This window comes from Tachypleus tridentatus, chromosome 12, assembly GCF_004210375.1.
Source record: "Tachypleus tridentatus isolate NWPU-2018 chromosome 12, ASM421037v1, whole genome shotgun sequence".
In the NCBI taxonomy this organism is placed as follows: Eukaryota; Metazoa; Arthropoda; class Merostomata; order Xiphosura; family Limulidae; genus Tachypleus; species Tachypleus tridentatus.
Window position 1 is genome coordinate 68,505,001 of NC_134836.1, and position 66,952 is coordinate 68,571,952.

The 66,952-nt window shown below is 32.6% G+C and overlaps 2 protein-coding genes and 1 pseudogene across 5 annotated transcripts in view; 1 reads left to right on the plus strand and 2 right to left on the minus strand.

Annotated features, from left to right (window-relative positions):
• LOC143233493 (cholinesterase-like) overlaps positions 1-2,237 on the minus strand; it is a 22,969-nt pseudogene extending 20,732 nt beyond the window's left edge. The window contains exon 1 of the transcript XR_013018188.1: positions 1,614-2,237. The product of XR_013018188.1 is annotated as a cholinesterase-like (transcript). The remainder of the gene's footprint in view (positions 1-1,613) is intronic.
• Positions 2,238-6,655: 4,418 nt separating this feature from the next.
• LOC143233495 (chitinase domain-containing protein 1) lies at positions 6,656-21,682 on the plus strand. 3 transcript variants are annotated; one of them, XM_076469777.1, is made up of 11 exons: positions 6,656-6,793; positions 8,409-8,527; positions 9,303-9,461; positions 9,769-9,946; positions 11,419-11,525; positions 11,686-11,747; positions 13,015-13,107; positions 17,396-17,494; positions 18,252-18,407; positions 20,264-20,341; positions 20,912-21,682. In XM_076469777.1, the coding sequence occupies exons 2-11, from the start codon at positions 8,426-8,428 to the stop codon at positions 21,054-21,056; spliced, it is 1,179 nt and encodes a 392-aa protein (XP_076325892.1). In that variant the 5' UTR covers positions 6,656-6,793; positions 8,409-8,425; the 3' UTR covers positions 21,057-21,682. The 3 variants fall into 3 exon arrangements, with proteins under 3 accessions (XP_076325892.1, XP_076325893.1, XP_076325894.1); XM_076469778.1 differs by having other exon boundaries at positions 6,753-6,854; XM_076469779.1 differs by having other exon boundaries at positions 6,788-6,806.
• A 3,337-nt stretch (positions 21,683-25,019) lies between these two features.
• On the minus strand, positions 25,020-59,965 carry LOC143233496 (uncharacterized). The gene is made up of 6 exons (XM_076469780.1): positions 59,936-59,965; positions 32,873-32,977; positions 31,209-31,320; positions 29,313-29,418; positions 28,831-29,011; positions 25,020-25,723 (listed from the first exon to the last, which is right to left on the minus strand). Exons 3-6 carry the CDS (start codon positions 31,248-31,250, stop codon positions 25,513-25,515), a joined length of 540 nt encoding a protein of 179 aa, XP_076325895.1. The 5' UTR covers positions 31,251-31,320; positions 32,873-32,977; positions 59,936-59,965; the 3' UTR covers positions 25,020-25,512.
• Between the last annotated feature and the right edge of the window lie 6,987 nt (positions 59,966-66,952).

A 66,952-nucleotide genomic window follows, 5' to 3' on the forward strand; every position in this document is an offset into this window, starting at 1 on the left:
CATCTTGAAATGCAGATTAAAGAATATAATAAACAAGGTATTTCAAATAAGTATATAAACTCATACCTTGTGCAGTAAATTAGTGATAATTATGTAAATAATTTGCAAACATTAATTAAATTTGACATAAAAACCCATGACATCTCAAACAGACATACAATGTATATCTTTCTCACACCAAGAAAATACTTATTCAGTATTTACTATTAGAAAATAAATACAAATAGTACACACATTTAAACAATAAGTTGAAATGAAAACAGTTTTCAGATCCACTGAAGAATGAATGACAACACTTTGTTTTACCTGTGTTCAGGTTTATCAATGGTGAAATACATTCTATCTAAAATTAAATAATTTAATTAACTACGCTAATTGCCAGATTGATTTCTAACTTCACTCTAAATTTGTTTTTGTTTGTTTTTTGAATTTTGTGCAAAGATACACGAGGGCTACCCATGCTAGCCGTTCCTAATTTAGCAGTGTAAGATTAGAGGGAAGGCAGCTAGCTAGTCATCACTACCCACTGCCAACTCTTGGATTACACATTTACCAATGAATAGTGAGATTTACCATCACAATATAGTGCCAAGATGACTGAAAGGGCAAGGATGTTTGGTGCGAGGGGGATTTGAACCCACAGTCCTCAGATTAAGAGTCGAACGCCTTAACCCATCTGGCCATGCTGGGCCTTCACTCTAAGTACAGTACTTTCTGTAACCAAAATTAACATTAAATACAATATGTTTTTATGTATTTGTTTTCTGACATAAGTATCTCTCTATCACTAGGTTTTTCCACAGAAAAGGAGAAGCAGAAACTAATTGTGAAATAATATTTCACACTTGATGTAAAAATAAACAAATGGGTAAAACATTAATTACATTAATCCATATTTCATAAAATGTCTACAATCATAATATTTTCTTGAAAGTTTTTTAAATTACATGCAGTTTGTTTTTTTGGTCACTGTGATTGATGAAACATTGATCCCAAATAAGTCCCACATATACCATAGTTTCAAAAACTTTGTATAGGTAAATATTTTCACCAACAGAAGTTCCATCACACAAAGGCTGTAATAAGATGTATAATTATGTGCATAATAATACAGTAAAGCTTCATAATAATGAAAGACTTCGTGTATTACAAACAATATATTATTAAATATCAGTGTAGCTTCTAAGGTAGTGTATTGACAATCTATCATACGCTATTTATTTGTTTTTGCCTTTTGGGCGGATAAGAAAGCAGATAAAAAGTAACAGCCGTTTCGCAACGACACAAGTACTCCAAAATCTCCATATACGGATGATAAGGACTAAAGGAGTCTGTATGTGGGATTTGATCAGAGACGGAGCAATTGAATAATATTTATATAGATCCACACGCTGAACACTCATACGAATTATAATTACCAAAACTTAGCTTCTTTTATATCATATAAAAGAAGCACATTACTTTCGAATGTTTAAACACTTACTGTATTTATCGTTCTGGTAATTTTCAACACAAACAATAAAGTAACCTTAATTTGTTTGACTTTAACATTGTCGAAATAACGTATACTCGTATTTAAGTTTTAAATCTATATAGTATAATATTACAGATACCTTGAAACGTAGTCCCCTCTCTTTAATTGGAGGTTCTGCATATGGTATTCCCAAAAAAACTGTTATATTTTTATAAAACTTGGTAATTGGTCTAAAATTGCCATTTTGTGGCCTATCTCTTTCCGATACGCCAGGACCGTCACACAAATAAACATAATGCCCTTCTATGACAATTTCTGTCGTTAAGTCCACTGTTACTTTAACTGGTAATTCATCAGAATATGCTTCTGGGCATCGCTGGTCCCCATAATCGAAAATATCTGATTTCCTGGCAGCAGAAACTTGGCGGTTGTTACGTGGACTTTGATTAACATTTCTAAAATTGTTAAGTACGTTACGACTTGGAGTTCTAGAGCTGTAAGTAAAACGCTGACTGACTGTAGCATGTAATAATATTAGCAATATTAACACACAACGGACGCAAATTCTTAAAATACTTTTACAACCTACACGCATTTCTTGTCTCTAAGGGGATTAAATCATTACAAAATAAGAAATAACTCCCGATTTACGAGTCAAAGAATACAGATATGTTATCACTTTCACCATTAAAAACGTCACCTGAACTTCACCTGTTTGAAATATTCAGTTTGTCACCTGCCCACAAGATGGCATCTGTGAAAATAAGTAAGATATTGTCCTACCTGTACTGGACCACAAAGAAACAGGAAACATCTCAACAATAAAAATTATATATAACTATTCACTTATATACGTATTTAAAAGAAGTAATACTTTCTCACTGCTTCCAACGGCCAAAGCAAAATCTATACGATTGAGCCATATGTTTTTTTCTCTAATAGCGATTCTTCAATTTAAAAGTTAAATTAGAAAATGCAATTTAAAGAAGTAATAGTCTTAATATTTATAACAACCTCTTTAAACAAATATATTAAATTTTCAAAATCAATTCCAAGTTTGCTTTGAAAAAAGTGGTCTTGAAAGAACGTGTCTATTAAGTTTCATATTAAAAAAAGCTTTTAGATTTGAAGAGTAAGGAGTGAATGTTTAAACTGTTTTTTTTTTAACATAAATGATATTGTTTGAATATTTGGTTCTTCAATGGCCTTACAACACTAAAACAAGGAGTTCCATTCGCCGTTATAAACAGAACACAAATAGTCCATTGTGTCGCTTTGCGCTAAACCGCAGTAACATTATATGAGACTGTGTACCATTCTATATATCTGTTCAAAAAAGGAGTTTGTGCAACCAAGGATACAGAAAAGGTTAGATGGTATATTTGAGTAAATTGGGCCTTCCTGATCACTGTAAAACTTTCAGTGGAGTCAAACTGTGGTGCCAGTTTTTATGGAGGCCATTTTCCAATATGGGCGCCATCGAAATCATGTTTTCATGTATTTGACCATAACTTCTGTAGTAGATGAAAATTTCAGATTATATTCAATTGTATTTGACTTCAAAGTACATGAGGATGCAGGTGGTAGTTTAAAAAAATGTACTAAAAGTATTCTATTAGGAAAGTTGGAAAAACTGGTTAATACTCGCATTATATTTCCGCAACTTCAGCTAGACATGAAGACAGTCCATATGTTTAATGGAATGGTATAGATTCAGATGACTGGGGGATGCAGAAGCACTTACTTTTGACGAATTGGCACATAAGTACTTTAACATGCTCACAATATTTTAAAAGGAACGTGTGCAACTGAAAAGATATTGTGTTTGACCATTATCCGCATGCAAACATCAATAATGGTAAAAAACTTAGAAGAGGGACTCACTCAGCAATGAAAATCGTCGTTACAGGCACAAATACATCATTTCAAAAACAGTGAGCAAAATATCTTGGGAACTATAGAAATAAGAATAAGTTATGAACTTTTTTCTGTGAGAAGCGCTGTTCATTAGGAAAGAATGTATTGGAAAATGAACAGAAGACGATGATAGCTTGTGACTGATGTGGTGGGAATGAGACTGTTTGTGTCACCAGTAACAATCAGGCTGTCATTAATCCCTTGAAGTCAGATCATGAAGATGCTAACAAGAGAATGCTGTTACATGCAGAGGATATGTCTCTAAACCACGATAGTAAAGTTGCTTATTCCTTGGATACGTATGTGTGTGTGTGTCTCTCTCTCTCTTCAAGACTTGAGATGCATAGAGTTGCGGATTCACACAAAATACAACGACAGGATTTGATACAGATTCAATGAGAAGAGATATTTGATGTTTTATCCAGTTGTCATGCCCTTAATGGTTGTGATTTTACAATGCACTACGCGGTATTGAGAAAAAGAAGACTTTCAGGTTACTCTGTCTTAACAATGATGCCAAAATGACCATGAACCAAGTAGGAGTATAAGTTGAAATATCGGCGGATCTAATGACAAAATATGATTTCTTCAAGTGCTGATTGTATGGAAATACCAACATTTCAGGTGATATAGTAAATGAAAGACGGTATTGGCTCTTCTGTCAAATGGTCAGAGAAATGAATACTTGCCACCAACTACAGACAGTTTACGTTTGCACATTAAATGGATAAATTATCGGGTTTATATATGGCAAGAATCACTAACAGCAGTGATCAATCTACCTGACCCTTTTTTGCATGGCTGGAAATTGGTGGATACTAGTTTTAGGTTAATATTCATGACTCAACCAGCTGCTCTAGCTTTTCTTTTGTAACAAGTAATGTATTCGTGCAAAACGTTCCTTATCCAAAGTTAACAAATGCTCTTATAAAATTACAACTTGAATACAGAAGGTTGTGTCTTCATGGATAGCGAACAATGTCAAAATCGTGCCAGACGAGTGGAAGATATTTCTGATGAGGAGGACTGAGAAACTGTAATATATGTTTATGTAATTTTGATGTATTTTTCATACTGATAACATGAGAATTCTGAAAGTACAACATTCAACAAGTAGTAATCATGTTCTCTCAAGCTTTTTAAAATATGTATATTCAGTCTTCCATCGTTACATGGATACGAACACAATGCAAGTATTCAAGTGTGCTAAATTTATATTTAGGTTTATCCACTAGTATAACTATGAGATTAAAGGGAAAGATACTCCAACCTGCTAATAGAAAAGTATTTTCAAAGATGTTTACAAAATCTATTAGGAAAAATAAAATGGTATACATTATATTATATAAATTAATATTTAGAGTGGCTTTACGTTTTCTCTAGTTTTTGTTCTCATGTATACTATATACCTAAAACAAGTTTTTATTATGATGTTGATGAAATGATCAACACTTCTTTCTAATTCTACAACCTCTCAATGAAGCGTCTTGACCACATTGCATAAAATAAAATATTTAAACAGGTGTTTGAAGCCCCCTAATAATAAGAACCATTTGCCTCTCCTGACTCCCAAATCATGATAATACACTGGATGTGTTCTGCTGTGAAATATTAGAAAATTGATGTCACAATAAATAAAACTGTTAAAAATAAATTGTTATTTATCCATGTTTTAACACCATAAACATTAACTGGATAAGGCCCGACTCGTTATCTCAGGGTCGTGGGTTCGAATCCCCGTCACACCAAACATGCTCTCCCTTTCAGCCGTGGGGGCGGTCAATCCCAAAATTCGTTGAAAAAAGTGTAGTCCAAGAGTTGGCAGTGAATGGTGATGATTAGCCTTTCCTCCGGCGTTACACTGCTAAATTAGGACGGCTAGCGCAAATAGCTCTCGTGTACTTTTGCGCGAAGTTAAAAAACATACAAACACACACACACAATTATTAGATAAGCACTCTAATAAATGGTTTTAATTTATGCACACGCTTGTGGCGCATTATTCAACACTACTTGCAACCTGTAAAACGTTTGTGGTTGTTTAATGCCTTTTGCTTGAATTTGCCTTAATTTATCATTTTCACACACGAAATTTAAACCATTCGTTTTAGCAGGCATTATGTGTTAGGTCAATAAATCCTAGTCTATTTAAAACCATTTTAGACAGTCAGACAACTAAACTCACATAAACGTGACTTTACTCAATGAAAAAGCGCTTACGAAACTTTATTAAATGACATTACACGTAAAGTAAACAATATAGTATTGTAGTGGTACTTATAAAAGTGTACAGGGCATGAAAAAGTTATGAGTGTCCAGTATATGATATGGTTTTATGAGTTAAAACAAACCCAGAGAAACAAAGAATAGAACCTGTACTAAAGAAAAAAAGTTGTTTATAGCTGAATATGAAACGAGCCGAAGTTAAGTTATTTCAAAGTAAAGTAAGTGTAAAGTTCTACTAAAGGTATGAGTTTTGCGCAAAGCTACACGAGGGCTATCTGCGCTAGCCGACCATAATTTAGCAATGTAAGACTAGAAAGAAGGTAGCTAATCATCGCTACACTTGGGCTACTCTTTTGCCAACAAATAGTGAGATTGACTGTCACATTATAACGCTCCCACGGCTGAAAGGACGAGTATTTTGGTGTGATGGGGAATCGAGCCCGCGATCCTCGAATTACAAGTCGAGTACCTTAACCACCTGGCCATGCCTGGTTCTACTGAAGACAACGATAGCTCGCTGATCATGCAGAAAAGCCTGAATGTATGTTTACAAAGGGATAAAGGCATTCTAACGATACGAAATTTGTAGTGTTTTTTGAGAAACTTACAAGAAAAGTTCTGGACCTACAAATAGAAAACCACAAGTGTATTTATTATTCGTGAAGGCTGATGTGTCGGAACAAAACATTTGTGGGTTTTTTTTGAAACTTTTAGCTTATACAGTACCATAAATAAGTTTAAGTGTTTGACAATATTACGGTTTTGCGTTTAATTTATTTCCTTGTAATATATACATGACCAACTGTTTAATGAATATATTACGTTTTCTTTTCTTTTCACCTCAAAGGTTACATTTTAAATTTTGCCTTCGGTGAAAAGAAATCTGCAATATAATCCATTGAAAATAGTTGTGACTACTAGTCTGTGATGTCGAGAAACCCACTTGTTGAGAAATTTATATGCAAAAACGGCTCGTTTGGGTTGAGAAAATATTTTACATTGAAGAGCGAACTACGTCAGGTTGAACCTGACGATGACCGAAAAAGGTCGAAACGTTGTTCGCTCTTCTATGTAAAATATTTTCTCAACCCAAACGAGCCGTTTTTGCATATACATGACTACTAGTCTGTTGGTGGCGCTCGGGAATGTTTTAGTTTACGTGTATGGCAGTGTAAAGTTAGTAACGTTGGTAATTTGTGAAACTATGTGTAAAATTTAATTTTAATAATACACAAAGGTTATTTTATTGTTATTCAAATGTTTCCAAAGTTAAGAATATAAGCCTATTACCAAAAATGTGCTTATAATTTAAATTGAATGGGTCTATTTTAATGTGCATTATTTACTAATTATTTTTATAATTATGCTATTTAGTTTAAATTTTAAAATACACCAAGTGTAACTTGTATTTTATAAGTAATAAAAGCTTGTAAAGTTAAAACTTATTTTTAAAAGAAGTAAAAGACACATTCAGCCTTTTACAATATATAACTTTTAAAGTTAGAGATGTTAACACTGACTGTATGAACTTATAATTAATATTGATAAAAAATGAAGATATGAGTTAAACCGATCGTAAAAACATGATGCAATGAAATATTTATAAACCTTTCAGTTTACATACTTCTTGCAATACCGGTTTTTAAATGAGATATAAGAATAATTTAAACTTGAAGTGTGATAAAATGCGTGTAAGGAGTTTCTTTGTGGTGAATTAGGGAAGTTAGTACAGTTGAGATGGTCCAACGACTAGCAGTAACTTGAGCAATGCATGGTGTTTTAATGCACAGTCGTAGAAGAAAACTGTATAAAAATACTAACATATTTGTTTATAAGATAAAGTATGTATTAAAAAGGTAAATTTTGTGTCATGTTCGTGAATTTTCATTCAGTCTGAAGACAGGTGTGGAATATTAATATAAATTTCTTTTTCACCCATTGGGTTTTATGCCTTGTGTTATTCATGAAGAATTGTGTTATTAATAAGGGGAAGTTGACTTAGTGTTTTAGTTTCTTTCTCAGTATCAGGTACTTCAAGTTTCATCATCTGTTTTGTTATGGATATGGTTTTGCTATGGGAGAGTCTTGCCTTATTAATCCTGTGTGGTGAGGGTAAAGTGTGGATTTGAAATATCAGGATTCTCGGAAAGCAGTTCATAAGGTTGTACATAAATAACTTTTTAAAAAATGAGTTTAATTTAAACCACACCGTCTAGAATGAGTTGTGGAGAAATGCAAGAAAAGCTCATTGTGTTTGTCATTGTTTAGTGATGTGATCAGAATGTTTTTGTAACTCATTTAGTGAATATTTACTAATGATTACAAAATATATTCTACTACAAAGTACAACTGTAGAGAAGTCAGTATTGTTTATAAATGTTATGTACTTAACCTTGTACAAAGTTTATACTGTAACTTAGTTTAAAAACTGTTTTTTTTTTTTATTGGTAAAGCTATTCAGACACATTGACAGTATGAATCTGTATATTTTTCTTGCACAGGTAAATCACACTGCTGCTGTATTGTGATCCTTAAGCAATTTGCAGTAGGTGCTACTCTTTTGTTTCTGGTAGGCACATAGTTACACAATGGGCTATCTGTGTTGTGCCTGCCACAGGTATCAACCTCTCATTTTTAACATTAACCTTCAAACTCATTACTGTGTCACTGGGAGGCAAACTGTTATTTAATGAATTTCTTGTACTTAGTATATTTATCTCTACAGCATAACATAATGAAAGTTTGAAAGAAGTGTCTATTGTTTTCTTATGATGTTCTTCATTCTTCACAGAGTGTGTCTGATGAACAATGCAGCTAACCATTTTTGCTGCTGTTTTAATATCTAGCTTTTTGTACTTGAATGCTACACTTTCAAAATCAAGCCGTGGAGAAAAGAAAACCAAAGTAAAGGCAAGAAATATTTTTAAGTCTTAACTTAAATTTCAGGTAAAATAAGCCAACAAAACTGTATAACACTAGTAAAACATCTTGTAATGAAGTTTGAAATTTCCAGTATTTTAGTTTTAGGAGAAATTATTTGACAGGTTGAATCTAGATAGGAATGTCTTCTTTATGGTGCAAGAGAAATGTTATTTTGATTTCACATTTTATGTGTGTTTAATGCTTATTGTCAAAGTAAATCTTTCATCAGTTTCATATAGGCTAATCTAACTTGTCATAAGTCAGTTGGCTCATAACTTCACAGTGTGAGATTAAGAAAAAAATTGAAAAGTTTATAGAATAATAAGACTTGTGTGAAGGAACCATAAAAACTCATGCCAAATGGCTTGCAGTGTTTTAAAGTACTGGTTCATGTGTTCCTACATAACTTATAAACATGTATGACATGTTTTTGGACTTTTCATGATGATGAGAAACCCACTTAAAGTAAAAATGTATTCTCAAGATTGCTGGTATGGGTATTAAAACTTTAATAAAAATAAAGTACACAACAATGTTTGACCTTCTTAGGTCATCTTCAAGTCGAAACATTATTCAGTACTTTATTTTAATTAAAGTGCTAATACCCATACCAGCCATTTTGAGAATACATTTCTGGACTTTTCTTCATACATAACCTAGCTATACATATGACATTCCTGGACCTTTCTTTCTACACAACCTAGCTAAACATATGACATGCACTTGGACTTGCTAATAATTAAATTATTTCATCCTTTGACAGGTAGAAGAAGCTTTACCATCTGAAAAGACTGTTGTAGAAAGAAATTTGGTGACTCAAAGTGTTAAAAGTAAAGACATCTTAAAGGAACACAAAGCCTTCTCTCTACCCAAAGCTACAGAAAGTCAGTTCAGTGGAGCTGTGATAGCATATGTCACACCAGTGAGTAGTTTTTATATGGAAATGTTTCTTTGTAATATGTGAGTTGTAAGTTAACAAGACATGCAGGACAAAACAGTTTGATTTGTAAAAGAAGTTGTAATAGTTTTATTATGTAATATGTTGTTACTTTAAGTATATTTGTGTTGGGTTTTAATAACACTGAACAAGTATTATTACAGTATGTAAATTACAATAAACAAGTATTATTACAGCAATTGATTAATCAATTTACATTAAGTAATTTTATTAGAATAGTTGATCTAAAAGTAGTACATTTATTACAGTAGTTGTTTTATTTCTCTATTAGTGGAACAGTCATGGTTATGACATAGCTAAGTTATTTGGAGCCAAGTTTACTTACGTGTCACCCGTCTGGTTACAACTGAAACCAAAACCTGAAGGAGGTTATCAAATTGAAGGCCAACATGATATTAACAAAGGTTGGATGTCAAAAGTCAGAAAAACAAACAAGAAGGTAAAAATAGGTAATGAAGATTGTTTACTGGAGTTAGATGTTAACTGAAAGGTGTGATGTTTCAATTCTTAGTCACACTTAATAACTCAGTACGTAAGAAGTGAAACGTCAGTTTGTCTTCTAAAGGAGATAAACGGTATTATTTGTTTTGTATTATGAAAACATCACATGAAAATAGTTTTGTTTATACTATTACGTTTTCTGTAAAAGAAGATAAATATTTTTAACTTTTCAATTCATGAAAAAAATTTGAATAATTACTTTACTTTAATAGTATATAGAAACTTCCATTTTGTTTGACCCACTATGAAGACCTTAATACTACTATATCAAGAAGTATGCCATTTGTTCCTAAGTGAGTCAATGGACTTTCACTGTAAGCATCTGGGGTTTGTTTTACCTGGATGGAAGAAGTGCATGTAGCTTTGTACTAAGAAAACAACAACAGTGGTGCTGTCTTGTGTTAATAGTATTAAATGTGCAAACACTAGCTTTAATAGTGCAACATCTGATGTTTGCTTTTAACACACAATTTTGTGTTGTCATGGCTTCTATATGATTATCTGGACCCCTAACCATAACAAAAGATTGATATATGATCATACCAGATTTACTGTAACTACATAATTGTGTGTGTTGTTATGGTTACTGGCTTCTATATGATTATCTGGACTACTAACCACAACAAAATTGATATCTGATCATACCAGATTTACTATAACTACATAATATTTGTGTTGTCATGGTTTATGTATATAATCACTGACTTGTTTGGAGTTCAGTATGATGTTGGACAAATTTTGGTCCATTTGTAAGGATTATGTAAAAAAAAACAGACATTGGAAACAGAAAAAGGAACATATTTTTTGTCACCCTTACATTTTGTCACACAGTTATAGGATTAAAAAAAATAATTCTTCCAAAATTACTTATCTTTATGTAACATCAATGTACAATGTTGGCAGCTGGTAGTGACATCTGTACCATGATGGTATACAAAATGAGTGTACGTGGCTTGCTACTTTGTGCTATTATCAAGATTTATCAGATTCTCACATAATCTATCCCTGGTTAAAGTAAAATAATGTTTGATAGTAGAAAAGCCAAACATGCCACATTTTACTTCAGTCATTGGATAAAACCAGATGTATTTTTGTTGCAGTAACAGAAAGTGTATTTTCTTTCTATTTGGCAGTAACTTTTGGATATTACACCAGTCCTACCTACTTGATAGTAGCTCCTTTCTCTGTATATTGCATCATACATTGGATTATATTCGAATAATCTGATTGTTATCTGTACTTAGACTAAGCTGTATATAATTTGTGAATAATTATTTTTTACTTTGGTACTATGATCCAAAGTTCACCATGTAATAACTTTTACTTCATCTGTTATGTACAGTAATTATTATAATTTGTTTAAGGTGGTTTTTCTAATACCTACATATTATTAGTAATCTTATATCTTTGGTTTTGATAGTTCCAAGGATCATATTTGAATCCTGGACATACGCTTCTTTGTCAAAGCTGTTTACCTCTGTAAATGATCAGCTCGAGGTATCTCAGTTGCTGGTGGATTTTGGGAAGGTATGTAAGAATGAATAAATAGCTGAAGGAGGCATAATTCACTTCTTATCTTGTTTTCATATGTTATCTGTACTGTATGTGTACAAGTATAGTTTGTTATGTTAGCTGTACTATTTATATGTACAAGTATAGTTTTGTATGGTAACTTTATTGTTTGCAGGTCAGTGATTTTGACGGATATGTAGTTGAACTATGGAGCATGTTAGGGGGACAGATGAAAGAGTGAGTAAACTGTTTTACCATAGTTTTGAAGTGATTTGTGTTTACATCCAAAGTTTTTAAGGTTTTTTTTTATGCACTTCTACTTAGTGGCTGAAAGAGTAGTAGTTCCTCTGCTTTATGAAACCATCTTGTGTGCTTGCTTAAAGTACTTAAGTTTCTAAGTGGATGACAGATTATATAAATGAACTTGTACGTTCCTTGATGCATGTATTCAGTGATCTATATGTGGACAAAGTTACTCCAGTAACACCGAAAACGTTAATGTCGATAGACAACGATGGAGCTCTACCTCTGTAAGATTCTGTCTTTGTATCTAAAAATTGATTGAGATAAAGTTGGGAGGATGTATGTATTCACGAGATTCATAAACTTTGTAAATAAGAAAATATTAATATATACATTCAGTAAAGACCCCAAAAAATTAGGCTTAACTGTTATTCCAACTTTATATACATGTGAAAGTAATAAATATTTATCCATATTTTTATTTATTGTTATAAAAGTAATTGGAATGTAAAAGTAAAACTTATCAAGATTTGATAATAATATGTAAATAGAAAAAAATGAAACATTTTTTTAACAGTGTGTGTGTGCCTCGATGATCATGCATGCTGAAGTTCAATACTCAATTTACCATAACTTGTGTTTTTGTTTGGTGATTTATTGGTTTGTTCAAAAAGTGTAACAATCTGTTACAATATGAATTTGCACTAGAAAAAGAAAGGTAATATTTGAGATTGGCATTTGTAACGTTCATCAGATATATTGAACCCATATATAGTGATAGAGAAAGTAACAGATAAAAGTACAAAGTCTTATTGAAAAACTCCATCTTTATTTAGGAGATTTGTGAGGTTATTTAAATTAAATCTGAAACCTGCAAGATCAAAAAAAGGTTATAATTCTCAACATAAAAATCACCTTGCACATGGACTGACTCAACAAAGGCTTAGTAAATTGTGAGTTAAATGTTCATTAAAAATATGTAACTGAAATATTCCATTTCTTCTGTATAGAAGGCTTGATAGGTTTCGTACATATATAAGTACTACATTAAACCCTAAAGTACTTTCATAGTAACATGGTTGTGATAGTGACTTGTACAGAGAATTGATGTTGCTGTTAAATCTACATGTTCATACTAATGCACATGTTAATATCAATTTCACATGTTGATGGGATTGTTAACAGTAATTTCACTTTTAATGATCATAGAAAAGTTGTTGGTTATATAAAGGTAAAACCTTAATGATTTGATTCTACATAGAGAGCTGTCAAATTTCTTGGAATTATTTGGAACCACATTGAGAAATAACTTCATGGACCTTGTACTTGTCATTCCTCCACCACTATATCACAGGTAAGGTTATGGAAAATGTTCTTAAATAACCCTTTTTATACAGCTGTATCAATCTCTAATAACAGTAGACTGAATCACTAATAAAACAAAATTCTGCATCTGTATCATTCTGTTACAACAGAAGACTGAATCACTAATAAAACAAAATTCTGCATCTGTATCATTCTGTTACAACAGAAGACTGAATCACTAATAAAACAAAATTCTGCATCTGTATCATTCTGTTACAACAGAAGACTGAATCACTAATAAAACAAAATTCTGCATCTGTATCATTCTGTTACAACAGAAGACTGAATCACTAATAAAACAAAAACCAACTTCAGGTGACTGACGGTGGTTCTTGTACTTACCTGTTAGTCTTCCTGGCTGGTTGTGATCATTACCATTCTGCTACAGAAAGTCCTTTACAACTTTGTAGACTGGATGTCAACATTGGTTTTATGCCATTTTCTGTTTTTAATTGCTGTTTTGTTTTTACCTTCGTTTCCTTTTATGAATTTTACTACATTTAATTTATTTCTACCTTTTTACTGGACGTTTGGCACAGATAGCCTAGCTGCTTTGTGCCATAAAACACTAAATTAATCAATCAATAAAACAAAATTCTACATCTGTATCATTCTGTTACAACAGTACACAATCTCTGTAATAAAACCAAATTCTACATATGTATCATTCTGTAATAAGAGTAGACTGAATCAAAATTCTCCATTTGTTACATTATTTAATATCAGTATACTGAATCACTAATTAAAAAAAAATAAAAAAATCTACATTTGTATCATTCTATAAGAACAGTAGACAGAATCACAAATAAAACAAAATTCTACATGTGCATCATTCTGTAATAACAGTGGACTGAATCATTGTGATAAAACAAAATTCTACATCTGTATCATTCTGCAATAACAGTGGACTGAATCATTGTGATAAAACAAAATTCTACATCTGTATCATTCTGCAATAACAGTGGACTGAATCATTGTGATAAAACAAAATTCTACATCTGTATCGTTCTGCAATAACAGTGGACTGAATCATTGTGATAAAACAAAATTCTACATCTGTATCGTTCTGCAATAACAGTGGACTGAATCATTGTGATAAAACAAAATTCTACATCTGTATCGTTCTGCAATAACAGTGGACTGAATCATTGTGATGAATTTTAAAACAAAATTCTACATCTGTATCGTTCTGCAATAACAGTGGACTGAATCATTGTGATAAAACAAAATTCTACATCTGTATCGCTTCTGCAATAACAGTGGACTGAATCATTGTGATAAAACAAAATTCTACATCTGTATCATTCTGCAATAACAGTAGACTGAATCATTGTGATAAAACAAAATTCTACATCTGTATCGTTCTGCAATAACAGTAGACTGAATCATTGTGATAAAACAAAATTCTACATCTGTATCATTCTGCAATAACAGTAGACTGAATCATTGTAATAAAACAAAATTCTACATCTGTATCATTCTGCAATAACAGTAGACTGAATCATTGTAATAAAACAAAATTCTGCAATCTGTATCATTCTGTAATAATAGTGGACTGAATCATTGTGATAAAACAAAATTCTACATCTGTATCATTCTGCAATAACAGTGGACTGAATCATTGTGATAAAACAAAATTCTACATCTGTATCGTTCTGCAATAACAGTGGACTGAATCATTGTGATAAAACAAAATTCTACATCTGTATCGTTCTGCAATAACAGTGGACTGAATCATTGTGATAAAACAAAATTCTACATCTGTATCATTCTGCAATAACAGTGGACTGAATCATTGTGATAAAACAAAATTCTACATCTGTATCGTTCTGCAATAACAGTAGACTGAATCATTGTGATAAAACAAAATTCTACATCTGTATCGTTCTGCAATAACAGTAGACTGAATCATTGTGATAAAACAAAATTCTACATCTGTATCGTTCTGCAATAACAGTAGACTGAATCATTGTGATAAAACAAAATTCTACATCTGTATCGTTCTGCAATAACAGTAGACTGAATCATTGTGATAAAACAAAATTCTACATCTGTATCGTTCTGCAATAACAGTAGACTGAATCATTGTGATAAAACAAAATTCTACATCTGTATCGTTCTGCAATAACAGTAGACTGAATCATTGTGATAAAACAAAATTCTACATCTGTATCGTTCTGCAATAACAGTGGACTGAATCATTGTGATAAAACAAAATTCTACATCTGTATCGTTCTGCAATAACAGTGGACTGAATCATTGTGATAAAACAAAATTCTACATCTGTATCGTTCTGCAATAACAGTAGACTGAATCATTGTGATAAAACAAAATTCTACATCTGTATCGTTCTGCAATAACAGTAGACTGAATCATTGTGATAAAACAAAATTCTACATCTGTATCGTTCTGCAATAACAGTAGACTGAATCATTGTGATAAAACAAAATTCTACATCTGTATCGTTCTGCAATAACAGTAGACTGAATCATTGTGATAAAACAAAATTCTACATCTGTATCGTTCTGCAATAACAGTAGACTGAATCATTGTGATAAAACAAAATTCTACATCTGTATCGTTCTGCAATAACAGTGGACTGAATCATTGTGATAAAACAAAATTCTACATCTGTATCGTTCTGCAATAACAGTGGACTGAATCATTGTGATAAAACAAAATTCTACATCTGTATCGTTCTGCAATAACAGTGGACTGAATCATTGTGATAAAACAAAATTCTACATCTGTATCGTTCTGCAATAACAGTGGACTGAATCATTGTGATAAAACAAAATTCTACATCTGTATCGTTCTGCAATAACAGTAGACTGAATCATTGTGATAAAACAAAATTCTACATCTGTATCGTTCTGCAATAACAGTAGACTGAATCATTGTGATAAAACAAAATTCTACATCTGTATCATTCTGCAGTAACAGTAGACTGAATCATTGTAATAAAACAAAATTCTGCAATCTGTATCATTCTGTAATAATAGTGGACTGAATCATTGTGATAAAACAAAATTCTACATCTGTATCATTCTGCAATAACAGTGGACTGAATCATTGTGATAAAACAAAATTCTACATCTGTATCGTTCTGCAATAACAGTGGACTGAATCATTGTGATAAAACAAAATTCTACATCTGTATCATTCTGCAATAACAGTGGACTGAATCATTGTGATAAAACAAAATTCTACATCTGTATCATTCTGCAATAACAGTGGACTGAATCATTGTGATAAAACAAAATTCTACATCTGTATCGTTCTGCAATAACAGTGGACTGAATCATTGTGATAAAACAAAATTCTACATCTGTATCGTTCTGCAATAACAGTGGACTGAATCATTGTGATAAAACAAAATTCTACATGTGTATCATTCTGTAAGAACAGTAGACTGAATCATTGTGATAAAACAAAATTCTACATCTGTATCGTTCTGCAATAACAGTAGACTGAATCATTGTGATAAAACAAAATTCTACATCTGTATCGTTCTGCAATAACAGTAGACTGAATCATTGTAATAAAACAAAATTCTACATCTGTATCATTCTGCAATAACAGTAGACTGAATCATTGTAATAAAACAAAATTCTACATCTGTATCATTCTGCAATAACAGTAGACTGAATCATTGTAATAAAACAAAATTCTACATCTGTATCATTCTGCAATAACAGTAGACTGAATCATTGTAATAAAACAAAATTCTTCAATCTGTATCATTCTGCAATAACAGTAGACTGAATCATTGTAATAAAACAAAATTCTACATCTGTATCGTTCTGCAATAACAGTAGACTGAATCATTGTGATAAAACAAAATTCTACATCTGTATCGTTCTGCAATAACAGTAGACTGAATCATTGTGATAAAACAAAATTCTACATCTGTATCGTTCTGTAAGAACAGTAGACTGAATCATTGTGATAAAACAAAATTCTACATCTGTATCGTTCTGCAATAACAGTAGACTGAATCATTGTGATAAAACAAAATTTTACATCTGTATCATTCTGTAAAAACAGTAGAGTGACAAAACATAAACACTTTATCTCTTAGTTGAACAGTTGGTGATAAAATATAAACTGTTTATATTTACATTGAACAGTTGGTGATAAAATATAAACTGTTTATATTTACATTGAACAGTTGGTGATAAAACATAAACACAGTTTATATTTAAGTTGAACAGTTGGTAAGCCCAGGTGAAAGAGATTTTACAAGCTTTATCTCTTTTTGTTTGTTTATATCTCAGAAATAAACCTGGCATGTTTACTCACGAAGATTTTGTTCGAGTAGCCCCATTTGTGACAGCATTCAGCCTAATGACTTATGATTATTCTAATCCTGAGAGGTAAGAAGTGGTATCGGTTATTAAGCCAGAAATAAACAAACAGTTTGTTGAAGTTTTTCATGTTTTTTTTTGCTCAACAAGTTACATTGTTATGATAAGTTTCTTTTGTCACTCATGAAACATTTGAATGAATTTCAAGTGTAGCTGTCGAGATGATTTAAGGTATTTGATTGCATACTTTCCAGATGATTTAGTGAATTTGATTTACTATCCTCCATACAGTGGTGTAACTAAAGTAGATACCCTCATGCATAAATAGTTAATTGATTCCCCTTCATTTTTTTCCATGTAGCTGTAGTTAAAAGTGACTGATCACATAATTTATGTAATATAATAGTGCAACTGGCTTAACAGAATGCTACAACTGACTTTTAGTTTCAACCAGTTAAATTGTATGTTTGTTGGCAGTTCTTAAGTACCACTAGATGATTTAATGAATTTGGTTTCCTACTGTCCAGGTGACTTTATGAATTTAACTTGGTACTGACCAGGTGACTTATTGAAACTAGTTTGCTACTGACCAGATCATTTAATGAATTTGTCTTGATACTGACTATATGATTAAGTGAAACAGATTTGTTACTGACCAGATAATTTTCTTCCTCTCAGGTGAATTACCAATTAAATGAGAAGTGTTTCATGATCTTAACAAAGTTTAATTATATTAGGTTAACATGTATTAAGACAAAATCTTCACGTAGCAGTGTATGAACAGTTTTCTGGATTGTGATTAAATTTCTTACAATGAACATTTTAGACCAGGGCCCAACAGCCCTGTTTCATGGATGAAGAATTGTGTGGAGCATTTAGTTCCCGATAAAAATAGTGCAGACCGTAAGAAGATATTACTTGGTCTAAATTTTTATGGATATCACTATACTAGTGTTGGAGGAGGACCTATTGTAGGAAGTCAGTAAGTCTTGAAATACCTTAGTTTTGTTGCTTGTTCTTTCACTAAAGTTGTAACTATTATTTTTTTGTCCTTAACTTAAACTCTGGTAAAAGGTTTATATTTTTAGTATATAAATTAAATGTTGTGAGTTTCTTTACCCAACAGCAATAGTTCAGTTGATTCTTCATTAAACTAAAAATGTTCTTCTGAAATCAGTTATTGTTTTTTATTCAGTTGAAACACTCGTTCTTCTGTTTACGTTTTAATATCAGATCATCAGTATTTATTTTAACCATTTCTTCAAGGTACTTAGTAATGTTTGTCATTTTACCAATTTACTAGGGAATGTAATATTGTCTGTAGCTTTTCTTATTTTACTACATTTATTGGGGACGTAAGAACTAGTTCTTTTGTTATTTTACTACATTTATTGGGGACGTAAGAACTAGTTCTTTTGTTATTTTACTACATTTATTGGGGACGTAAGAACTAGTTCTTTTGTTATTTTACTACATTTATTGGGGATGTAAGAACTAGTTCTTTTGTTATTTTACTACATTAAAGGGGACTTAAGAACTCTCTAGTTCATTTGTTATTTTACTATATTTACTGGGGACATAATTCTGTAGTTTATTTTACTACATTTAGTGGGGACATAGGAACTCTAGTTCTTGTTATTTTACTACATTTATTGGGGACTTAAGAACTCTCATTATTTTACAACATTTATTGGGGACATAAGAACTTTCTAGTTCTTGTTATTTTACAACATTTATTGGGGACGAAAGAACTCTCTAGTTCATTTGTTTTTTTACTACATTTACTGGGGACATAAGAACTCTAGTTCTTTGTTATCTTACTACATTTACTGGGGACATAAGAACTCTAGTTCTTTGTTATCTTACTACATTTATTGGGGACGTAAGAACTCTAGTTCTTTGTTATCTTACTACATTTATTGGGGACGTAAGAACTCTAGTTCTTTGTTATCTTACTACATTTATTGGGGACGTAAGAACTCTAGTTCTTTGTTATCTTACTACATTTATTGGGGACATAAGAACTCTCTAGTTCTTTTGTTATTTTACTACATTTACTGGGATATAAGAACTCCCTAGTTCTTTGTTATCTTTACTACATTTACTGGGGACATAATTCTGTTCCTCAGAAGTAAAGTATAATTTATTAATATACGATAGTAATGTCCCTTGATGTTTTTATCATACTAATATAACGTAGTATGCATTAATATCTTTAGACACTTAGTGTTTTACTAATTTCCCACAGAACATCTTGGGGTTTGATATTTTACTGTAGAATGTAGTCTCCTTATTGTGTAATTTCTATGTATTGTCATTTCAGTGACTGACTGTTAGTCTAAAAGAAAAGATGAATAACTTTATAAATAGTAACTAAACATCTGACTAAAGAAGATTTCTAAGAGAAGCACAACTTGGGTTAGGAGCAGTTGTTATAATGGCTAGTAAATGTAATCAATAAAATCAGTACATAGTTTTTATTTAGTGATTTAAACAGTGTATTCAAGATTTAAAATATGCATCAACTGCCTGATAGAGGTATTAGCATGTTCTTGATAGAGTATCTTTATCAATGATTAAGTGACATTTCTGTCTTCCTGTGAGAATAAATGATTGGATTACCAATAACCAATCACAGCCCACACTTTAAGTTTCTTAATTTATTCTGACCTGAAGGCTTTTAAGATGCTGACACTTTAGCCTTGATTACTGAAATTCTTTCAAGAACCTTCTGTTACATTTGTAAGTTCCCTTTTCACCTCTTTGTTGTCACTGCACATTCACTTGAAGTTCTGACTTGATTTCTGAGTTCTGTTAATTTCCTTGAAATATTTGCAGATTTTTGGAAATGTTAGAGAAATATAATCCTAAACTTCAGTGGGACAACAGTTCACAAGAACATTTCATACAGTATAGGTAAGCTTGTACAATAAGATAATTCTTCCAGTAAGGACTAAGTTTTATACCATAACAAACTTATTTGAATGTAAATAAGAAACCTAGGTTGTAGTTGAGTTTTACACCTTAACAAACTTGTTTATATGTAAACAAGAAGCCTAGGTTGTAGTTATGTTTTATACCTTAACAAACTTGTTTAAATGTAAACAGACCTAGGTTGCAGTTGAGTTTCATACCTTAACAAACTTGTTTAAATATAAACACCTAGGTTGTAGTTGAGTTTCATACCTTAACAAAGCTGTTTAAACATAAAAAATAAACTTAGAATATTGGTTTGTTTCTGTACAATCTTTAAGTGAAACTAGCTTTAAAAGTAAAAGAAAACAAAACTGTATGCATAATTTAATCTAGAATTGAGTATTATAAAAGCAACATATACAATAATGTATAATAAATGTGTTGTGTAAAGGTTAATGGATATCCAGGTAAATATTTGGAATTGTTGAATATAGAGTGAAGAATCTTATGATTGTTGAAATATTTTATTTGTATGAAACCTCTCAGTTGTGAAACTATTTGTTTTTACAGGGCAGAAGAAAACAATAGACATATGTTGTTTTATCCAACTCTCTATTCTATTAATGTCCGACTTCACCTGGCTCAAGAACTTGGTACAGGTATATCTATTTGGGAAGTTGGCCAAGGGTTGGACTACTTCTTTGACTTACTATGAGGTGTTTGCTATAAGTGATATTCACAGGATTTCTTACACATAGGGTACAAGATTTAGTATTCTTAAGTTCATATCTTATCTCAGCCAACTAGTAGTTCTTTTAATACTTTTTTCATATATTTCACAAAAACAAGTTGTTTAAATGTGTAAATAAATAATGACATTTTCAATAATACAGAGTACATTACTGCTAAGCCTAGATGGCCACTTACTGAACATTGTCAGTAATGACTGAGTATTAAGCTATGTTAACGATAATTAGAACCATTTTGTAAGGTCCATATAAAAATACCTTCATTGTTTGTTAATAAATAGTGATTATTTTGATAAAATAAGAAAATTAAAAATATTCGTAATTCTTTTGTTAATTTAAGTCATGGATTTCTAAACTTATGAATATTTGGGTTGTTAAATTTAAATCTTGTAATGTCTTAAAAGAGGAATTGAAACAATGTTAAGATGGTGGATATTATTGTGTATTTCAAAGTATATTCACCTCTTCAAATTGTTCATGTTTTATATGTGAACATTGTTAACCAGTTTGATTTGATGTTCAATATCATTGTTGGATGTAAATTTCAATGAAAGCTTGACTACCATCTGAAGAAATAAAAAATGTATTAAAATGGTATGTTTCCTACTTGAGAGTGGTAACAATAGAAGTGTGAGGATGGTATATGAAGAGAGAAAAATAATATTAAAACATGAACATTTGCTCTATCATAAAAATCACCTTAAAACATTCCTTAATAATGTTCATATTCTTAGTACTAAAAAACGGGGTGTATCATGATATGTTTATATTGTAATAGAACTAACAAAATAAAAATTAAAAGTTTTGGGGAACTATGTGTTTCATGAAAGTTTAAAATGTCAATTTTACAAGTTGTCATTGAACTTACATAAACATCAGATGAAGTGTGAACTTAATCATTTGTATCATCTAAATAAAGAGGTGAGAGCTCAAACTCTGTTGATTATCATAACAAGTGTTCGTGTTGTTTCAAAACTGTTGATTATCATAACAACCGTGTTGTCGTAATCAGCAAGTGCTATGTTGTCGTAATCAGCAAGTGTTAACCGTGTTGTCGTAATCAGCAAGTGCGTTGTTATCTAACCGTGTTAATCAGCAAGTGCAATTGTTCAGCAAAGTCAGCAAGTATTGTAATCAACACATGCTAGTTGTAATTTTCTTTTGCATAATACATAATTACATATATTTTAACCTCAGCTTCAGAGAAAAAGAGGATCTATATCCAGGGAGAAAAACTACTGCATTTAACTATTTACTTAGATAGCTTTATACCAATGTGCAATTTACCTTGTAAAGTGTAGTTCAACAGTAAATGGTAATGACAGATGTACAATACATATTACAATTATGTCGCAGTTCAACAGTAAATGGTAATGACAGATGTACAATACATATTACAATTATGTCGCAGTTCAACAGTAAATGGTAATGACAGATGTACCATACATATTATAATTATGTCGCAGTTCAACAGTAAATGGTAATGACAGATGTACCATGTCGCAGTTCAACAGTAAATGTTATAATGTTATAATTCGCAGTTCAACAGTAAATGGTAATGAGAGATGTACCATGCATGTTATAATTATGTCGCAGTTCAACAGTAAATGGTAATGACAGATGTACCATGCATGTTATAATTATGGTGTAGTTCAACAGTAAATGGTAATGAGAGATGTACCATGCACGTTATAATTATGTCGCAGTTCAACAGTAAATGGTAATGACAGATGTACCATGCATGTTATAATTATGTCGCAGTTCAACAGTAAATGGTAATGAGAGATGTACCATGCATGTTATAATTATGTTGCAGTTCAACAGTAAATGGTAATGAGAGATGTACCATGTATGTTATAATTATGGTGTAGTTCAACAGTACAAGACAAGCGTTAAATGACTACTTTAAATGTTTATTGTCGTATGGTGAATAAGACAAACAAATTTTTTTCAGAAATATTACCCCAACAGAACAAAGAAATGCTACATTGTGCCAGAAGCCTCAATTAAAATGCACCTCCTCATATGTTAAATTATTTCTGTATCAGAGTATGATGTAATCAAAATTAACCTATAGGAAGCTGACACATCATACATGCTTAGTAAATGTACAAACTCATTCTTGTCCTTGGCATTACTTTAAGAGGAGTTTTCTCTTCAGAATTACAGAATGTTTGCTGTTAGTATGTTAAATATTTGTTACTATTGGTGATATTGTTTGCTATTTTCTTGATATGGAGAATGAAATATAACAAAAATGTAAATTTTTTAGTGAATATACCTCATCCTAATTTGATTGTTCATTTTTATGAAACTTGCAGTGTTCCAGTGTCTATGGTAAAGTTTCTTTTGTTTTTTTAAGCAAAGCATTAAGTACTCATTACCTGGATGACAAAGGTCTGTGTACCAACGTTTGTACAGAAATAAAAAAAACATTTTATGGCTTATGTTATTCAGGAATTCATCTTTCCACATTTCTGATTCTCATCACTTGGAGTCATCCAAGACTATACTGGGAAATGATGACACTGATTATCAGAACTATTATACACCATTCTAGATCTGTGATTCCCCCTTCCATTCACAATATTCTTGTTACATTTTGACCTTCAATCCTTCACTGAGAGCTTGCCATTGAGGGTCTTGGAGATGACTTATTTGCCTCATGGTAATGATCTGATGGGAGTTTGGTTCTCCCATTTTCTACTCTCTTTCTCGCAGATTATTAGGTATTACTGTCTCCAGGCCTCTTTCTATCCTTACACTTTCTACCAGATTTTAATTTCTTTCTCTACATTAGCCTCTCCATTGTCTCATCAAGTTTTATTTCTAGCTCTTAGTTCAATGGAGAGTAAACTATGAAGAGTTTACTGCATTCAGACAATGTGGTCCCCTCTTATTGTTGAAAGTATAATGATTTTACATAACAAGTGGTTCTGTCCCTGGTAATATATGTAGGAATGTGAATTTAGTTGAAGATTTATGACAGTGGTACAAGATAATTACTATTTGTTTGATGGACAGTTGAGTATCTATCAGAAACACATGACAGTGGTGTAAGATAATTACTGTTTGTTTGATGGACAGGTGAGTATCTATCAGAAACACATGACAGTGGTGTAAGATAATTACTGTTTGTTTGGTGGACAGGTGAGTATCCATCAGAAATACATGACAGTGTTTGTTGTAGGTGAGTATCCATTACATGACAGTGGTTGTATTGTTTGTTTGGTGGACAGGTGAGTATCTATGACAGAAATGGACAGGTGAGTATCTATCATAAGTACAAGACAGTGGTGTAAGATAATTACGGTTTGTTTGATGGCAGTGGTGTAAGATAGATTCTCACCTGTCCATCAGTGGTGTAAGATAAAAACAATCAGAAAAAACATATGATAAAGAAAGGTAAAGAAAAGATTATTGTTTGTTTGGTGGACAGGTGAGTATCCATCAGAAATACATGACAGTGGTGTGTGATAATTAAAAGCTGACAAATTAATTGTGTTACCCCTTCACAACTAAATAACAATATTTGTATCAATTGTTTTAAATAATTGGAAATATTATGGGTGTTGTGAGTTAATTGCTTGTGCCTGCTCTTTGATTGAAACTAACTACGAAAGAGCCTCAGAAATAGCTAGAAATTTGGTTTTAATACCTGTGGTGAGCAGTGCACTAATAGCTCATTATGTAACTTTGTGCCAACTTTACACAAAGAAGTCTCATTACCCTGAAGTTAGTGTTTCTTATACTAGTAATAGCTATTACATTACATATCATTACTTCTAGTAATAGTTATTATTGTTGGTTGTTTATCTACTGGTTGTTCATGTATTGGATTTTTTATCTGTTGGTTGTTTACTGATATTTGTAAACTTCAGTCATGATATGATGTTTCAAACTGTGATTCCAAAAATAAGTTACCTCCATATTTAAAGTGCACTGAGATTATAAGAAGGATGTTTTATTGAAATCGGAGATATCTGCCTACAGTTCATGATGTGTATGACTTGAATCTTCGTTCACTCTGATAAATGTATGAACAAAGATCATAATTATGTGGACATAAAGGAAAGGTAAAGACAGCTACAAAAGTATGTAAATATTCTACAGTAAAAGTGGTTTTTGCTCATTAATGATCGATAGCTTAACAGAGATAGTTGAGCCACTACAAGCAGATTGCAAAGGCAGTTAACTGACCAGTAGCTATTCTAGAAATTAAACCAAATTGAAAAACATTATTAACAATTTTTTGAATCATTTAACAGGAATTACCATGCTTGAAATAGGAGAAATGTTTCCTGCTTGACATATTGTAATCTCCTTTCCTTGGGACATCACACTAAGTTGACCTTGTAAAAAAACATTTTTTAAATGAACCAGTTCTACCTGAAGACAAAAACACAGTTTCTACACATCTGATCAAGTTAAGTTAAAGTTTGTGTTTTGTTGAACTTCTACAATTTGAGACCTTGTGTCTACTGTTATAGGATGAGGTTCGGGTGCTTGGCTCGTGACTTCTTGATTCTTTATCTGCTTGGAGCGTGTGCGACACTTGATTCCGCGTCGTTTACGTTCTCTTTGTCTTTCATTTTTCCACCAATTTTTCAGGTTTGTCAAAGTAATTTTAGGCCTGTAAATATTAAAAGTCTTTGATATTAGTTGTAATGTCAAAATGCTAATAAAACTAACTTTATCACTGAGTATGTGCAACTCTCCTTGATACTATACAGTAAACTCTAGAAGAGAGACAAAAAAAGAATTTATAATATATCTATATAGTCAGTCCTCTGAAATTTGTGTCTGTAAAGCTTGGCCTACTAAGTTTTGGTAAATGTGCAGCAGTAAATAGATTATTACCATTAAAAATATATAAAGTAACTTTGAACTTGTATATATTCCTCCCATCCTCAAATTATTCACAGTTAAATCCTGTCCATACATGTCTGGTGAAATAATTACAAACTTTCACTCAAGTAATTCATATTCAAGTCCTGTCCATACATATCTAATGAAATAATTACAAACTTTCACTCAAGTAATTCATATTCAAGTCCTATCCATACATATCTAATGAAATAATTACAAACTTTCACTCAAGTAATTCATATTCAACCTTTTGAGTACATATTTGTGAAAACAACCTAGAGAAGCACACACATATTGTTGGGCAATTACAAGGTTAAAGTCAGATTTTATGTAGTCTTAATGAAAACCTACACTGATTTTTATATTTTGTGGCTAACATTTAAAATATACATATATAAAAATTACTTATTTTTTTCCACATTTGCCAGTGTTGGAATGGTTAGTGTGATATTTTTTCCCAACAGAAGTAGCTAAAGTTTATAAGAACTGGTATATTAAATTACATATTGTGTTAAGGAAATGGGATACTGACATCTAGCCAGCCTTCCGAGAAAGAATCATGCTAGTTAGAATCTTATTTATTCTGTTGAAGAAATGTTGGCTCAGCAGTGAGGCTGAAGGCTTGCAACAGTAAAAATCAGAAGTGGTCAACACAGAGTAGATAATCCATTGTGTGGCTTTGTACTTAACAAAAAAGAAAAACTGATTCTGAAATATTTACACACCTTGTTTTCTGAGGAACAGTCATACTAGTTACAAATGTAAATATTCTGTTAAAGAAATCTGATAATTTTGTTCAAACCCCACACAGAAAATTTTTTGCATTCTACTGAACAAGGTAAAACAGAAATATTTTTATCTTTTTGCTTAAGTAATAGTTGATGAGTGTAAATATTTTTCATTTCTTACTGGATATTGGTGATGCTGTAAAATGATTATATTCTGATACAGTCTTACCTCTACTCTCACACAGCTCTCTCAATGTTCATCTGCCCTCTAAGCATTGTTAAAATAGTTTTGTGATCAGTACACTAGTCTATATACTCCATCAAGCCATATTTCAACATGTACATATCATGTGACTGCTATCCACCAATAGTATTGCACCACCTACCTATGTTGGTGTTGCTAGCTCCCTCTACTCAAATTCTCTCTTTCTTGATTGGCACAATGTGGGTTAGATGTGTGCGTTGTTTCAAATGTGTCTACTACTTTGAATGTGCTTCTTTCCCATTTCAATTCTGTTTTGTCAACAGTTTTGCTTTACTGTGTTTGCATTTATTTATTTTGATCATTTGTTTTGCATGTATTTCTTGTTACCAAATAATACGAGATTGTAGCATGAATTTGCAAGCAATGTACCAACTTCAAGTTTCCAGTCACTACTGGTACAACTTCTCAGGAATTGGGTTTATCTACAGAGAAGGTACAGACCTTAATTGTATGGAGATATTTTCATATCTTTGGCAAGAAATTTGTTATTCTTTTCAATGTGTGGTGAACAACTGTTCCTCCCTCCTCCTTTCTTCCTACTGTTTCCAGTTCTACAGAGGATCTGTGGTATTTTTTAATATATTTAACATCAGATTAATGTACCTGTGGTAGACCTGGTTCAGATATCCTTATTTAAACATGAGAGAATTATGTATTTTATGTCATCAGTGCTCTGATTTTGGTAAATTAGATATTACTGTCTTTTGCCATCTTAGTTACTTTAGACAAATATTGATTATTACCTTGTATTTTCTATACTTTTATCATTCTTGCAAGTTCATGAATATTATGTACTTTGTACACTTTCATGGTTTGTTCATCATCTGTAAGTACTTTCCCTAGGTATATCTGTATGTCAGTAACATATTATTACTTCTAGTAACATCTAATTTGTTGTTCAATTTGAGAAATCTTTGTCACCATGGTTTACTTTGTGTCTTTTCATCAATGTAGGATTTAACTGTGTCTCTTGTATCATCGAGATTAATTCTGATGACTGGTAAATTAGGTCCTGATTACTGACGTTTTCAAGGTACGTTAACATGTATGTTATTGTTACATACTTTGTGGAATACATACATTTGGTTAGTCTATTTTATCTATCAGTTCTTTATTAACACAGGTTCAATAGTTTGTATGTTACATATCACTGCTACTATTAATAGTTTCAACAATTTGTACGTTACATATCATTACTACTAGTAAGTGCTGAACTTGGTTTTGGTTTCTTTTTCTACATTTGTGGTCCTAGAAAGCTCTTTTTGTCCTCATAATACACAATTCAGAGTTCTCCTCCAAAGATCCCACTTCACCGATAGTTATTTATTGTTCTCAACCCTACCTTTTGACTCTCTACGTGTTTTGTCTGGGAGTAAAAACTCTTACCTGACATATTCACTCCATGAGTTTATACCTTCTTTCTTTATGGATAACATTTTTCTTACACTGAAAATGTATTTCTCATAGGGACTTACCTGTCTCACCCTCTGCTGGTGTTTTCCTTTTGAAGTCTGTCAATTCTTGAAAGCAAAAATCGACCACTATTAGTAGAAGGAGTTAAGTGTGCCAGTATAGGTTGGTGGAGCGTAGTGACACAATACGTATGTTTCAAAATAACATGACATGAATGGAGTGTATAGAGTGTTGTGTTGGTCACAAAACGTTTTAAGCACTGCTAAGAGGGCAGAAGAATGCTGAGATAGCTTGTTGTGAGTAGAGGTTAGTACTTATCAGAAATACATTTTCAGTGCAAGAAAAATGTGAATGTCAGCAGTACCTTATATTCACATTTGATGTGAGTGCTACTGGTATTTGTATATTACATTGAATATCACTAGTACTTTATATTATATCATTAAAAAACAATTTGAGTTTTACCTCTCTTGTTGGCGAAGTATTGTTTCATTTAAGATGTCAGTATAGATCTGGAGTGTCTTCTCTGATGGACTCTTGCAGGCCTGGTACCATTCTCTCATGACTGGCTGTTCTTTAGAGGAGTGAAAGGTCATACGGCCTTCGTAAGGGCGAGTACTATTTTTTGTATGTAGTCCAGAAATATCTGGCCAGAGATAAAGAATGATTTCCATTTAATATTTATTAATATCCTTGTATAACATATTTTAGTTTCCGATGTTGTGTTAAATATTTTTGACAATCTTTTTGTGATTTACATCAAATATTTCTAGTTTGTTTGGACACTCTAAATCTTACTCTCAGACTGTCGTTTAACGAAAAAGTGTTTCAAAACAAGTATGTACAGCAAGGGTCACCACCTGCCTTGTCTGGAAAGTGTCATTGTAAAAAGAAGTATTTAATATTATTTTATATAAGAATATATGCCTACAAATGATACAGCTTACCTGGGTTTTGTCGTCGAAATCCTATGTACCACCTTCCAAATTCTTTACACTTCTCTCGACCTATTTTCATTTTCGTTTTATTGTTAACAATGTTTGATAATACTGGCTGTAAAAAAATACAAAATTGAACCAATTTATGAGAGTGTTATACCAAACTATTACCTGTTTGGTCATAGAAATGATTAAAATTTTCTCTTCTAATTTAACTAATCACATGAGGAATATATTTAAAGTAACACAGTAATACATAACAACTAGTTCACAATAGAAACATAAGGAACATACTTAAAGTAACACAAAGTGATAACATAACTAGTTCACAAAACAAACATATGGAACATACTTAAAATAACACAGTGTTAAATAACGTAATTAGTTCACAAAATGAACATATGGAACACATTTAAAATAACAGTGATAACATAATTAGTTCGTAAATCAAACATGAAATATATTTAAAATAACACAGAAAGTGATAACATAACTAGTCCACAAAACAAACATATGGAACACTTTAAAATAACACAGAAAATGATAACTAGTTCATAAATCAAACATATGGAACATATTTTAAATAAAAAATGATAAATAACAACTAGTTCACAAAACAAACATATGGAAAATATTTAAAGTAACACAAAGTGTTACATGACATAACTAGTTCTCAAAACAAACGTGGAACATATTTAAAATAACACAAAGTGTTACATAATGTAAACAGTTCACAAAACAAACATATGGTACACATTTAAAATAACACAAAGTGATAACAACAAGTTCACAAAACTAACATATGGAACATATTTAAAATAACACAAAGTGATAACATAACTAGTTCACAAAACAAACATATGGTACACATTTAAAATAACACAAAGTGATAACAACAAGTTCACAAAACAAACATATGGTACACATTTAAAATAACACAAAGTGATAACAACAAGTTCACAAAACAAACATATATGGAACATATTTAAAATAACAAAGTGATAACAACAAGTTCACAAAACAAACATATATGGAACATATTTAAAATAACACAAAGTGATAACATAACTATTCACATATTTGAAGTAACAAAAAAGTGTTAAATAACATAACTAGTTCACAAAACGAACATATGTAGCATACTTAAAGTAACAAATAATTTGTTCCCAAACAAAAATATGGAACATGTTCAAAGTAACAAATAACAATTAGTTCACAAAAAACACACATGGAACATATTTAAAATAACACAAAGTGATAAATAACAATTAGTTCACAAAAAAAACACATGGAACATATTTAAAATAACACAAAGTGATAAATAACAATTAGTTCACAAACAAAAACACATGGAACATATTTAAAATAACACAAAGTGATAAATAACAATTAGTTCACAAAACAAACATATGGAAGGTATTTGAAGTAACACAAAAAGTGTTACTTTACATAACTAGTTCACAAAATGAACATGAACATATGTAAAATATCACAAAGTTAGATATAGTTACTTACAAGCAATTTGAAGAGTGAATATTTTTATAAATAGAAATACTTCATTGGATTTGAACAGGAATTATGCAGATATATAGTGGATATAATGCTATATAGATTTTTTTCAGTACCTAGATATGAATATCTACTTGAGGTGGTCAGTAACTAACTTGGAATATTAACCTGTACCTAACTGTAAATATCCACCTGAGATGATCATTATCTAACTGGGAATAACCATTTCGATTGGTTGTTACCTAAGTAGGGATATATACCTGAAGTCGTCAGTAACTTACTGAAAATATCTACTTGAGGTAGTCAGAACCTAACTCTGAATAACCATTTCAGGAAGGAGTTACCTAACTAGGGATATCCACCTATGGTGGTCAGTATCTAACTAGGAATATTTACCTGAGGCAGTGGACAGATTTTTGCTAGATTTACTTGAGCCATCTCTCTCAACAGTTCCAAGACAGCATTTCTAACAGTTTCATATGTCCACAGATTAAAATCGCTAGCAGCTCTATCAAGAAACAATCATTCAAATAATTTCATTTTGTACTACTAATAATAGGAATATATGGTCTTATATTTTTGATAAAGTTCTATCAACTTTTTTTTTAACAGAAATTTAAGATAACTTTGCAAAATCAGCTTAAGATATTTCATTGAAAACACTCTATTAGTTAACTCTATTTTTTGTTGGGTTACAGCTGATTTCAGGTTTTAGTGATATGTCACTGATGGCTTGCTTTATTATTTGTTGGGTTTATCAACATTTATTATTTACTTAACAAAAGTTTTGCTTTTTGATACACCATAAAATTTTTGTTTCATTTATAATATTCTGAGCTTATTGACATGGGACCCTCAACATTACCTAGGCAATATTACTTTTAGTTTAATTTAGGAGAAAGGGATGAAAATATTTGTAAGGTTATTGATTTGTACTTTCTTAACATAATTTCATGATACAAAATAAATCAGTTAATTTGTTCAACATATAACACGAGTGTTTCCACTGTTCAGGTATAATTGTATCCACTCAGTGGAATAATTTTAGTTTCAAAGGTGTGCTTCTGTGTAGGAAAGTGAGTTTTTGTAACTAGGGTATGCATTTTCAAAACAAGACCAAAAACTCGAGTTGACTATTCAAAAGCACTAGAGATTTGGGCCTCATTTTGAAAAGAAATGGAATTGTATCGTTAAAAGAGCATATGGTCGTTTCTCCTGTGAAAATTATGCTTTCATATTCATTGAATAGTTAAAAGTATTCATAAAATATAAGCTGTACCTTTATGTCACAGTTTTACCTTTTGGACAAATTCTAAATAATTATGGAGCAAAAAAAGGAGGCCAGGAAAATATCTACACCATATGAATATAACAGAAATAACAATGAATATATCACACTTTCAAGTCAGATCAAGGTCCCAGTGCAAAATCTCATAATCCTTAAATTACTTAAGTCAACGATCATTCCCATTAAATATATTCAAAGGAGAAATTCTCAACTCATACTAACTTGTACAGGTGTTTGTAACATCTCTTGAAATAAGCATGACCTCACTGCAGACTGCATGATACAAGAACAGGACGAAGCAAGTATATGCTCTATGGAATAATCATAGTGGTATGTAATCTTTGTCGTGTATACAGTTTAAAAGATGTTCTAACTACATCCAGAATACCTACATGACAGTTTACAAGAAATACGTAAATGATGATTTATTATTTACTAGTTATGGATTATGATAATACGATGCTATTTCCAGTCTTAATATGATAATTGTTATAAAAAATACCAAAAAAGGCAAATCATAAACCTCTTAAGCTATGCAGTAATAAATGTGTTGAGCTGATTTCAGAAACATTTATTTGCCTAATTGAAATTGTTGAATGTTGTGTGGTGCCATCTGTTGTAAGTTAGTTAAAACATATACCTAATTTATTATAAAAATATTAGTATAAGCTAAATATAAATAATTCACCAGTTAAAGGTCTGAATTAACTGTTTGGTATTTCATGAAAAGTCATACAGAGAAAGAAAAAGAAGAGTAGAAACTTACTTGTACCTGTGCAGCTCCCATCCCAAGCTCGAACGAGGACGTGTCTGTTGAGGTAGAAGGGCTAAAACTCCATGAACAGGAACACTGGACTGTTTCAAATGCTCTTTCAGTCTTTAAATGGTTAAAAAGAAAAATAAACATACATAAGATTTTCATCTAAACCTTCATTCTAACAGAGGATTACACATACAAAATGTTTATGTACATATATACCACAGTTTTGAAACATATAAAATTTAAAACACTAAAACATTACTCCATCAAAGGTATAATCACTTTTGTCCATACTTTATCTAATCACTGTTCACCTTGACAATAATCCTGTAGTACAGTTTTCATTCTAAAAACTCACTTATAGGGGTGTCATGTTCAAAGCACACCTCTCCTCCCTGTTGATTTCTATGCTTTATCTAGTGTATGGGAGTGATGTCTTTTCAGCACCTGTTGCAACAATCCAGTCACAACTAAAGTTATAGTTACTCCATCTGGTGATTAAACTGGCATACATTCCATTATTCAGCTCTATTGCAGTATGCAACAGTTGAATTGAAAACATGACTGGAACCCTTGTCACAGTGAACTTGTATCCTATTTGACTTCCTTTTCATATGGAGGTCCTTCTTTATTATGTTACATAGTGTTGTCTGTTTGCAACTGACATGCTGTAGGTTCTCACTTATTACAATGCTTACTTTAGGTGGGGTACATATTGTTCCATATCCCCTTCTGGATTATCCTGGTCGTCCAACTTTATCCATCTTCCTTTGATTCCAATGCCTTTAAACACAGAGGTCACTTTACCAACAAAATCTGAGCATTTCTTTTATATTTTAGTTCACTTTCACCTTCCATGTAGAAAATTTATTCAAAGTTATTTATAAAACAATGAATGTGAAGTTTGTTAGATGTCTTATTTTAAGATATTCAGTTTGATTTTATATGAAACAAATCTTTGAAACAAGAATGTTGTGAGTAGCTCCCTTGTAACAGCTTGGCTGAGGTTGATGGATGTCTATGTTTCAGTCTTCATCACAAGGTTAATCATCTGTTATTTGATGTCGACTTAAAGGTTTCAAATCTTCCTTGGGAGAGTTTTGCTGATCTGGTCTTCATGATCTGAGGAAAACAATCTTTCTTGGTAGATGAACCAGGGAGAAAATATGTATGAATTCAAGATTTTTCTGCATGTTATCAATCTCTGTGCTTGATTGGCTAATTTAATTTTTAAAATTATTTGCATATATTATTGATCTCAATATTTGATTGACTAACTGAACTTGTGTAATGGATTTACAACTGGTTGAATTCCATTTAGATGATCTGATAGGTGGTTATTTTAGTAAAATATAGAATGGCGGTTACAAGGTTCAGTGCAGTCTTTATGAGTTGACGTGACTTTAAAAAAAAAAATTTATTAAATGATCTTGTACATTATATGTATTTAGTATATTGTATGTCAATGTTAGCAGATCTTCTGGGCCACTAGTAATGATCTGGTAATACAGATTTGGATTAGCATTAAGATGAGAGCTGTAATTGCAGCAAGATGTGCTGGAAACTAAATAATTATCTCTTCAAAAACTGACAAATGAACTAAAATGCTAACAGCTTTTCAACTAATGCAGAATCATCAGCTCTTCATAGTCACACTTAAACCATATACAATTCCCCAATAGTGATCCTACAGGCCCATTTTTAACACTTCTCACATAGTGCCATTCTATAAGCCATGGGCAAGTCCTCTCATACAGTAATCTCTACATACAACCTGTGTCCAACTTGAATCATACCCATATAGCAGTCCTTTACAGGTCCTATCTAACTGATACCATACTCACACAGCAGTCCCTGTCCAACTCGCATAGAAGTCCTCTACAGGCCCTATCTATATGATATCATACTCAAACAGCATTCCCCGTCCAACTCATACAGCAGTCCTCTTCAGTCCCTGTCCAACTCCTCTCACCTAATAATTATCTAGAGTGTTGTGTAGGTCCATTTACACAGTAATCACCTTTAAACCTTGTAAGGCTCTCTTCACATATTAATATTATACAGACCACAAACAATCCCTCCACAGAAATCATTTGTGAATGCTGTTGAGTTTAGAACTGTCCTCACATATCAATATCTTACCAGTACATTTTCTACATTCTAAATAAAAGTTAGCCTTAAAGCAGAGGTTACGAAACTGGGGTCTGTAGCCCCCTGGAGGTCTGCAGTAAAACATCAAATTTACACAACTATAAAAACAGGATTCTACTCCAAACATTTTAGCAATTGCAGAATTCATATTGAATCATATGGCCTCTCTACACCACAGCAACCATTTCTTACTTAATCCTGGTGTTTAGTGGTTTCTTCCTGAGACACTATGATGAAATAACATATTGTAGTTTTATTTTTTCTTGAAAGAAAATTTATTATGTAGATTAATACTGTGTTACCAAGGTGGTTGATAACCATGGGGTGGTGCTGTGTTACCAGGGTGGTTGATAACCATTGGGTGGTGTTTTTGTTATGTTATTCATAGTTCATGGTTGACGAAATCCAGTTAGGCTGAAATGAACTTGATTAAGCTGTTAGGCTTAAGTAAAGCACATTATTATTTTAACCAAAGCTTTGTTATCAGATATGACAGTAGGAGATTGTGTACTTCAGTTTGGACAAAATATAAAACTAAGTTTGTTTGTCTTTTTTGCCAAGCTACACAATAGTTATCTGCACTAATGTCCCTAATTTAGTAATGATATTTTTGAAAGACGGCAGCTAGTCAACTCCACCCACTGCCAACACTTGGACCACTCTTACCAATGAACAGAAGGGTTGACCGTCATATTATAACGCCCTCATGGCTGAAAGGGTGTGTTTGGTGACCAGGATTTTAATCAGCAGATTGTGAGTCGAGCACCCTAAACACCAGACAACTGTAGCCTTAGAAATAGCTTATTTTAGATATTCTGTAAATGAGGGAATTCTAACATTATCATTTTTTTTATTTCTCAGTCTTCCATTAATCCAGTTCAAAGTCTCATATTTTTATTTGGAAATTTCAACTCTGACCACAACTACTGATAAAAACCAAGGTTTTCTTTTAAATGTAATTACTTGTATTACAGCTTTTACATCTATACAAGTTCAACAAAAGTTTTGAGATATATATTTTTTTAATCTGAGACACTGAATATTATTTTAAAAATGTAAGCATTTCCCACTTTGGTTCATCAAGTATACACAGTCTTAAGTTAATCCAAATAGACATTAGAATTAAATGGTTTTTGTTTGAGAATCAATCCTAGTTTTTGTTGTTTCACTAAAAGATGCAATTATTACAGAATCTAATGGTTATTTGAAGTTAAACACAAAGCTACACAATGGGCTAACTGTGCTCTGCCTACCACAGGTATCAAAACCCAGTTTCTAACGTTTTTAAGTCTGCAGACGTACTGCTGTGCCAGTGGGGAGCCAATGAGCTAAACTTAAAGGGTAATTGGTCTATAAATCAGCAGTTTTTACAAAGAATGTTCTAATAATTACTTAATCTGAAAATATAGTTTTAATTCATTGTTATATCTTGTTTTGAGGTGCCCTCTCGAAATTATTCATCAAATTTGTATGATAATGTTTGTTCGATATTTCTCTATTGTTACTGAAAATATTTCAGTTTCTGCCAATACCTGTGATCAATACATATTTATAAACAGTAAGTATGAAAGTCTTCAAGGAAAATTTGTACAGCTTATTGAAAACCTTTCATTTAATTGTAGTCTTCCAAATTAACTGATTACATAACTCAAATATTTCAGCTCTCTCTAACTATGAATGAAATAACTTGGAGATCGGAGGCAGATTTTATTATTTATAAATTTACAAATTAAACTGTTTTGATTTATTTATGCCAAGAAGCACCTTGTGCCATTTTAAACCTGTGGTATAGACACTTTAACCAATCTTCAGTTAATATTCACATTGAGTATTCTACTTAATAGGTGGGTGTGTTTCCTGTAGCAAAGCCACATTGGGATATCTGCTGAGCCCACCGAGGGGAATAGAACCCAGGATTTTAGCGTTGTAAATTCGTAATTTATCGCTATACCAATGGGGGACTTAATAGGTGTTTACACTGTATTATTAAAGCGTTTGTTAATTTAAATATCAAGACATTTTAACAAAACTCTGAAGGGAAACAAATAAAAATTAGCCTTAAAGCAGAGGTTACGAAACTGGGGTCCGTAGCCCCCTGGAGGTCTGCAGTAATACATCAAATTTATGAAAGAGTAACGGATAAAATAAATTACTAAGACATTATAGCACCAATACAGTAATATATACAAATCCCAAATTAATAATTAACATGAATTATGTAAATTAGTTGTGCGCCTAGCAGCGTTGTCTGCCGATTACAAAAAAAAACAAGACGATTTATAGTTAGATTGCTGAATACACGTTTTAATAAACTCAAAGCTTAAAATAATCGATGTAAATAAACGTTCGTACGACAGAAGATAGGTCTAGTGTGGTGGACTGTATTTGGACAGAGCTATCGTTGAACACATCTCAGGGACTTAACCTTCCCTAGCGGTCTATGCCTGTCACATGGTGTCGTTACTGTTTAGGCTCAAAATTCCATTTTGTTTGTGTACTGTATAACCTAAACAACGTAGCTGTGCCAAAATCTACGTATATATACTTTTGTAACGTGTTCTATCGTTTGTTGGGTTATTTTAAATTATTTGTTCAAAATAACAAATGCGAATAAAGACCACGTAACGATAAAATTAGTTTATTTCCAAACATTTTATACAAGCTACTGTCAACTATACACAGTTGCATACCTCAGTTCCACTTTCAACAGAAAATTTAGTCTCTAATGATACTACAACTAATGTACATATAAAGTTGTACTACTTGACAAGAAACTAAACATATATCATAATTAACTCTCTTATACGAAAAATACACTATTTTTCAATCATAAACCAAATAAAAACTGGCTCAGTGTTTCTTTGATTGTGATATTTATGTTTGATTCTAGATGTTTAAGAAACATCTCGATTATTAATATTCACGATTATAAAAAAACATACTGGTTCATGAAATCTCGATAGAAATAAAATAAGCACTCTCTAACACAAGCGCTTTCGAAAGATTGACCTTTCTTCTTCAGGAGTAAACTGAATATCCTATGTATTCTACGACCAATTTTTAAATCAAACTTTATCATCAAGTTAGCAAGTCCCTTTAGCAAAAAACTAAGTTAAAGATTTGAACATATAGCTTATAATAACATGCATGAAAATGTGTATTAGAAGAGTATTTAGCCACAAGTATTTTCTAGATTTAAAAACAAAACGTTTTGAGTTTGCAGTTTCTTTCTTCTTTGAATTAATAATAAAATTATAGTTTATTAATACAGGAGATTTATAGGTTGTTTTATAATCGTTCTGAAATACTTTCTTGTTTATTAAGATAAGAATGACTGATACCAACAGTACAATGACATTGGATTTAACTCTTAAAAGGAATCAAAGATTAAACTCTTGCCGTGAGACATCTCCCCCACACGATTACACCACCTCTAGTTATTCACGCTATTGTGAACTTCTTTGTATTGTTAACCTACCATCATTACAAATGAGACATGAAAACACTTATACGATCTCATTCGTTGCTTACAGTCATCCACTATCCACAGTTTTCACTTTAAGTATCACTGATGCTAGCTCTTAAGTTCCAAGTTGACTGTTATAAATCAATTCATAGGTCAGAATTGGATACAGTGAAAGCCTGATCACAGTTCAGTAAACTGGCCAACCTAACGTATGTTGTATTTTGGAACCCTAAAGAGTTCATCTTTTTAGGGCACGTCTCTTTTTTTCAGTCAGTAAAAAAAAATAAAAAAATCACAATAATACTACAACTAAATAGGCTCACACTGTTATGTCCCATTAAAAATGATAGAGAAAACTGTGTAAGATTATTGTTAGCATGATGGCCAAGTAAAAAAAAAAGTTGGAAAATAATATTTTTCTTTTTTTTTTAATTTCGCGCAAAGTTTTACGAGGGCTATCTGCACTAGCCGTCCCTAATTTAGCAGTATAAGACAAGAGGGCTATTCTTCTACCAACGAATAATGGAATTGGCCATAATATTATAACGCCCCCACGGCTGGGAGGGCGAGCATACTTGGTGCGACCGGGATTCGAACCCGCGACCCTCGGATTACGAGTGTACACCTTATTCACCACAGTTTTAGAAATATCATGGCTGGCCAAATACTTTTATCACAGTTAAGTAACTTATCAACAATATGTTTATCATGGATAACTTACCTATAATATTCTATCATAGCGAACTAACTTACTAACAACATTTTATCATGGCTAACTAATTTACCAATAGTATTTTTATCGTTTCATCCTCTATCACAGAATCCACGTCTGAAGTCTATTGTATCGTGAGATGAAAGAAAAGGGTTTACTTAAATGATACTAAAACTACACATCAGTTCCTCTTCAACACTCTCACCACTAAACTAAACAAAACACAAGTTCCTCTACAAACTCACACCAGTAACAAAACTACACATCAGTTGCTCTTCAACACTCTCACCACTAAACTAAACAAAACGTCAGTTTCTCTACAAACTCACACCAGTAACAAAACTACACATCAGTTCCTCTTCAACACTCTCACCACTAAACTAAACAAAACTACACATCAGTTCCTCTTCAACACTCTTACCACTAAACTAAACAAAACACAAGTTCCTCTTTAAGTCTCACACCAATAAACAAAATTACACTCAGTTCCACTTCAAGCCTCAGACCACTAAACTAAACAAAACGTCAGTTTCTCTACAAACTCACACCAGTAACTAAACTACACATCAGTTCCCCTTCAACTCTCACACTACTGAACATCAGATCCTATTCAGGTCTCACACCATTAAACTACACAAGTTCTTCTTTTAGTTCCACAACACCACTAAAATAAATATCAATTTCTATTTAAGACACAACACTGAATGAAATGTGTTTGTTATTATCAAATATAAAAGACGTTTTAGTGTAGGTAGTAATTAATAAGTTTCAGAGTTAATATTTCTAGATTTTTTTTTAATAATAAAAGAATTAAAAGCAGACGTTGTGTTTATAAATCATTGATGTTGAGGCTATCGTATGTTACGTGAAATTTATTGATGTTCAGAATATAGAGATTTATAAAAAGCGAGCAGATGATAAAGCGTTAAATATATAAAGAGTGTAATATGCGTGGAAACAGCAGACAAAGACAGATTAGAAAAGAAACAGAGTCGGGAAAGAGAGGCATCCGGACAGCGAAAGAAGGCCTAACAATTAATGTAGGCTCAACGGTTAATACATATTAGAGTGATATTTCTGGTGTTGAAAGAGATAAGAAAAATAGTTTATGTTGTCAAAGAGAATTCTACAGTAATTGAATTTGCCTGTTTGGACTTTGACAAAAGGTGGATAATTTTTTCGATGTAGGCATACCTGTGAAAAGCAGACAATTATTGCGACAGTAAGAGAGAAGCAGAATTCGGCTTATAAACTGAGATTCTAAACTGAATTGGCCTAAATGGTCTTTTGAAAAGAACTTTGGTTTGTTTGGAATTTCGCGCAAAGTTACACGAGGGTTACCTTATGCCAGTCATGCTTGATTTAACAGGAAGGCAGCTAGTCATCACCACCCACCTCCAATTCTTCAGTTATTCTTTTAACTAATGAATAGTAGGATTGACCTACACATTACAACTGATCCGTGGCTGAAAGGGTATGTTTTGTAAGACGAGGATTTTAACTCGCGACAATCAGATTGCGAGTCAGGCTCTCTAACCACGTGACCACATCGGGCTTTTGGCAATGAATATATGTATGTGTGTGTATACATATATACGATTTTAAAACAAGTGGAGTGTTTGTTCATTGAGGATGCGGGAGGGTCAGGTGTATTTCTGACCTCTCTTTCTCCTTTACTATTGGTTAAAAATTGACAAATGCTACTGATAACATTTAGGGCCGTATCCTTGAATAGAGCTGTAGTATCATGTAGAATAATTTTAATTGTCTTCACTCCGTCATACACACTAACACTTTGTACTGTCGCATTTTATTTGGTCGTGTATGATTACAAACAGTTCCGATATTACATCACACTTGTTCTGAAGGTATATTCACCTACTCGAGTTTATGCATGAATACCCTTTTAAGATACATCAGTGGTGCCTAAATCGTGCAGGTTGTCTTGCACGTAAATTTAATAGAGAGAGCCCCATCAACATCATGAATGATACAATTATCTATTTCGGTTATAAAGCTACACATTTCATAACATGCTTTCATTCTGCACTTTTATTTCAGCTGCTTATTTGTAATTTGTACAAAAACTTCCCTTTCTATTCACTATAAAACAGACATCACTAAGACAAACAAATGTTATCACAATATATGTGAGGTTGGTCTTTCCATGACTAGCCTACAATCTTTGACTGCTGCCAAATTCTAGTGCTTGCACTTAGCACAATATTTCTTGAACCAGAACTGGATGTTTATGGGTTTGAGTTTATGAAAATTTTGTCAGTAGTAAGACACACTATCACACTGAGATGGGTTAGTGTTTGTGGGTGAACCATTGTTTCAACTCAGTACCCTCTGCTGCTTGGTCAATGAAAGTGTGGCATCATTTTCTCCTTTCCTCTGTACTGCTAAATGACACTGAAGGAGAGGAGGTCATCTCAGGGTATGGTCAAGAATACCTCAGGTCTAAGTATTCTAGGATTTCTTTCCTTCTCTATTCTCAGAGATGATAGCTTTACCCTTTTTTAGTTTCTTATCATTGGTTACACTAATACCTGGGTCATCTTCACTTGACTCAGAAGAGTCCAATGTCTCTTCAGGTGGCTCTTCTTTGACTTCCATTTGTTCTACTGTTCTGTAACAATCACTGTCATGGGATGGTTGCTGTACTGACTTACCACTTTTGCTGTTCACATATGTGGGTTATTGCTGTAATAAGTCAAGAGTGTGATGTGGGTGTTCTGAGTTTTTCTTGCAAGTCCATCTTGAAGCTATTTTTTTGAATAAATACACAAGACGTTCTTGCACAGTTTAGATTAGTCTATGTTGTTGTTGTTCAAGTAACTGTTCCTAATATTGTAAATTCCATTGTTATGACTACTGGCTTCACAGTATGAGAAACACACTACCTTTGTTCTATCTTCTTGTAGGCAGAATGTGTATTTTTAAATCAGTACCTGAGATTTTTGATATCTGGATGCTTACATCCTCCTTGAGAATAGTGCATTTAGCTCCTTTATGTACTGGTAAATTTCATGTCTTGAAGAGTGTTGGTTTTGGTTAATCACTGCTGTAACTGTGGCCATTTTAACTTGGTGTCAAACGAGGTTCTTATATGGGTTCTTCCTTTAAATAGTTGATAAAAACAGCTGCAGTGGTTATGATTGGTGAAATCATTAGCATCTTCTACTGATGACTGATTGTAAGGATCAACACTTGACTGTTGATGGTGATTAAGGTGTTACTGATTTAGTGCCACCTGTTGGTAATGTTTGGAAACTTGCTGTAAATAGCAGTGGTCAAACTCCTTCATTGTTTCAATTCCAGACGACCTTTTGATATGGCTACAAGGATGAACTGTGTTTAGAAATAAAAAAAATTATAAATATACAACTGGTTGGATGTTTTCTAAACATTAACAATGCTTAATAATCTTCTGTGAAAACACCTATCAAGTTATGTGCTTTTTATCCTCCAAACAGCATGAAACAAAAAGATCTATAACTGAGAACAAATTTCATTATCTATTAGTGACTTAAATGTAAGTTTTATATAACTGCAGATCAGGAGACACTGGAATCCAGCTTACATCTATAAGTACGTTTTAGAAAACCACAGACCAGGAGACAAAAGTACCTAGTTTACATCTATAAGTACATTTTATATAACTACAGATCAGGAGACATAGGTACCTAGTTTACATCTATAAGTACATTTTATATAACTATAGATCAGGAGACACAGGAACCTAGCTTAAATCTATATGAAAGTTTTATACAACTAAGAACCAGGAGACAAATTTCTACTTTCTAATTACAAACAAGTTTCACACAACTACATCCATAAGCTTTACTATCAAGTCATGCTAATACATCTTACCTTAGATAAAGCTGATTTTTTCTTTTAGATTTCATTGTAGCATAAAGAATAATGAAATATGAAAAACAAGATAAGATTGCTATGATAAAACTACAATTTTAATGTTTCACAAAATGGCCTTTTCCCTTACAGTATTATTTACATTTACCCAAAGCCTACTAAACAATCCAAAATATACAATCCTCAAGCTACATGTCAAACTGCATCATGTTTATACATTTTAACACATCTGTAAATAAATGCAGCAAACAAAATATGTACTTTCATTCTAGTCCTCAAGTGTGATGTCAATAATTTATTCTATCTGACTTGCTACAAGTATTATTTGAATTAAACTTACATTTGGAGGATTTGTTACATTTTTTAAAAATAATTCACACTTAGTAATGCATTGGTTCACACAAATTACCAACTATAATAATGTGCAATGCTGTCATGAGTAAACTTATGACTGGAGGACTATGTCACAGCTCTCTTCAAGGAAAAATGTTCATAAAGCAAAATATTAGAAACCTAAAGCTCAGAACACAACAAATATGAACAAACACAACCATTTAACTAAGTTCCAATTATATGCAGGTGAGCTATAGAACACTAAAGCTTCCAGAAATTGCTAACACATTTCACATGCAACAAAAAGTTTAAAAAGATTTTGTACAGAACACAAAATCATGAGAGATAAAAGTTTGTTCTAACTCTGTGCTATGTCTAAATGTACCTAAACAACTTTGCAAGAAACCCACAACAGACTACAGACAATGACATTTAAGATCTTTCCAACTTGACAGTTACTTCTTTATTGGGTTTTATAATGTTGTATATTTCTCAAACAACCAAAAGCTTAAAATTCAGCAAACTGAAACTTACTGACCCTCAGTAGAATGTAATGACACTGATTATGTGTGGCAAAAAGGTATAGCTACATCACAATAATAAGGTAGATGAGATGTTTCTGTTTTTGAAATCTACTGACTATCAGTAAAAAAGAAGAGCCCATCTGAGTAGGAGAATATGTGATAGGAAAGTGATGATAATGAGAGAAAGATATTGTAACTCAATCCCACAATTAGAAAAGTGGATAAACAAGGATGCTCATCTGGACGTAGATTGGCTGGGGTGTGGAGGATTGTACTCAGTATGTCAACTACATCCAAAACCTCCTTGTGGGATACCATTATCCACACAGGAGTAGAATAAGGTTTATACCATCTTAACCTTACACAAAAGAACTGAGAAACTGAAAACCACTTCAATTCCTGGGTATGACACAAGGATTAATTCTGAGCTATTGATCCAGAACTTTGACATTTGATGTCCAAAAGATGTCCATCTCATACAGTCAACTCCCCGAACTGTGAAACAGGCCACAACCTTCAACAGAGCAATTATATGATCATAAGAAGGGAGAACATGGACAGAACTGGAACAATCCCATATACCACAGCTGTAACCCACAATACAGTGGGAGGAAATTGAACAACATGAAACCTATGATTGTTTCATTAAAGACCAGAAGAAGGCCAGGTGTGAAGAAGCAGAATGGGAAGGTTGAGATGTAGAATATACAATCAAGGTTGACAAAGAAGGGAGCAAGAAAAGAATGAAGGATGGGGACGAGCTGTCAATGCAACCTAGAAAAGTAAGGCTGAGGTGTTCAATCAGACAGACATCACAATGAGTAAAGCAGACAAGAGAAATCACCTGATAAAATAATGGAATGAGTGAGTATGTATAAATATACATGGGCACTGGATGAGAAATGTAGCAAAGGCATCCCTTTGGAGAGAACCCCATGATGTTAAAGATCCCAAAAACGAGGGGATGTAATGTCCTCTCTATGGAATATACTAGGTTGAGGCATGAATGATGATTTATAAGCAGACTGAAAACAAACCACACATGACAGGCAATAAGATAAATGTGATATATGTGGTTCCAGGATAAGATATTCAACATCAAGAAACTTGATCTCTGGGCTAGTGCTCCTTCAGAGGACAACATGTGCTACTACCAGAGAAACATCCAAAGAAATTACACTCAGACGATGTTGGATGAGAAGGATATAACATAAGGCCCAATGTACAGATAGAAGTCTGAGAACAGTGATGTGCAATTCACTTTTGTCTACAGATCAATGACCTGAAGTTCCCATAATCTCCAACCCCATGAGAATGTGTCCATAAAAAGATGTAGACTCAGAAGCATGGAAGAAAGCTGCACACCAGCCAATGTATAGGCTTAAATCAAGCCACTAATGCATACTGTCATGCATAAAAAAGGAAGGGAGGTGGAGGTGGAAAAAGGATTCTGAACAAAGTATTATAGTTGTTTCATTTCAATGTGGGGGTGAGCAGAAGTTTTATGGTGTGCATAAAGAAAGTGCCTACATATAGAGGGTATCATTGAACAACAATAGCTAATCTTGTAAAAGGAGGGAAGTAACATATTGGAAATTACAATTGTTTCTGATTAAACAAATTATTGCAAACCATGTATTTTTTTACTTGATAACACATTTGTACAATTTGTTCAACATGTCTTCCAGTTTGAACTCGTAAGTTGCAGATTTTTTATCTATTTGTAATTAAATTTCTATAAATTACAAATCTTAATGAGAAAGTCCATATTGTTAAAAACTGTATGTTTTATAATGTTACAGTCTTTTGTTAGCTTGAGAAAGTTGCATATGTTTGATAATGCAATAATATGGTTAAATCTGGCAAATAAGGATAAGCCTAGAAAATGCTTAGGATATGAAGTAAAGTTCTCGATGGTAGGTAACATACACGAGACAGCTGAGAGAGTTTCGAGTCATTTACAAGATACCGACGGTAAAAGAACTGACTATATGCTAGTCTCAGTACTATTGCTAAAGATGTCTAATGTCATTAACACTAAACCTGTGGTAGTACAAGATCTAGTTTATAAAATTGCTAAAGGAGGGAATACACTTACTTGTATTACTTTCAGTAGAAGCTAGATCATTTACCCCATGTAATTTAAAACAACCCACCAAAGTTACTTTAGGAAGCAATTTTTGAGTGATCAAGCTATTGTCATTTCTGTGAGCACATCCCCCCGAAATTTCTTACAAATTAAAGACACGAAATTAAATATTGGAACCATTTATAACAACAAATACTGCATTTACACACACACACATACAATGTCATTTACTGAATTGAAAAGAAGCAAGTTTTAATACACAAGTTGTAGGTATACATGTCATGAAAACATGATCTGACTGACTTTACTACTTCCCACAGTCCTGCACTAATGTCAGAACACATCACAACAATAGTAAATCAATGTCCATTATGTATAATTATCAAGGTCTGCTTGACACAAATTTATCTATCAGAACTGAATTTAGAAAATAATTTTACTAAAATTAAACCATAGTATTCGAATTTATGTCACTAACCAATTTACGTTCTAATTCAAAGGTTCCTATAAAACTTTCAACTCTGAAGTGACAAATATTCCAAATCAGTTATGTTAACTGCTCATAGTGTATTAGGTACAACAGAGTACTTTATCAGTACATTATTTCAAGATTCATTCAGTTATGTGGGAAGTTCAGTGACATTCTTACTGGTGTTTACATGTTACATAGAATATCCCGACTTATAAACTTTCACATTTACACATTTTAGAAATTGATTATGGTAATAGTGAACTGCTCTATTATACTGACCATCACTGGTTTTATCTCCTATTAATATATGTTCTTATGACATATAGTTAATACTAGCTTGTATAATAGTTCCATATATGGTATGACATTACATCATTACTTGATGTTAATTTCCACTTATTTCATATTTCCTTTCTAAGCTTAATTTACTACAAATGAAGTTTCCTGAGGCTTGTCCTATTTATGTTTCAACTTTTACATATGATTTTATTTATTACTGCCTGTTCCACGTGTCTTGTTAAGTGACAGGTTAGCTAATTTGCAAGAAGTTGTGTTAGACATACTTTAAAGTTAAAGATAATTGCCTTCTTTGTATTTTGTTGTTAACAGTTACATTTTCTTTATAGGACCAATATGCTAGTTATCATGTCATTCAGGCATTTAATAAAATTGTTATCTTCACAAACATCAGTTCTTTTCACTGTATTCTTGGTGATGTCCCGCTATTTGACTTCACTCTTAAACGGTACTGTGTATTGTAGTAATTTATTTCAGTTGCTGTGCTTCTCTACACTGCGAGATCTACTTAATGGTCACATTTTTAGGGCAAGTTGGGTAAATTTCAGTTTATATGGGTATACTGTTGTTACATTGTTCACCAAATGCTAAATCTATCCTCAGTAGATTTATAACATTCTCTTCTTTGACTTAATAAATTCTTCTACTGACAATTGATCACCTTTCAACAAATAGTTAAAAGTTTAGAAAAATTAATTAAAATTTACTGACTTTGGAATATATAATATAAAAAGGCTATAAGAACAAAGAAACTTGAATAATGTATCTCAGGACAACTGGTATAGGTATTAACACTTTCATCAAAATAAAGCAGACAACAGCATTTCAACTGTCTTAGGTCATCTTCAGGTTAACAAAGTTTGCAAACTCTCTCTGTGTTAACCTGAAGATGACCTGAGAAAGTCAAAATGTTGTTCTCTGCTTTATTAGTAAAAGTGTTAATACCCACACCAGCCATCCTGAGATATATGTTCATTTCAAGTGGGTTTCTCGTCATCACAAATTATCTACCTGTGAATTCCTCTCTTATTTCTATAAACAGTTCTGTAAACTTTTTGTGAGTCTCAGTAATCAAACACAGGAAATTACAGCAACTGTTTCCATGATTATATAACTGGAACTAGATGCAAGTTGCAGATAGTGGATCTCATGTATCTTCACAGTTAAAAATCCAGCAATATTACACCATGTTAGGTGTAAAGAGTAAGCATGATGTACATCAATGGTTAAACATCCAGCAATACTAGTTTTGGAACATGTAACACTTATCCTGGATGTTGGCTGTAAACAGTAGACTTCATACATCTCTACTGTTAAAAGTCTAGCAATGTTACACCTGAAAAGTGCAACACCTAGCTAGGATGTTGGGTGTAAACAGCAGACATGATGTATCTCCATGTTAAAAATCTAACTCTAGTGAGCATATCACCACTTCATCTGTTCTACACAGAAATGTACAATGCCTTGTTGGCTTTAATAGCTGACTAGTGTAATATAAGAATAAAGTAATAGCACAGTTGTTTCTGTACACAAGTAATGTTACACAACATGAACGTATCTTACACTGCTTACAAAATAATCAACAATGCTATCAAATATTGACTGACTATAAAACAATGAACTATTTCACTGTATTAATAAATGTTATTAGTGTTAATTACTGTAACAGGAAGAAAGCAAATAGCTGGAAATAACCGTAACCCTAACTTAATAAAGAAATAACACTACCTTGGTACAACTGATATAACAGTAATTACACCTGATATAACCAAAACTTTACCTTTATATATTCCTAACTTTCTCTTGATATAATATTTATTAGTAACTTTATATACATCAGTAACTATCTTCACATAATAATAAATTCATCAAAGACAGGAGAATAAGAAGGTGTGGATACTATCAAAACTTAGATTTAACAAGTTAATATATGTATGATATAAAGATAAAAGTACACTTAAATTAGATTTAACAGGTTAATATATGTTTGATATAAAGACGATTACATTTAACTTACAGATTTAATGAGTTAATGTATGTATGACATAAAAACGTAAGTACACTTAAATTACAGATTTAACAAGTTAATATATGCTTGATATAAAGGCATAAATACATTTAATTTACCTGACTGATGAAACAACCAGATGTGGTCAGAAGGTCCTGGGGTTGTGTTAACAGGACTTGAAGCATCTTCTCCTCAATGTCACATTCATCTTTGGCTGACTGAAACAAGGGGCAGACCCTTGATGTTGTTACAGTAGTGAAGCTATTACAAACAATTAAGGACACCTACAAACCCTCCAGTAATACGAAACTATTTTCTACCAGAGAAATTGAGAAAAACTGCAGGCACTGCCATATTTTGTTTCTTTTGAGTGTTGTAGTAATTACAAATTGAAAGATACAATGAGATTTCAATAAGAAGTAAGTTTCAACCTTAAGTTTCTTTAGTGTGCAAAGTCATTGTTAAAACAGAGTAATAATTCTGAGCCTATATCACCCCATCCAAAACATAATAAATCATTCCAACCTTGTATCTTATCCAAAATAAAGTATAAAAATTCAATAAATAATTAACTTTGACCTGATGAAAAATACAATATTAATATGCATCACATATATATAGCAGATAAACAATTATAATTTAATGCCTCATCAACATGTACCATACAGAAATTCAATATATAAATAATTTTAACCAAATGCTTCACCAACATAAACCACAGAGAGACAACCAATGACTGACACTGCTCTGATGCACTAACAAATATCAAATGTAAATAAATTTAAAAAAGTCTGATCTAGTATCCCATCCAGTGTAAACTGTAAACAGATTCAACAATAAACAATACTGATCTGACACTCCAACAAATATCGACAATAAACAGCACTGATCAGATACTCCAACAGATATCGACAATAAACAGCACAGATAAGATACTCCAACAGATATCGACAATAAACAGCACTGATCAGGTACTCCAACAGATATCGACAATAAACAGCACTGATCAGGTACTCCAACAGATATCGACAATAAACAGCACTGATCAGATACTCCAACAGATATCGACAATAAACAGCACTGATCAGGTACTCCAACAGATATCGACAATAAACAGCACTGATCAGATACTCCAACAGATATCGACAATAAACAGCACTGATCAGATACTCCAACAGATATCGACAATAAACAGCACTGATCAGATACTCCAACAGATATCGACAATAAACAGCACTGATCAGATACTCCAACAGATATCGACAATAGACAGCACTGATCAGATACTCCAACAGATATCGACAATAGACAGCACTGATCAGGTACTCCAACAGATATCGACAATAGACAGCACTGATCAGGTACTCCAACAGATATCGACAATAGACAGCACTGATCAGGTACTCCAACAGATATCGACAATAGACAGCACTGATCAGATACTCCAACAGATATCGACAACAAACAGCACTGATCAGATACTCCAACAGATATCGACAACAAACAGCACTGATCAGATACTCCAACAGATATCGACAACAAACAGCACTGATCAGATACTCCAACAGATATCGACAACAAACAGCACTGATCAGATACTCCAACAGATATCGACAATAAACAGCACTGATCAGGTACTCCAACAGATATCGACAATAAACAGCACTGATCAGATACTCCAACAGATATCGACAATAAACAGCACTGATCAGATACTCCAACAGATATCGACAATAAACAGCACTGATCAGATACTCCAACAGATATCGACAATAAACAGCACTGATCAGATACTCCAACAGATATCGACAATAGACAGCACTGATCAGGTACTCCAACAGATATCGACAATAGACAGCACTGATCAGGTACTCCAACAGATATCGACAATAGACAGCACTGATCAGGTACTCCAACAGATATCGACAATAGACAGCACTGATCAGGTACTCCAACAGATATCGACAACAAACAGCACTGATCAGATACTCCAACAGATATCGACAACAAACAGCACTGATCAGATACTCCAACAGATATCGACAACAAACAGCACTGATCAGATACTCCAACAGATATCGACAACAAACAGCACTGATCAGATACTCCAACAGATATCGACAATAAACAGCACTGATCAGATACTCCAACAGATATCGACAATAAACAGCACTGATCAGATACTCCAACAAATATCAATAATAAACAATACTGATCAGATACTCCAACCTATATGAATTATAACAACTGTCAAATAATGCCTTTTCCAATAAAGAAGATAATCCACCAGCCAATGTGCACATTTAATAGAACAAAAGCAGGCACTGACAATATTAATAATGTTTTGATTGTAAAACATATAATTTTTACAGTACCACAAATAATAATGGGTTTTAAACTTGTGAGGAGTTTTCAGATTCATACTTTGCCAAACAGAAGCCTTAAGAACAGAAACTGTGAATATATCTCTTCAGTTGCACACACCACTGATAAATAATTAATGGATGATTTCATTTAACAAAAGATAACTTCTGATACAGAAAAACAAACTGGATTTTAATGAGATTTCATTATATTTTGGATGGTTTACCACAAAATAAGGTTTCTGATAAGATAGTAACGAGACATTTCTGTTCTTCTTAGAATAACATTTGGATATTAGAGCAATAACTTAGACAGAGAAATTCCCTTTAATTTTTAAAGGGTGTGTGTGTATGCGACTTTTATAAGTGAAAAGCATTTTATTAATGGTATTTTATTTCTTCTGACCAAGTATCTTCAACAATAACATTTAGTTGTTACAGGTCACAAGCTAATTCTGTTTGCATAATAGTAAATTGTTAGGAGCAGCTATCTTATCTTTAATGACAAAATAAGTAATTGCTTGACAATTAGGATTACATGTATAATGTCCCATTGAGATGAGGCCAAATCTTCAATTTACTTAGTGGAATTAATGAACTTTAATTAACAAGTTATTCATTTAAAGCTCTAACTAGTCTTTTGAACACATTTAATAACTGCACAAGAGAAAGCTGTTTAGTTTTCTACTTGTGCTCAAATACCCATAGTCACAAACAATATCAATTAATGCTGGAATCTGGTTTCTTTAGACACATTTATTACTTGGTAGTATTACCCTTAAAGCTACATAATAATTTTCAGTGATAATTGCTCTCTCTCTCATATATATATAGTGTGTGTGTGTGTGTGTGTGGTAAGTATACCATGATACTTGATCCATATATAAGTATTCTGTAGTTCCTGTTGGGTTAACATATAAATATGGGTACTTTATGATATCTGCTCTAGTTACAAGTATAATGACATCAGTATTACATTACATATACATGTATTCTGTGATACCAATGTTATACTGTATATTCAGGTGAGTAAAAATCTTATAATCCGAGAACTTTTAAAAAAGTGGACCTTTCTTCTTTAGACAACCAAATGTCGAAAACACAATTTTCAATGCAAAGATCAAACCAAAACAACTCCACATGAATGTTTTAATAACCACATATCAATAATAAAAACAAACAAAAATTTAACATACCTGGACACTCTTTTAAAGACATTAAACTAATGGATATAGAGACAAATTTTACATTTAACAAAAACAGGGAAATTAAAGAAGCTTAATGGATAGCACTGTTAAATACTGTAATGCCAAATAGTATCAATCTGATCCCAAGGTTGTTGACCTTCACAAGTCTTTGAAAATATTTACAAAACTAAATTCATGATTAAAGTTATTTCACATTATTAATGTTATACATGTTTTATCAGATTTTGGTGTAGAGTTATATGAATTATATATATAATTACTGTTGTAATAAAAAATAGTTTAGAAAACAACCCTAATACTTAGAGAATAAAATTTAAGATGTATTCATGTAATCAGGCTTAATATTTCTAACTTTTAACAATGATGTCTCATGCAGCCTGTTGGATTAGGGCTCTCAACTTGCAATCTGATAGTCACAAGTTCAAATCTCAGTCACCAAACATGCTCATCCTGTATGGTTGCCTACTGAGTCGGTCACCTGCATGTAAAAATTCTTGGCGTATATCAACACAGGCTGACCTCAATTTAGTTGGGATTAGAGTCATAAAAAAATATATATATATATATAATGTTCTCAAAGCATTATCTAAATTTATCTCTTGTAAAAAAAGACTATCAGAGAACTACTGAATATCCAGCTGTGACACAAAAGAAGAAATGACAAGTATTTAATTCACACAGTGTTGACGGGAGTGTTGATACATAATAACCTAACAACTTTCAATCAATAACACAAATAACACACTCTATGAGAGCTGAATTTTAATATCACATCAAAACATGAAATATTTAATGAAGCTGTGTAAATCTGAAGGCCTCAATAGATACTTTGATATGAAGACACACTTGTAAAATTAGTAATATAAATAAAAAACAACTTCTTGTTCTTCCTTCTAGTTTCTTCTTCTTCTCAAGGATCAGGTGTTATTTCACTTTACCTCCGTGGTCTGAATGTCAAAGTGAAGAAATTCAACCAATCGTGGGTAAACAGCGGGAATAACTATGACTCTCTTAAGATGAATCATTTGTATGTAATATACAGGAAAGTAAAATAACACCTGAAGCGAATAGAGGACAGCAGGGTCCACGTTTCCCCGCTGATTTCTTTAAGCTCGTTCGTTCCCTTGGGTGTGGTTTTGCCAGATAGTAGATAGGGAAAGTGGGAAGCTCATTAATCCTTTCATGTGCATCACTAATTAGATGATGAGGCATCTGGCTATCGATATTTCGAATTACCACTTCAAAAACAGCATTGAAAAACAGAAAAAGCATAAAACCAATGTTGACACCTAGTCTACAATGTCAAGAGAGAAAGCAGAGTAAGAGAAATTGTAAAGGACTTTCTCTAGCATAATGGTAATGATTATAACCCGCTAGGAAGACTTAACAGGTAAGTACAAGAACCACCCGTCAGTCACCTGAAGTTGGCCTTTCCAGTCCTGGTTCCAGGTTGTGTGTCATAACAGCCATTATCAAAAGGTAAAGTAATAAAAGTTTTAAAAGACATGTAGCAAAATTGTAATAATAATTTGCCAAATGTCTGGTAAAAAGGTAAAAGTAAAGTAAATGTAGTAAAATTCATAAAAGAAAATGAAGGTAAAAACAAAACAACAATTAAAAACAGGAAGATTGTAAGAATTCCAAGCATAACCCTACACAGAATGTCATACTTCTGGTTGCCATTTCCATCCTTAACTGTAGACAGCTGAACCATAACTTGTCAACATTCAACTGAAGAACAGTTTCTGAGAAAGTATCAATTTTATAGTTCAAATATTGCCCTTCCGACTTGTCAATAGTGTTGTGCTCATGTGTATTGACAAGGACAGGATACCTGTCTGTGAAGAAGCATAGAGAAGAGAAATCTTTGCTGACTTTCAGTTTTGGATCAGCAACCTCTGCTTGAATCAAAAGTTCATCATTTAGAGGGAAATGTTTCATCATGTAATTTGTAGTTGCAATATAGTATTTCTTGACATTGGTGTAGAAGCTGATCAGGTCCAGGTCCTTTTCATATTTAACAATGTATTCCTTGGAAGCATTTCCAATAGAAACTGCCTCATCAGATTTGTGTAAAGATTCATTGTTGTAGTCAAGTTCAGTGATGTTGCCTTCAAGATATTCTGGCTTGATCTATCTGATAAATATATTTTTAACTTGTGTAATCAGAGTTCTATGCATAATGTGTATGCAAGGTTCTTCTCTTTGCAATATCAAATTGGCTTGCTCGAAGAGAGAAATTACAGATTAAAGAAAAAGACAAAATAACAAGTTCATTTTGTTGTCCAAGAAAATTAACTTATCTAACTTGCTCTGCACATAACTTTTCTTGGTTACTTCCTTGCTAGCTTCTGTTTTCTTATCTTTTTTCATTGATTGTCTCTTCTTTAGTTCAAGGTCAGACTGCTTAACCATATATTGAGTTATATCAAATGTTTCTTTGTCTGCTTTTGGATACTGTTGTCTCATGTCCCTGTGTGGCTGAGAGGATGTCTTGACTGTGTCCTTGTGTGGCTGGGAGGGTGTCTTGACTGTGTCCCTGTGTGGCTGGGAGGGTGTCTTGACTGTGTCCCTGTGTGGCTGGGAGGGTGTCTTGACTGTGTCCCTGTGTGGCTGGGAGGGTGTCTTGACTGTGTCCCTGTGTGGGTGGGAGGGTGTCTTGACTGTTAAAGTCTTGCTGTCTGACTGAGCTGCGCATTTAGATCCTTTTGAATCTAGTTTTTCCTTTTCACAGTGAAAATACTTCTTCAATGGCTTCCACATGTCCAATATTCTGTTGAGGCATACCCCAAGTGATAGCCATTTTGTGTTAACAAGTTGTAGAATTTTTCTTGTTTCTTTGTCATACAATCCTTGAAACTCTTTGAAATGTTGTTTTCTGCTAGCACTTTTGTCCAGAAAATAGTAGACATCTATCAATATATCAGAAACTGGACAGGATAGTTCTCTGAAAGCTTTCTGGGCAGCAATATTCATGAGGTGACAGGCACAGCCCATGAAGTAAATGCTAGGCTGTCGTCTTGAGATGTGTCCCATCACACCTTTACTTATACCAGACATAACTGAGGCATTGTCTGAAGAAAACTAAGTAAGTTTTCCCATGGAATTTTCCTCTTTGTCAGTTCGTGGCCCAAAAGCTTGAAAATATTCTCTCCCGTTGAAGCTTCTTTCCATTCCACCATAGTCAAAAGAGAACAAAATTTTTCCAAGCAAAGGGTCAAGGTATTGTACAACCACTGGATACAGTTTTTAGTCATCCATGTCTGTGGATCCATCTGTGGCTAAACTGTAAACACTGTTAATAAGTATGCTTGAAATCATTTTGTCATCTTCACAACCCAACATTTGTACAATGGTTGTAGTTTTGGTTCTAGCACAGCCATATTTTTCACTATATCAGAGTCTGGGAACATTTTTCTGAATAGATGTCCTGCATGATCGGCTACAATTAGGGGTAAATTATGAGCAATGACGAATTGCGTGAACATCACTTCTGCATTTATGGTTTCATATTCTGAATTCTTACTCATAAATGTCATTATTTGCATTGTTTTTGTCATCACCTCAGCCTTTTGTTGGTGAGATGCTGATTTTGTATGTCTGGAACAATCATTTGTCCCGCCATGTGCCACAGAAAAATCGATGTGACAAACTGTACAAAATGCATCACTGTCACTGACTTTTGATGCAATGACTGGATATTTTGCACTATACTCATTCCTAAATTTTTGATTCACAGTTTTAGTTCTTTTAGATTTGCCACAAACAAGACAATCTGGTGAACGAGACCTCTTTTTTCCATCTTGTGAATGATCGCATTGGTGTTTCTATGCTGCTTAGAAAACAAGAAATACCCATCTACGCGAGCACTGATTGGCTGACAAGCACTGATGATGTAACTATGGATTCTCCCACGTACCCAGTATGGAGAAGCTTGTTTGTTTTGAATTTTGCACAAAGCTACTCAAGGGATATCTGTGCTACCCATCCCTAATTTAGTAGTGTAAGACTAGAGGGAAAGCAGCTAGTCATCACCACCCACCTCCAACTCTTGGGCTACTCTTTTACCAATGAATAGTGGGATTGATCGTCACATTATAACGCCCCCATGGCTAAAATGGCAAGCATGTTTGGTGTGATGGGGATGCGGACTCACGACTCTTGGATTATGAGTTGCACGCCTTAACCCACCTGGCCATGCCGGACCGTATGGAGAAGCACTGCACTCAAACTATTGGTAGACGTCAGAGATACAAGTATTTTTTTTTTTATTATTTCAAGCACAGACATAATTATCTCAAGTAGCCATTTGAACTATGTCTTTTATTTATTATCAAAATTTATTTGTATCTCACTAGAAATTTTCTTTTCACCCCTTTCAAGCCCAGGGGGAACAATTTATCACTTTATTGTATAGGCCTATATAATATATAATAATTTGGGAGTTGTAACAAGTCGTAATACTTGTCTGTATGAGCAGATAGTCGTAATGTATACACCAAAATCGTAATGATTACGCTAAAATCATAATGATTGGCATCTCTGCATCCCTGATGATTTTCTAGTATTGTTAATAGTGACTATATCAATATGGGAGTATTCATTCAAACATCACTAATGGTTTACTTGTACTGTTACTCGTGACTATATCCATGTGGAAGGATTCCTTCAAACATCACTAATCATTAACTAGTAGTTTTACTACTGACAATATCCATATGGAAGTATTCCTTCAGATATCACTAATGATTTACTAGTATTTTTTCTATGAAAAAACCCAGATCTTAAGTAGGGAACAAATATACACAAATACAAAATCAAAAAGCCATACTTATACAGCAACTAAAACCAAAATAAGAGCAATATGAAGGAACACCTTTATACCTATACTAATTAATAACCTAATATCCATCTGCAATGCCCCCTACAATCCAGTACCTGTATATACTCTTGTTTCTAAGACATGTGTCCATTATCAGTCACATTCAAACACTCTCTCTTTCTTAACCTGAAGATGACCTAGGAGGTCCTAATGTTGTTCTCTCATTATCAGCAAAAGTGTTAATACCCATACCAGCCATTCTAAGATACAGGTTTTATCTTTGCCTCTTCTTTTCTTCCTTTCATACAACAGGTTTATCTTTGCCACTTGTTTTCTTCCTTTGGTACAATAGGTTTATCCTTGTCTCTTGTTTTCTTCCGTTGGTACAATGAGTGTATCTTTACTTCTTGTTTCCTTCCTTTGCTACAACAAGTTTACCTTTTCCTCTTGTTTTTTTACTTGACTACTTTGTCTCTTGTTTTCTTCCTTAGGTACAACAGGTTTATGTTTACTTCTTGTTTCCTTCATTTAGTACAACAAGTATATCCTTGCCTCTTGTTTTCTTCCTTTGGCACAACAGGTTCATTCTACTGTCAACAGTAATCTACTACCTTGCTACCTTTTATTTCAAGAACTCAATTTTAGGAATGGGTTATTCTTTCACACAAGGTGTACCATGATATTTATTGAGAGACACTTGAAATACTGACTATTAGAAGGTATAATCGTATACCACTTTGTTACACTATTTAGTGTTACACCTTATGTTACACTATTTACAGGTGTAGTTTCTACATTTACCTCTGTTACACTATTAATAGGTATAGTGTTACACCACTTTGTTACACTATTTACAGGTGTAGTGTTACACCACTTTGTTACACTATTTACAGGTGTAGTGTTACACCACTTTGTTACACAATTTACAGGTGTAGTGTTACACCACTTTGTTACACTATTTACAGGTGTAGTGTTACACCACTTTGTTACACTATTTACAGGTGTAGTGTTACACCACTTTGTTACACTATTTACAGGTGTAGTGTTACACCACTTTGTTACACTATTTACAGGTATAGTGTTACACCACTTTGTTACACTATTTACAGGTATAGGGTTACACTATTTACAGGTATAGGGTTATACCACTTTGTTACACTATTTACAGGTATAGTATTATACCACTTTGTTACATTATTAACAGGTATTGTGTTATACCACTTTGTTACATTATTAACAGGTATTGTGTTATACCACTTTGTTACATTGTTAATAGGTATAGTCTTATATCACTCTGGTGATTGATTCATTACATTCTCTTGTCATTTATTTAGAGATGCTTTACCAATACTCAAATTGTGAACCTGGACAATCACAATGTTTCTTGTTTGAGGTTGCTTGCTAAACTGTTTACTCTAGCCAATAATTTGCAACTGTTTACTGTCCTGAAGACACACCTTTAGTTTTGATATATTATTTGAAATCATGTGAATCCAGATTCCATGATGGTTCCTACAGTATATTATTGTGGATTTTTTCATGACAAAGTGATGCCATACATTGAAAAAAGCTAAGAATAAGTTTTACCTCAACTATTCAGTTGAGCCACATTTCAATATTAAAACTGTAGAATCTACTGACAAAGAAACGTATATAAAAAACAGTTCACATTATTATATGTTTTGGAAAAACTACGAACTCTGTCAAGGAGAAGCTAGTTGAAGTATTAACCTAAAAATTCATTGCATTACTACACAAAAAACTAAATACATGTATCTTGCTTGTTAGAGAAAGTGTTGCAATGTAAATCTCAAAGTTTTGAGGTTTGGGAAAAAGTTATTCAAGTTTTCTAACATATGAAACATGTTACTCCTCATGTTTTACCAATTTGTTCTGATTTAACTTTTTTCACACTTACAGATACTTAGTACTGTATCCTGTTGCTATGATGAACACTCATAAACTATATTCTACAGAACTGTTAACTGGCTTGCTACATACAACATCCAGCAACAGTTGTCTAGAAAAGTTCCAACTACATGGCAGAAATAAAAGTATAAACACTCAATTATAAGGAACTACATACAAAAAAATTATATAGATTCCATTAATGAAATTATATATCAGGTTGAGGAATAATTCATGAGCGTTTTTAAATAATTTCATTCAAGCATTACATGCAAGACTATACAATACTTCAATGCATGAACACATTACACCCAAAACATTTATTATGATACTTTATTTCATGTAATACCTAGGTATATAGTATGCATTGTTTTAAACGAAATTGCAAGAAATTAAATGCGAAAAGCAGATGGTGTCGAAAATGCTCGATTTTCTCCACTTGACAGTCCATTTAATGAGCTGAAAATGAAAGCAAAAATTAAAGACATATGAAAATCAAACACACCATCTATTAGAGCAAAAAATTATCTACCAAATGACATGAAATATTTTGCGAAAGCATTTCATTTATGGATATATTTGTTTAACTTGAAAGAACGCTCACGAATTATTCCTCAACCCAATAGATTCAATCAACTGAATTATATAGAATCAGTTAGCAAAAGAAGACAACTCAGTAAATAAGAACCTGTCCAAGTAACTGAGGAATATTGTATGTGGTATTTATAATGTCAAGTTGCCATTGTTTTCTGTTTCTAGTTTCCAACATACTTTCATAAATATATCAACTACACTTTCTACTTAAAACATCTATCTAATAGAAACAAATGAAAATCATTGACCCACCTACAGAGTCGAATTCTTAAAGTGGCTACTGCACCAAGATCCCAAGTATATCTCCCACTGTGGCATCTGAAGTGTCAGTGATTTGTTCAAAGGATAAAGGTTTCCAGTTCTTTAACTGTATAGCACCTACATTAATAACAATAGTTCTTCAACTGTATAGTACCTACATTAATAACAACAGTTCTTCAACTGTATAGTACCTACGTTAATAACAACAGTTCTTCAACTGTATAGTACCTACGTTAATAACAACAGTTCTTCAACTGTATAGTACCTACGTTAATAACAACAGTTCTTCAACTGTATAGTACCTACGTTAATAACAACAGTTCTTCAACTGTATAGTACCTACGTTAATAACAACAGTTCTTCAACTGTATAGTACCTACATTAATAACAACAGTTCTTCAACTGTATAGTACCTACATTAATAACAACAGTTCTTCAACTGTATAGTACCTACGTTAATAACAACGGTTCTTCAACTGTATATTACGTACATTAATAAGAATAGCTATTCAACTGTATAGTACCTACGTTAATAACAACAGTTCTTCAACTGTATAGTACCTACATTAATAACAACAGTTCTTCAACTGTATAGTACCTACGTTAATAACAACAGTTCTTCAACTGTATAGTACCTACGTTAATAACAACAGTTCTTCAACTGTATAGTACCTACGTTAATAACAACAGTTCTTCAACTGTATAGTACCTACGTTAATAACAAAAGTTCTTCAACTGTATAGTACCTACATTAATAACAATAGTTCTTCAACTGTATAGTACCTACATTAATAACAACAGTTCTTCAACTGTATATTACGTACATTAATAAGAATAGCTATTCAACTGTATAGTACCTACGTTAATAACAACAGTTCTTCAACTGTATAGTACCTACGTTAATAGCAACAGTTCTTCAACTGTATAGTACCTACGTTAATAGCAACAGTTCTTCAACTGTATAGTACCTACGTTAATAACAACAGTTCTTCAACTGTATAGTACCTACATTAATAAGAATAGCTCTTCAACTGTATAGTACGTACATTAATAACAACAGTTCTTCAACTGTATAGTACCTACGTTAATAACAACAGTTCTTCAACTGTATAGTACGTACATTAATAACAACACTTCTTCAACTGTATAGTACCTACATTAATAAGAATAGCTCTTCAACTGTATAGTACCTACATTAATAAGAATAGTTCTTCAACTGTATAGTACTTACATTAAAAACAACAATTTTGAACTGTATAGTACCTATATTAATAACAATAGTTCTTCAACTGTGTAGAACCTACATTAATAAGAATAGCTCTTCAACTGTATAGTACCTACATTAATAAAAATAGCTCTTCAATTGTATAGTACCTACATTTATAACAATAGTTCTTCAACTGTATAGTACTTACATTAAAAACAACAGTTTTTAAAGTGTATAGTACCTACATTAATAACAATAGTTCTTCAACTGTGTGGCCCCTACATTAACAACAAAATTAATCATCTAACTATTCTTTTATTGACAATAATGAAAAAAAGTTGGTGAACATCACCTAATCTGCAACAGCAATACAAAATAATATCTCTATTTTAACAATACAAAATATTATCTCTATTTTAACTACAAAACAAAATACTACCTATATTTCAACAACAATACAAAATACTATATTTTCAGAAAAACAAAGAAATCTTACTTTTCCAATCAATATTTGTTTACTACACGACCAGAGAGTGTATGTTTAGTAGATAATCAGAGAAGGTATGTTTACTACAAAACAGGTATGCTTACTAGACAACCAGAGAATATATGTTTACTACAGAATATGTATGCTTCCCAGACAACCAGAGAATGGATGTTTACTACAGAACATGTATGCTTCCCGGACAACCAGAGAATGGATGCTTACTACAGAACATGTATGCTTCCCGGACAACCAGAGAATGTATGTTTACTACAGAAGATGTATGCTTACCAGACATCCAGAGAATGTATGTTTACTGCAGAAGATGTATGCTTACTAGACAACCAGAGAATGTATGTTTACTGCAGAAGATGTATGCTTACTAGACAACCAGAGAATGTATGTTTACTACAAAAGATGTATGCTTACTAGACAACCAGAGAATGTATGTTTACTAGACAACCAGAGAATGCATGTTTAGAAGATAATGTGTATGTTTACTAGATAACCAGAATACGTATGTTTATTACAGAACCAGTGAATATATGTATACTAAGAGACAGAATCAAAATACACATAATTTTGTTAGTTTCCTGAGCATACAGCTACACAATCAGCTAATTTTGGTATGCCAATTGTTAGCATTATAAGCTCCCAGACTTAAGTCACTGGGGCTGTGTATATTTAGTAATGGTGAGAATCAAAATAATAGCTTTTTCACAATGAAGGAAAGATAAACAAGTTTGTTGGTAATGTTTTGATTACTTGGAATAATCTAGAATAGTAATAATAAAAAACAGTTATAATTGGAGAAACTAATTGTGATTAGTTGATTGAGTTGGTGTAAAACATTTATTTCATTGGATTGCAATGTAATGCAACTGTCATTAAGTAAGGATGTGTGTGACCCATGGTTAACCTTTCGTAGATCTTTGGGCAATATTTCAATGTAGTTAGACTTGTGTCCATAGACAAGAACACCACCTCTGTTTATATTTAGTCTTTCAGAAAGCAGATCTGTGACTTGCCAGCTTGAAGGCTACAAAGAGCTATTGGAATACTTTGAAAGATGACAGCTACATATATTGTGTGAAAGACTTTTATGTGGCTATTCTAAAAATAATGAGAGTTTGTATTCACAGGTCTTTGTACAGGCTTATATGGTTTGATGGGACCAACATCCATGTTAAATTTCTACACCAGTATACCCTTTTTTATTATTCCATCCTCATAAGAAAACATTTTTATGTGGCTATTCTAAAAATAATGAGAGTTTGTATTCACAGATCTTTGTACAGGCTTATATGGTTTGATGGGACCAACATCCATGTTAAATTTCTACACCAGTATACCCTTTTTTATTAACCATCCTCATAAGGAAACATTTCCATAACCAATCTCTATACCAAGGGTGCATGAACCTCCTTCCATATCTCAATCTCCTAAGAAAAAAAAGTTGTAAATATCCCTAATAGGTGCAACATTGGGGTATCAATCTTTCAAATAAACATTTAAGCTGCTACCTAGTATTCTAAACGTCTCTGATAAGACAACACTGAGGTATCATTCTTGTATGTAAGTGTTAATTTCTTGGTAAAGTAAACAACCTGCTGGAAGTCATCTCTGTTAAATATGATACTTTCACAGATTTTCTTCAGGACAGAACACACGATAGACACAGGTCACAAAACAGACAAATATAAAATAACTGACAAAGAGAAAAAAGTGTCAACAGAGAATCAGAAATGGATAACAGTCACTTGAAAATCATCCAATCACAAGCCATGTTAACAAAACCAATAAATCAGGAATCATCTATACTCCACCAATCAATATGATAATAATATATGTTCTCCACCAGGGACCACAAAAATAAAAATAAACAGAGCAAAGACTCAAAAGCCACAGATTTATGAATGTGTTTCCAAAGATCCAGCTGTATGTTAATTTTACAAAATGATTTATCTACTGACCACAGCCTTCTGAGAATTGTGTACTTTCCTTCAGGATTTCCTGATACAATAATTCAATACTGCCGAAATTGTCAAAATTATTTAAATAAATATTATCTACTGTCTAATTTAACAAAGAAACCATACAATACAATTTTATTCAATTAAATTCTGGTACATAAAGAAAGCTAGTACCTTTAGCACTTGTGGCCTCAGATGCTGAGTACCCCAGTTTAGTAAGAGCTATTCGAATCAGTTCTGTGAACAAAGTACTGGTAGGGACTATAGCATAGCTGTCTAGTTCAACCGACAGCTGCAAGGAAGAGTTTCTGTGATGAGTTGGGCCTTTTTCCACCACACAGTGTAATGGAAGAGCCTTTCCTGCAACAATCCAAATGTACTTTCATCATAACAGTACAACCCAAAAAACTTTGATGAGGACTCTACTGATAGTTTATTGGGTTGTACTATTATTTTAATGTCTGAGTACTAAAATAACAGTACAGTCCAATAAACCTGGACAGCATCTGAGTACTAAAATAGCAGTACAAGTCAACACAAAAACCCCTACATATTTACAGTTAACTGAGTAAAAATTGAAACCCCAACATATTTAAAATTAACATTTGTAAGTACTGAAACCCAAAACTCCTACATATTTACAGTTAACATAGGTAAGAACTGAAACCCAAAATGACCTTCATAGTTAACAGTTAGAAGGTTAATTTATATAATAACTACCAATTAACTTGTTTTGTAATTAGTAACATACCCAGACAAATTACTGTAATACATCTCACTAAAACAAAGAAAAACTATACATAGCTATGGTTACAAGAACATGTATAACATGCAAGTTTTTAAAACGTTAAATATAAATAGTGTTGCCATTGAAATAAACTCTATATTTACTTGTAAATTCCAGTGTATCTTCTAGAAAATTAATTACTTTATCCAATTTACACTTTCGGTTCTTTACATTGAGTGTAGTACAAGTAAAATAACAAATATTATTCTAAGTACTGTAGTGTGAAAACTTCAACAACAGGGTATGATGTGTAAACAAATCAGAACTTTGATGAGGATCCTACTGGTAGTCAATGGTATATAAACAAGTTAGAACTTTGATGAGGACACTACTGATAGTAAATGATGTGTAAACAAATTAGAACTTTAATGAGGACCCTACTGGTAGTGAATGGTAAAACATGATAATCTGTAATTTGAGGTTTAAAAGATATTTCTGTTAAAGCAGGAAAAACATAATGCCAATATAAAATACGTGACCTGAAGCAATGTAAAAACTTTACTGTAAACCACAATCTGTTACAGTTTAAACAAAGTATATGGTCTGTCAGTTGGTACTGCATCTGTCACCAGTGGCAGACATTAAAAACACCTTAAAACACAGTACAGAGCAACACTAATGAGAAGCCATTTGTTTCCATTGTTTACAATATGATAAAAGTTCTAATGAGGTATGAAAAATAAAAATTAAAAATATGTTTCTTTTTAGGGATATATCCATAATATCACAGGTATAATAATGAAGGATTATCTGCCAACTTATTTACAATTCCTTTTTATTATTTTTCACAATAAATGAAAAATAAATGGAAATTGAATTTTTTTAATGTGACATATAACACTGGAAACATAGATAAGCAAGTAGAATGTAGAAGGGCAGGCTTCTATTTTAATGGTCTTAATATTCCAGACTGTTATTCAAAAATTCAAAAGTCTTGTGGATTCATATATGCAAAGGCGTTTATTTTGTGAAAGCCCCTTACTTCTGGGGATAATTTATAAACATAAATTCTAAAACAACAATAAATACCTGATCCATGCATTGCCATTCTACATTGTTGCACTGATCGAAAATCTCCAAATCCAGTTGAAGATGGAGGACTGTGAAGAATAGAAGATCCCCTATTTTCACTACTCTCTCGGAGTTGATCTTGTCTTTCACTCAAGTCTTGAAGGACCACTGAAGAACCACTGGTGTGTGTGGTGCTTATTGATGTTTGATTAGCCAACAAGTTCTGGTAACACAGCAAAGACAAGTTCACTTACAAAAGTAACAACAATTATATGTCACAAACAACTACAATCTCTTGGTTAATACAGCATGTTTATGTACCAATTCTTTCCTTTGACTTTATCATTATAATACAATTTATGTTTTCTTTAGACTTAATATATGTTGTTGTATGTATTATCACATCACATACATACATACTCTGTAGCTCAGTAAATTAAAGTTAACACTAACACAAAGACTAATTTAACTGAAGGTTTTACTTCACTATCAATTGCTTAATTAAAGTTAACACCTACAATAAGAGTAGATGAAGGTTTTAATTCACTATCAGTTGCTTAATTAACACAAACAATAAGAGTAGATGAAGGCTTTACTTCACTACCAGTTGCTGAATTAAACTTAACACTAACAACAAGAGAAGATGAAGGCTTTACTTCACTATCAGTTGCTTAATTAGTTAACACTCACGATAAGAGTAGATGAAAGTTTTACTTCACTATCAATTAATGAATTAAAGTTGGATAAAAAGGAGTACAATAGCCTAGCACCAGGCATTAGGAAAAGCATTCTCTTGCTAGATCTTGTTAAAAACAACTAAAAAAGTAGCAAGAGGCAGGAAAGAGATGGCACAATATTTCGTAGTGAATATCATCAGGTATTGCTGATGTACTAGTGGACCAATGAAGAGCAAACTTAAGTTCCACCAGTGTAAAGGGGTGATCATAGTCATAGACATGATCAGCCTGAATGGAAAGAGGCAATTGCTCTGCCCAAACCTTGATGACTAAGAAGGTGGGGAATGAAGCAGAAGTGCTAGATGCACAAGAAACATATTGCCTAGAGTATCAGCAACTTCCTAGCCATCATAGAGCAAGATCGAAAGGGGATAGAAGTATACTGTCCATTAACCTTTCAAATCTTACCATATACAACTTTCAAACTAATGGTAGAAGAGATGCTAGTTTGTACTTAATCCAAGATTCCTTCTAGCTTTTACATCTGACCTACCAAGCATGTGCACAATCCTGCTGAAAAGCAATGTGGTTTAAAAGTGTGGGATACCTACAAAAGGTATTCCAGGCCCATTTCTGAGCCTTCCGTGCCATGTGGCAGACAGAATTCCACCATGGATGAGGATACTGTGGAAAACATGTTGAGGTTTTGGGAATACATTAAGCTGCTACATAGATAATACATTCAGTCACTTCTGCCAATCTCTCTCAAAATTACAGGAAAATGATCACTACCTCGTGCATTATTGTCAACCCTCCAAGAAAAATGGGAGTGAAGGGGAGAAAAACTGAGGGATCAGTAGCAGTAAAGG

Excerpts from the sequence above, each read along its gene's own strand:
- LOC143233495 (XM_076469777.1), top strand. The coding sequence starts at position 8,426 with ATGCAGCTAACCATTTTTGCTGCTGTTTTAATATCTAGCTTTTTGTAC. Across the intron at positions 11,526-11,685 it reads TGCTGGTGGATTTTGGGAAG|GTCAGTGATTTTGACGGATA; the intron begins GTATGTAAGAAT and ends TATTGTTTGCAG. Across the intron at positions 11,748-13,014 it reads TTAGGGGGACAGATGAAAGA|AGAGCTGTCAAATTTCTTGG; the intron begins GTGAGTAAACTG and ends GATTCTACATAG.
- LOC143233496 (XM_076469780.1), bottom strand. The coding sequence starts at position 31,250 with ATGGCTCAAGTAAATCTAGCAAAAATCTGTCCACTGCCTCAG. Across the intron at positions 29,012-29,312 it reads ATTTCGACGACAAAACCCAG|ATATTTCTGGACTACATACA; the intron begins GTAAGCTGTATC and ends ATCTCTGGCCAG. Across the intron at positions 25,724-28,830 it reads ATACTTCGCCAACAAGAGAG|GCCTAAAATTACTTTGACAA; the intron begins GTAAAACTCAAA and ends TAATATTTACAG.